Source organism: Vombatus ursinus, unplaced genomic scaffold, assembly GCF_900497805.2.
Source record: "Vombatus ursinus unplaced genomic scaffold, bare-nosed wombat genome assembly UNPS02014859.1, whole genome shotgun sequence".
Lineage (NCBI taxonomy): Eukaryota > Metazoa > Chordata > Mammalia > Diprotodontia > Vombatidae > Vombatus > Vombatus ursinus.
Genome location: NW_020954637.1, coordinates 4878105 through 4950193, shown reverse-complemented (window position 1 = coordinate 4950193; position 72089 = coordinate 4878105). Strand labels below are relative to the sequence as shown.

The 72089-nt window shown below is 40.7% G+C and overlaps 2 protein-coding genes across 15 annotated transcripts in view; both read right to left on the bottom strand.

The window, feature by feature from the left end:
- The window catches only part of SH2D5 (SH2 domain containing 5), a 24808-nt gene extending 14399 nt beyond the window's left edge, over positions 1 to 10409 (bottom strand). For 6 of the 9 annotated variants that reach the window (XM_027841452.1, XM_027841456.1, XM_027841457.1 and 3 more), the window contains exons 1-2: positions 8223 to 8309; positions 7507 to 7608 (exon numbers count right to left, since the gene is read on the bottom strand). The gene's annotated coding sequence lies outside the window, so the exon portion shown is untranslated. Of the gene's footprint in view, positions 1 to 7506; positions 7609 to 8222; positions 8310 to 10336 lie in introns of those variants that run through there. The other 3 variants (XM_027841453.1, XM_027841454.1, XM_027841455.1) reach the window with 3 other exon arrangements.
- A 17542-nt stretch (positions 10410 to 27951) lies between these two features.
- HP1BP3 (heterochromatin protein 1 binding protein 3) lies at positions 27952 to 59671 on the bottom strand. 6 transcript variants are annotated; one of them, XM_027841368.1, is made up of 13 exons: positions 59577 to 59671; positions 53206 to 53403; positions 52671 to 52767; positions 48591 to 48741; positions 47271 to 47430; positions 43629 to 43772; positions 42146 to 42226; positions 39977 to 40131; positions 35273 to 35363; positions 34412 to 34571; positions 32485 to 32596; positions 31124 to 31261; positions 27952 to 29745 (listed from the first exon to the last, which is right to left on the bottom strand). In XM_027841368.1, exons 2-13 carry the CDS (start codon positions 53299 to 53301, stop codon positions 29457 to 29459), a joined length of 1674 nt encoding a protein of 557 aa, XP_027697169.1. In that variant the 5' UTR covers positions 53302 to 53403; positions 59577 to 59671; the 3' UTR covers positions 27952 to 29456. The 6 variants fall into 6 exon arrangements, with proteins under 6 accessions (XP_027697169.1, XP_027697172.1, XP_027697170.1 ...); XM_027841371.1 differs by having other exon boundaries at positions 52689 to 52767; XM_027841369.1 differs by lacking the exon at positions 59577 to 59671 and adding an exon at positions 58835 to 58855.
- Positions 59672 to 72089: the final 12418 nt, after the last annotated feature.

The window sequence follows — 72089 nt, the reverse complement described above, 5'->3', positions numbered from 1 at the left end:
TAGTTTTATTAGCAGGCAACGGGGATCCCCTGAAGTTTTCTGAGTCAGGGAGAAGTGTGAGTGGTGAATTCAGAGCATCACTGATGAAGGCAAGGGTGGCAGGGACAGACTAACAGTCAGGAGAACAGCCTAGGCCTTTGTGCTCCAGCTGTAGTTTCTGCCATGCCATCAGAATCTTCCTGCCCCAAACTGGGCCCTCCTCCAGCCAGGGACTTTTCTGATAAGGAGGGGATGAGGTCAGCCAGGCCCAACTTGGCCATCAGGGCCTTGGATAATTCCCTGATCTAGAACTGGGCAAGGTTCTCAAACTTGGGGGCTCCCTCATTATGCCCAACACAACCCACACTCATTTGACTGGGGAAGGGGAAGAAACGATCCCTCCCAGAGGGTCCTTTGACTTTCTTCCTAGGGATCAAACCCAACACCCACCCTGGCTTGGACTTAAGTTGGAGGTTTGGGGAGCAGGGAATGCAAAGGGATTGGGGAACCCCAAGTCCTATTCCTCCGGGGAAGAAGATGGAGGCCACCAGTTGGAGTTATCCAGTTCCCGACTCCCATCTCCGGGTGCAGACCCCTGGGTGCAGTATGCATCCCATCCAGGAGAGGAATCCTGGACATCCACCCAGTCAGTCCCCAGGCTCACCACCTCCTTTCATCCTCACCTCCTCACAGTCACCTATCCCAAATAACCAATCAGCTGCCAAATCTCATTTCTCCCTTCACAGCATCTCTCTCAGACGTTCCTTCTTCTCCACTCACACAGCCAGCACCCTAGTTCAAGCTCATCTCAGTGCTCTTTACAAGGCTGTGCCCCATCCATGCCTGAAATTCCCTCCCTCTTCACCTCTTTCTCTTAAAATCTGCTGATTACTTCATGACTCAGCTCACATGCCATCTCCAGTGGCCCTTCCCAGTCCCCCGAGCTGGTAGAGTCTTCCCCATTAAGTTTATCTCCCCTCTACTCTAATGCATCATTTAAGATCTCTGTTCCTCAGTTTCTTCATCTGTAAAATGAAGGGGGTTGGATTAAATTCTATGATCCTATGGTCTTATTTACATGTTGTCTCCCTCATGAAAATGTCAGTTTCAGAGAAACCTGGTTAGACTTGCATGAACTGATGAAGAGTGAAGGGGGCAGTCCCAGGAGAACAATTTATACAGTAACAGCAACAGCAACATTGTTTCAAAAAAAAAAAAAGCTTCGAAAGACTTAAGAACTCTGATCAATGTTAACAACCAACCACAGTTTCAAACAATCAATGATGAAGGATTCTCTCACCACCTGAGAGGCCAACAAGACTAACTTTTCTGGACATGGTCAGTGCAGGAATTTGTTTTAATTGACTCAGCACATTTGTCACAAAGTTTAGGGTTTTTTTTCCTTAGTAAAGGGAAAGAAAATGCTTGTTAATTGGAAAAAATAAATTTTTTAAAATTAATTTATTACTATTTAGTTGTCAACATTCACTTCCATACGATTTTGAATTCTAAATTTTCTCCCCCTCCCTCCCTTCCCCCCTCCCCAAGATGGCAGGCAATCTGATATAGGCTCTACATATACATTCATATTTAACATATTTGTACATCAGTCACGTTGTAAAGAAGAATTAGAACCAATGGGAGAAACCACGAGAAAAAAAAAAGAGAGAGCAAATAGTATGCTTAGCTCTGCATTCAGACTCTATAGTTCTTTTTCTGGATGTGGACAGCATTTTCCATCATGAGTCTTTTGGAGTTGCCTTAGTTCCTTACATTGCTAAGAAGGCCTAAGTCTATCAAAGTTGGGCATTGCACAATGCAGCTGTTAACTATGTACAATGATCTCCTGGTTCTGCTCACTTCACTCAACATCAGTTCATTTAAGTCTTTCCGGGTTTTTCTGAAGTCCACCTGCTCATCATTTCTTACAGCACAACAGTATTCCATTACATTCATATACCACAACTTGTTCAGCCATTCCTCAATTGATGGGCATTCCCCTGATTTCCAATTATTTGCCACCACAAGAAGAGATGCTATAAATATGTTTGTACAAGTAGCTCCTTTCCCCTCTTCTCTCTTTTTTTTCTCTTTGTGATATAGACCTGGCATTGCCGGGTCAAAGGGTATGCATAGTGGAAAAAAAAAATTTTTGAAAGAATGTAAGCTCTTTGTGGACAGGGAGTAAGATTTTTTTGCCTTTCTTTGTATTCTCAGCACTTAACACTGTTCCTGGCACACAATGAGGGCTTAATAAATGTTTGATATCAGTTGCTTGGTTGCCAGGGATGTGGTTTATGCTTTAGGTAGAGATAGGGCTAACCGGCTTCTGAGCTTCTGTGTGCTCTGAGGTTCTTTTTAAGGAAGGGAGAGCTGACTGGAAAGTGCTACACTCCCTACCCAGAGAGAGTTGGCACCTACCCTGCCCATCCCTGGGGGTGGAAGTGGGTGCAGCAGTGACACACCCTCTTCCTGTGCTGCCTGTGTCATCAGGTAAGGGCCTAGCCTAGGATGAGCTGGCTTGGTCCTGGGGCAGAAGAGGGGATGAGCCAGCCCAGCACAGCCCCTGAAGGAAGCTCCAGAATTCCAGGGCTTTGGAAAGAGAGCATTCTTTTTATTCCCAAGAAGGAGGAAGGTTGGGGCTGACTGCACATTTCACCTCATGTCCAAAGGTCCACAGTTATCAGCCTGGGAAAAATAACCAACTCCCCATGCCAGCCTCTACTGGGATAATTGCCCACAGCCCAGAGAAGGGCCAGAGGCTGATCTACCAAGCAGCAAGTACTGGGACACAGTGATCTGGAGGCTCCTGGCAGTGAGGTAAAAGGGACCACAAATGAGAATTGCAGGAGAACCCCTCCCCCAATACAGCGTCATAAAAACAAAGATTTAGAATTGAAAGATGAGCGCGGAGATTATCAAACTCAACCCCTTCAGGTTATTCGCACATGCTTTGTTGCTGTCTTTGTTTTCTACCACAGTCATTTGCCATCTATCTCTCCAGAATGAGAATCCTTCCTTGTCACAATGGAAAAATAATGAAGAAAATATATCCAGTATAGAAACTTCATCTGATAATGTCTACAATAATTTGTCCTATAGTTTCCCCCACCTCTCTGGGGTGAGGGAGGAAGTCTGTTTTGTTATCTCTTTTCCAGGATAGAATCTTCTCTATGCAGATGATTCCCAGACCAATGTTTCCAGCCCTAACCTCTCTATTGAGCTCCAGTCTTACATCACCAATTGCCCATTGGACAATCTCAAATTAGATGTCTTGGGGGCGTCTCACCCGACACGTCTGAAACGGAACTCTATTTCTCCTCAAACCCTCTTCACATCCAAATTTCCCTATCACTGTGGCAGGCATCAACTTCCGCCCAGTCCCCCAAGCTCCCAACCTTTCTGTCACCCTCAACCCTTCACTCTCACTCACCCCACGGAGCCAATCAATGCCTAATCTTCTTTTTAAGGCTAAACATGTACAATCATATTAAACATATTTCCACATTAGTCGTGTTGTGAAAGAAGAATCTGAACAAAAGGGAAAAATCATGAGAAAGAAAAGAAAAAGAGAGAAAATGGCATGCTTCCGTCTGCATTCAGACTCCATAGTTCTTTCTCTGAATAGCATTTTCCAGATGAGTCATTTGGAATTGTCTCAGATCACTGTATTGTTGAGAAGAGCTAAGTCTATCAAAGTTGGTCATCTGCACAATGTTGCTGTTGCTAAGTACAATGTTCTCCTGGTTCTGCTCACTTCACTCAGCATCTGTTCAAGTTAGTCTTTGTAAGTTTTTCTGAAGTCCACTTGTCATTTCTTATGGAGCAATAGTATTCCATTACATTAATGTACTACAACTTGCTCAGGCATTCCCCAATTGATGCAATGCCCAATCTTGTCGATTTCTTTCTTCCACAGCTCTCATGTACATCCTTTCCTTTTCAATCACCTTCACACCACCTCATTCAAGTCGTCATAGCCTTTTTTTTTTTTTGGTGAGGCAATTGGGGTTAAGTGACTTGCCCAGAGTCACACAGCTAGTGAGTGTCATGTGTCTGAGGCCGGATTTGAACTCAGGTCCTCCTGACTCCAAGGCTGGAGCTCTATCCACTGAACCACCTAGCTGCACTGCCACCTCCCCCTCCCCGTAGCCTTTCACCTGGACTGTCACAACAGCCTGCTAATGGCCATCTCCCCATTCCCGTCATTCTCCACATAGCTACCAAACTGATTTTCCTGAAGCACCTGTCTGACCATATCATCTCCCCCTTCCATGAACTCCAGAGGCTCCCCTTTACCTTCAGGATCAAATACTAAATCCTGTTGGAGCTCTTCCTACCTTGGCCCCTGCCACTTCCAGTCTTCTTCCTCCCCTCCATGCACTCTACAATCCAAGCACCCCCTTCTACAAGAACCCCCCCCAGTTATTAGTGCCCTTACTCCCCAAACTACCTTATATTTATTTTCTCCATATTCACCATATACTTATATATGTACATGTTGTCTCCTAAGTTAGACTGTAAGCTTCCTGAGGGCAAGGACTGTATAATTTTTTGTCTCTGTATCCCCAGTGCCTGGCTCATAGGAAGTGCTTAAAGAATGCTTCTTGGGTGATTGAGTTTGAAGGGAAGGAAGCCTCAGCAAAGGGAAATGATTGGTTTCCAAATTAAGAGCTGGAAAGGACCTTAGAGATAATCTGGTCAAACCCCTTATTGGGCAGATGAGGAAACTGAAGCTCAGGGAGATTGTGATTGTCTAAGATCACAGAAGTAGTAATCATCACAGGCAGAATTTTTACTCAAGTCCTGTAATTCTGGTCACATTTCCATTAAGTTTACATGAAAAAAACCAGGGAAGCAATTGACTTGCCCTTTTTCTGATAAAAGGCAAACTCCCTAAGGGCAGGGACGGTTTCAATTTTATCTTTGTATCTCCAGTGCATGGCACAGATACCTGGCACACAGTAAGAGTTTAATAAGTGCTTAAGATTTATTGCCCCAAATCACAAAGATATAATAAGGGGTTGAGGTAACTTTTTGGTAACAAATATCCATACACAAGCAAAACAAATCTATATTTTCTATGTTCAAAAAAATCTGTATGTCTCAATCTGCATCCTGGGTACATCTCTTCTCTGTCAGGAGGTGGGTAGCATGAATCCTCCGGAATCATGATAAGTCATTGAGTTCTTAAGTTTTTTGAACTGGTTTGTCTTTCCAATGCTGTTATTATTGTATACATTTTTCTCTTGGTTCTGTTCACTTCACTCTGCATCAGTTCACACAAGTTTTCCCAAGTCTCTCAGAAACTGTCCCTTTCGTCATTACATGCCATAATTTGTTCAGCTGTTCCCCAATTGATAGGTATCCCTTTAGTTTCCAGTTATTTGCCACACAAAAAGATCTACCAGGGATATTTTTGTATATATAGATTCTTTTCCTCTTTCTTTTACCTCTTTGGGTACAGGCCTTGGGTATTAGGTATTATTGTGCCAAAGGATATATAGAATTTAATGGTTTGGGGGAGTAGAGTTGCTTTTTAGAATGGCTGGACCCATTCACATCAATGTGCTTGTTTTCCCGTAGTTCCTTCAGCATATCATTTCCCTTTTTTGTCAACTTTTCTAATCTGATAGGTTCTATGTGGAACCACAGAGTTGCTTTAATTTGCATTTCTCTAATTGTCAGTGATTTGGAGCATTTTTTCATGTGGTAATTGAAAGCTTGGATTTCTTCTGAAAACTACTTATCATAACCCTTGACCATCTATCAATTGGAGAATGATTCTTAGTCTTGCAATGATTTTTCCCCCAGTTAACTTTCTAATTTTAGCTGCATTAGTTTTATTTGTGCAAAAATTTTCATTTTATATAATAAAATCATCTATTTTACCTTCTGGGATTCTGTTTGGTCATGAACCTTCCCCTACCCATAGATCTGAAAGGTTTGTCATCCTTGCTTCTCTCATTTATTTATGATGTCATTCTTTATGTCTAAGTTATGTACCCACTAGGAGCTTATCTTGGTACAGGGGGTAGAGGGCCAACTTTCAAACCCAAGTCCTTCAGCACATTTTCCTTTCAAGGTCACATATGGCTACATCATCTGACTCCAGATCCATGGCTCCTTCTCACTTCCAAACAATGCTGCATCTCAAACAAAATAAAACAAATAAAAAAAAAAACTTTTGAGACCAGACAGATTTGGCTCAACCAGGATTTGGTCCCTGGTCTCTTGACTTCCTAGGGTTTCTAGGAGACACCATAATACATAGAGCACCAGAACTGGAATCACAAAGATTCATCTTCCTGAGTTCAAATCCAGCCTCAGACACTTATAATCTTTGTGACCCTAGGCAAGTCACTTAACACTTACTGGTTGTGTGACCCTAGGCAAGACCCTTAACTCTGTTTGCCTCAGTTTTCTAATCTGTAAAATGAGCTGGAGAAGGAAATGGCAAACCACTCCAATATCTTTGCCCTAAAAAACTCAAATGGGGTCATGAAGAGTTGGACACAACTGAAAAACAGCCCTTGACTTTTGATACAGTGTGCTTTGCACTACAACAATCTGGCTGACCTCCCTCCCATCCATCCCCACCCCTGGCTGAATTTAGAAAGAAATTATTTCTTCCCCAAATTCCCCCCCATTTCTATAAACATCCCAAACTCTGATTTTATATGCCCAAGGACACAATGAGCTCTGCATTCCTCAGCTCACTCAGGGTCCCTTCCCATCCCCTCACCCCAGCTATGATTTCACACATCAGAGAAGGGACAATTTCCTTGGGAAGCTTAAGGAAGTCAGTCTTATTGCTTTTGTTTTGTTTTGTTTTAGAGACTCAGTGGCCCTATCATGACCAGACTAGAAGTGCAGAGGCCAGATCCCATTAATAACCTATTCTATTTCAGACTTGGGAAAGTCAGATCTTTCTTAGGCATTCTGGTAGTACCCTGCTTCCCCATTCCCATCAAGAGTTTCTCATTTTCATCTTGAATATAGGGCAGACTCTTGATTGCCCTAATCCATTGGAACTCAGAACTCCTGAAATCAAGCAATCCACTAGCTCCAGGCCCCAGGACTAGGAATTATGGATGGCCTCACTATACCAAGCCAGTCTCATTGCTATATAATCTCAATGGAGAATTCTATCTTTACAAAAATTTCCTTGTTTTCCGTGGAGCATCCCTCCCCCCTACACCCCCTCCAAGAAACCAATTCCTCACAGCTTTGGAATTTTTGGAAATTCCTACCTCTACCCAGGAAAAAAGGATGTATGTGCTTCTAGCCTTCTGCAGGGAGGAGTTCATGATGAATAAACCCACTCCCTCACACCCCAAGGAAGTCTCCAAGATGTTAGGCTGCAATCATAAGGAATGGTTTCGAATCCTAGCTCAGACATTTCACCTTAAGCTTTCCATAATATGGGGATCACAATGCATATACATCTCTCTCACCAGGCTGTTCTAAGGACAGTGATTTATAAACCTTAAAGTAGTCAATAACTATGAGTCATTATCATATTACCTCCTGCTTTCCTCAAATCAGAACAGGAGAAGTAGAAAGATGGAAACTGGCATCCTCCTTTCCCACCAAAAGGCTGGGTCGGGAAGACTATTCCTTCAGGGCCTGAGGAAAAGAAGGAGGCTGCTGAGGAATGAAAAAGATATCAGCTCTATTCCCAAAGCCCCAGGATGATGAGTACAGGTAAAGCATAATATAAAAGGGGGATGTAAAGTACTAAGGGCCCTCCCAGCTCTGACATTCTGGGTTCTAAGGGCCCTCTCACTTCTAACTATCTGTAAATCAACATCCTAGAATCGTAAGATTTAGAGCTGGAGGAGCCTTTATTGATAAACTAGAGATTTCTTGTTTTATCCATGAGGAAATTGAGGCTCAGAGAGATGCAGTGATTTGTCCAAGGCCACACACATCCCTTTCAGTTTTAATATTCTATGTTCTATGGTTCTTGTTCTCTGGCTCAAAAATATGCCTGGGACTCAGGGGGATGGCAGGGTTGGAGCCCGAACCCAGCTGCAGATTAAGCAAAGAATTTAGAAATCTTGAATGACAAACTAGAAGCTCTGAGCTGTCAAGGGGTATCAAGCAGCAATCTACCAATATACATCTATTAAATGAGATTCTGTTTCAAGCACTCGGTTAGGTACCAGGGAAAAGAACACTGAAGTGAGACAGTTCCTGTTCTCAAGAACAACAGTCTGCTCGTAGAATATGTAACCCACCTTCCTAAGCAGAGTGCAACAGTCACCCAATGGGAGGTCTCTGTCCCCCTTTCCAAGGACAGAAATCATAGGACCTTTAGAACACACCTTGGGGCAAAAACAGGGAGAGATAAAGAGAAAAAGTTAAAATCCTATGTAAGTAAATTATTTTTGTGACCCAAAGACTGAGAGAGAAAAAGAGAGTGAGATGGAAGAAAGATCAAGGCAGCAAGTCCAGATTGGGAAGATAAAGAGAAAACAGAAAGTCTAGGTTGGAAAGAGAAAGACAAGTAAAGATGAGGTCGGGGGAAAGGCAGGGAAAAGATAAATGAGAGAAAGAGAAGGGCAGAGTGGAGATGGGGGAGAAAGACAAGAGGTGGAGGAGGGAGAGGCAGAGTTGAGATGAGGAGACAAAGAGACACGGATTTGAGGTGAGAGACGTGAGCGGAGTAAGAAACCAGAGAGAACAAGACGAGAAATCTCGCACCCAGGCGGTGCTGCTGACAGCCCCTTCAGCACCCCGGGCGCCACGGAAAGCATTCACACCTCTCTTGTCGCTCACACGCATACTGAAGTCAGACAGATTGGCTCCTGGCTGAGAGCTGCTAGCTGCTCCCAGACATTCTTTTCCTTTGCAAATCTTCCAAGGAAACCAACAGCATTCAATGATAACTCAACCTCACTCTTCCCACAGGTCAGACTCTGAGAGACCTAAACAGCCCCCAGGATGGATGATGCAGGACCGCGGAGCCTGATTTCAAACTCTAGCTTAATTCTGTTTGGACTTAGTTAGGGATGGTCTGTCCTGAAGCAAGGGATTACCATTTCCAATGAGGAAAGACCAGAAGCCCCTGCTAGGCAACAACACCACTGACTTCCACCTACCAGCTACAGGATTTGTATTTGTATTCTGCTGGATTTTGAGTTAGGAAATGTGGGTTTGAATTCCTGTTCTGATGCTTATCAGTTCGGCCATGGGCATATCATTTCCCCTCACCCAACCTCAGTTTCCTTTTTTCTAAAATGGGCATGCATGCAACTACCCACCTTACAGATTCCTTGGGAGGAAAGCCTTAAGTAGCAAACCTTAAAAGTGCAGAGAAGCGAGTTGTGATTCATCTGGCCCTCACCGGTCCCAATGAGCAGAAATGACCTTCTCCTGAGGCAGGCAGTTCCCCAGCAACCCAGGCAGCTCCTTTCCTACAAATAGCATCTGCCTCCGGTCTTCCTTCCCATCTCTTCCTTCCTCCCTCCCTTCCTCCTTTCACATCCCAGAGACAGCCAGAGGCTAGGCAGGGAAGCTTGAGAACACCTTGAAGAGCCCAGAGCTGAGCTGATCAGCACAACAGCTGTTTTCTTTGGCCTCTCCCCCCACCCCTTGCCATCTGGCCTGGGGCAGTCACATCCACTGTAAAATGCCAGGCCAGCCCGGCGCAGGCCAGTCCCCGTACTTCCCCCACATGGCAAGAAACCACAAGAGTGCTTCCTCAGGTCCTGGATCTCGGCACAAGAGGACCAACCATTGCTTGTGAGGGCGTCAGGGCCAGGCTCCCTTGGGAATTCCGACCCCCTCTACCCCCGTCTTCATTAGGCTGTCCCATTGACTGTAATCTCCAGTCCCTAAGGGTGAGGATGGCTAGGAGGAAAGCGCAGGGTGGTGAACACTTTTTGCTCGACTTTGTCTAGGGGCAAGGGGGCTGGCACAGGACACCAGACAGCTTGTCTTTTACAGACCGTGCAACCCTACAGACCCCCGCTACCCTACACACACACACACACACACACACACACACGCACACAGAGGTGTTGGTGGCCTTGGGCGGGAGCTCTCGGCTTCCAACACTTCCCGGGCAGAAACCCCTTAGGGGCTGCAGACCCCTTGGAGCTAGAAAGATCCTCGAAAATCATCTAATCCACATTTCTCTTTCACAAATGAGGAAACTGAGGCCGGGGAATTCTTTCTCCCTACCTCCAGGCCGTGGAGCTCTCAGCGCCCAATCCCTGCTCGCATAAGGGTGAGGGGCAGAGTAGGGGCTGGGGTGCCTGGCCAAGAAGAGAGGGAGACCATGGAACCCCGCTCCCTCCCCACAAGCTGACAGGAAGCCGGCGCCAGCTCGGGAAGCAGCCCCACTCACTCGGGTGGAGGTGGTGGTGGCGGTGGCGGTGGCGGCGTCTTCAGCCCCGGGTCCCAGCCGTAGCGCAGCTGCCGGCTCTACCCGCCTTCGGGCACGTCTCCGTGGTGCGCACCTACTAGGTCAGGGGTGGGATTCTCCGCGTCTTTGCCCCGCGGCTCCTCCACGGGTCGGGACGTCCCTACTCTAGCCGCCCCCAAGCTGGCAGTGCAGCCCCTCCCCTCCACCCCCCTCCCCTCCCAACCCAGCCCACTCCAAGCTCCTCCCCACGTGGCCGCTGGAAAGGAACACACTCTATCACCTGCCGGCAGCACCCTCCTCTAATCCACTAATGTGAACCAGCGAAAGACTCCCCTCGATTCGCATCACCCAATCCGCGGCCTGGAAGGAGACCCGCCGCTAGTCACAGATCTGTCTTCTCTTCTCTCCCCCCACTCCAGTTGTCCTCCTTAAAGGGGCCGGAGGTACTGTTTTCCTTTTACCTTGGCTGAGGAGAAGCTTCAACTGGGCTCAAGGTACGGGTTCTCGCGAAAGAGGCTAAGCCAGTCTAGGGGTAGGGGACTTGGGCATCCCGGTCAAAGCCCATTGGATTTGGTGTCAGGAAACGGGGGTTCGAATCCTTTACCATCTACGTGACTGTGGCCGAATCTGTTCATCTCGAGGTGTCCTCTTCTGTAAAATAAGTGGTTTGGGTTGGATGGGCTCTAAAATCTGACAATTCCTCGGAAGCGTGGGCCAGCGTTCTCATCTGGGGTCAAAGAGGAAGCTGATGCTGTGTTTCGGTAGAGTGCTAGAACCTTCCCTCACCGTCTCCCCACCCCCGCGACTAAATGGGTAGCTGGGGTTGGTGCTGGGTGGAGTAGGAGCTTTGAGGGCTACCCTCACCCATCATGGTTGGCCAGGGGAAGAGCTATGTCTATTATCTTGCAATCCAAGGTAGATCAAGGTTTCTAGAACCCCAATTCTAAAAATTGGCCCCTGGTGCCGTGCCTTGTGCTTAAATTGTACTCGCTTAAATTGCCTGGTTAGACTCATCTTTGCAAGTCCACTCCTTGCTAGAAATAAAGAACCTTTTGAGATCCCTCTGAGTGAGAAAGAGAAAAGACAGAGGCAGGACGTTCTCTAGGTTAAACAGTAATACAAGTACAGCTAAGAGGAATACTGGATTTTGTGGACAAATAGTGCCCCCGATCACTAACCAGCTGTTTGACTTTGGACAAATCGCAATCCCCTCTCTGGACCTCAGCTGCCTCATCTGCAAAATGGGAAAAATGCAAATAATAAAAAAAAAAGCTGATGTGTAGGTTCCTTCTAGCTGCGACATTCTTCTGATTCTATACTTCTACTCTCCCCATCTTCTCTCCATCACTGACTCTCCATACCCCATCCACATCCACACAGTCTTTGAAGCAAAGCACAACAGAACGCGGCATGGTGGGAGTGGGGAAAAGAGCTGAACGCGGAGGAGCAGGTGTGCCATCTCAACTACTAAAAATTCAGTCACTGGGAGAAAGGGATGGCTGCTTTTATAGTTCAAGAACCGAGATGTGCTCATAATAAAGAAGAATGGAATAATGAAAAAAAAAAAAGAAAGACTGAAGAGTGGAAACTGAGTCCTCAGCCAAGAAAGCAAAGGAAGTGCTTAAGAGAATTAGGTTAGAAAAATGGAACAGCAGGATGACCCTGCAATCTGAAGCCGAAAGAACGTGTTTTACACCCAGTACTTAAAGCAGTCTTTCTGGTGGTGTCATTACAGATAATGTAATCTTGAGAAGCCAAAGAAGAGAAAGCCTTTGGACTCTGGATTTCGAGTTGGCAGGAAAGACACTCTCATTCCCTTGGGCAAAGGCAGGGATGTAGGAGCCTCAGCTGTGACAGTCTTGATCCATCCCTATGCAGATGGAATCACAAGGAACAGGAGAGAAGTAGGGACGTCATAGATGGGGTTGCAGATAACTTTTTAAATGCAATTAATTTGAGGCAACAATGCAGGCCTCCCTGCTGGGGAAACCCAAGTATCCATGACAGTTGTGAAAGACCAAAGGATCCTTTCTAGTGTGAGTCTGACCAGATACAAGAAGGTAGTAAGAGAGACCTAAGGACTGTACCATTGACAAGGATGTTGTGGGAAGACCATGGTGTAAGGAAAAAGAATTCACATTTGTAGAATGCTTTAAGATGTAAAAAAATTCACGATTACTATTATCATTTGGTCCTTGAACAAATCTATGAGGTGGACAGCTATTGTTCTCATTTTACAGACAAGAAACTGAGGCTTGGGGTGATGAAGGAACTTTGCCAAGGTGACACACTAATAAGTGGTGGTGGTGGGATTAGAATTCAGGTCTTTTGACTCCTAGGCCTGTGCGCTTTTTGCTACAAAGTCTGGAAAAGCTTAGAGATAATGGGAGAATGGAAAGAGCCCCAGATTTAGAATCAGATGATCTGGGTGAGAGGCTAACTCTGTAAAGAGCCGTGTCGCCCTCAGGCAAATAACCCCTATGAGCCTCACCACCAGAGTTGAACTAGATGATAATAGCCAGCATTTATATTAAGCTTTAAGGTTTGCAAAGCACTTTACAAAGAGTATCTCATTTTATCTCACAACAACCCTGGGAGGTATTATCACCCCCATTTTCTAGATGAGAAAACTGAGGTTGGGGGGTTGGGTTATTCATCTAGTGTCACACAACTAGTAAAGTGTCTAACGCAGAATTTGAACTCAGTTCTTCCTAACTCCAGGTCCAGCACTCTTATACACTGTATCAGTTAGTTGCTTTCACATTTTGACTCAGTCTATATAGAATGTGTTTCTTCAGTTGAGATGATAACTTTCAAAATCTCCAAATCCATTAAGATGTAGAATCTTACAGGTTATCTGAACAAGACTAAATCTAGAGTGAACATTTATTAAGCTCTTGCCATGTGCTATTCATTGTCTAAGTGTTGGGGATACAAATAGAAAACTGAGGCAGTCCCAGCAATTATGGAACCTACACTCCAAAATTTTAAAAAATATTTTTATTTTTAACAATAAATAGAATGAGAGTTTTATTTTATTTTAACAACAAATAAAATGAGCATTTCTTTCTTTTCCTTTTTTTTTTTGCAGTCAAGGTTAAGTGACTTGCCCAGGGTCACACAGCTAGTAGTGTCTGAGGCTGGATTTGAACTCAGGTCCTCCTGATTTCAGAGTCGGTACTCTATCCAGTAAGCCACCTAGTTGACTCATCATTTTGTTTTTAACAACAAATAAAATGACAAAATAAAAATTGAGACAGTCTTTGCCATCACAGAGCTCCTTAAAAATTTTTTTTAATTAAACAAATAAAATGAGCATTTCCATCTCATTTTAACAACAAATTAAATGATACAAATAGAAAATTGAGATAGTCCCTACCATCATGGAACCCACAATCTTTTAAAAAAATGTTTTATAACATTTGTACATTTCCATGTACAAAGTAGAACAGATATAGGATTATAGATGAAACTGTGACTCTTTAGTACAGCTTGCTTTACCTTTAAAGTATTTAATAACTTCATCATGTAACTTTCAAAGCTGTCTTTCTTGTCTTTGTTTCCTTCTCTTCTATGCATTAAAAAATGCTTCCATAACCTTCTTTTCTTTGCCTTTTGGATATTTTAATAAGCAATGAAACATATAGGGGATCGTTGCTGGGGAGAAGTGTTTTGTTCTAGAAAAACATGGGAAGGGGAGTAATATAGACACCCTCTTTCCAGTAGAAATAGCAGGATTGATTTGATTATTCTCCAGAACTGAACATGGTGGGTGGGAGTGAAAGCCCTGGGCAGTGGGGCTGACTAAAATAGGTCCAGCAGAGTGAAACATGGCTGGAAAAGGCATGGATATAATGGACCCTGGGGAACACTCATCATCAGGGCAGCACGGCCCCCAGGGACAGCTTTCCAGAGAAGCTAAATACTCCAGGGTGTGGTTTCTGGTCCAGAGGGTACACCTGGGGCTGAGGAGGAGATCTTAAGCATCTTGTCAAATTCCTTCCACGTGGGTCAAACAGTCTGGTTGTGATGTATAAGAAGAATGCAGAATCATAGATTCATAGCTGGAAGGGACCGTAAGGGTAATTTAGCTCCATTCTCTCATTTCACAAATGAGGAAAGGAGTGAGATTAAGTGACTCACCCAAGGTCACACAGCAAGCCGGTGGCCAAACTAGGTTTTTCAAGTCCAAGGCCGCTGCTCCACCATAATGTTTCCCCAGGAATCACATTTTCTCTCTACTTTGTGCCTACTCCAATACCTGAGTCCTCTGACTCTGCAGGGCCCAAGAAGGGTAGGGAATGGCTAATAATGACATCACCTCAATAGAGAGACCCAGTGATACATACAAAATACTCTATATCCCTGGAGGTCACAGTGGTGACACAGCCGTAACGATTGGCTTACATGAGTCATCTTTGCAGGTGTCACATTCAACTGAAGTGATTTTCTTTCAAGAGAAGCAGGCAGGAAGGCGAAGGAGACGTGTTAGGGCAGACTCAGATGCCATGGTCCCATGGTGTTTGGGTATTTCCTTATGAATCACTGGGAATTACTAACCCACCAGGGTGTGAAATCTCAATCAAAAGCTGTCTCTTCCTCTAGAGTCCTCTGAAGCTCCAGAAGACAGACATCAGCTGTATGAATGACTGGAACGCCAAACTACAGGGTTGAAAAGCTGTTCTTCCACAAGATGGAATACTAGCCCACACCAAAATGATTGGTTTCAAGCCTCAACATATCATTATTAGCAGTAGAGAGCTACAGCCCTCATGTCCGGTTTCCTTTGAATTTGCATCCAATATAAACAGCAACATTTAATGTCCAACCTCATTTTTCTAGTCTGTCAGGATACGTGATAACAGCTGCCTCTATAACATCTTTTTTTTTAAACCAAGATTGATCAGATAAAAACGGAAGTCACACTGAAAAAAGACAATTCTTTATAGTGATAAGAAGGAGATGACATCTGAATCCTCGACAATCTCTGTCCACTCGGAGAGAAGAGAAAACCCACTTGATTTTCATTTTCCTTACTGGGCTGGCTGAATGATTGAAAAGTATTTACTTAAGAAGTGCTTGGTGTGTCCCAGGCACAGTTCTAAATGCTGGGTTTCCAATTGCATGGAGCACCTCACCCAGGTGGGTTTGGGAGGGTCCCTGACGGATAGGTACGGTGTAACTGAGGGAGATGTGATTGGATACGGCTGGGCAGAGAGACTCCTGAGAGAGAAGCAGGAAAAGAGAGGGATAGAAAGGAAGAAGTAGAGGGGTACAAAATACAAGGCATGCACTAGAGACTGGAGGCCCTGCAGCCACAGGCACGTGGGAAGGAGTGGCACCTCAACATGTCTCTCCCCAGTTGAGCTGAGATTTTATCTCATTCCCAAGTTTCACGGTACCCCTACACACACACACACACACACACACACACACACACACACACACACACACTAGCATGTTTTATTACGTAAACTAATCTATTTAACTTCTCTGATTACTGTTTCACTGCTTTCTTGGATAAATATGCTTATTTGATATTTGTGACTGTCTTTTGTGAGCCAAGCATTTGGTGGGAGGGGAGATAAACTGTTAGAGAATAAGATAACTACTCCCTTCCCTCCTCCAAGTGACCAGGGAAAGTGGCTTTTAACCTGAACCCCAAAAGAGAATTATATCCCCCCCAAATACTACAAATATCTGCTGTGTAATAAATGGATAGACTTCTGGCACAATACCCCTCTTCACAATAGGAAGGCAAAGGCATGATCACCTGATCATGGCCATCCTTCTACTTTTCATAAATTGAAGTCTCCCTTCAGGATAGGGAGTAGGAGCATTCCAGATCTCTCTCTCTAGAAATCCATGGTACACACACTCTGGTTCCCTTTGTCCAAGTTATCCTGTTACTTACAAAAAGAAAAATGGTCTCTGACTTCAAGAAACTGACATTCTAACCGAAAGACATATATAAGAGAATGGTACATATACAAGATAGGGACAGGGACATATGTAAGACAATATATATAAGATAATGGTAGCCTGGGAAGGGAGTTTTGGCCCGGGAAGTCACAAGAATGGTGAGTTGATCTGTAACGTAGTCAAATGACATGTCTTTCAGAAATAATGGTTAGTACTGATTTGATTACTATTCTAAATGCAAGGTGGAAAGGTAGGGAAGAGGTTATATGCACATCCAAGTGCAGACAGCTAGGTAAGATGGGAGGTGAAGCATGGTCTGGGGCCAATCAGTCAATTAGTCAAACCAATCAACAGGCATTTATTTATTAAATACCATGCATCATGCACTGTGCTGGGGATTTAAAAAAAAAAAGCAAGAACAGTTCCTGCCTTCAAGGAGCTTACATTCTTTTTTCTTTTTTTAATTTTTTTTATTTTTTTAAGGAGCTTACATTCTAATGGGAGAAGCAACACAGGTAAATAAAATCATACAAGACAAATATGGAGAAGATAGAATGTAACCTTAGAGGGGATGGCACTAGTAGCCAGGGGGATGAGGAAAGACCTCCTGAGGCGGGGGCACTCAAGCTGAGTCTTGGAAGAAGCCAGGAAGGAAGTCAGAGCTTAGGAGGGAAAACAATCCAGGGACAGGGAACAGTTAGTGCAAAGACACTGAGGTGGGAATAGAAGAACACGACGTAGGCCCATACGGCTGGATTGCAGTTTGTGCAGGGGAGTAGGGTCCAAGAAGATTGGAAAGTGGCCAGTTTGTGAAGAGCTTTAAATGCCTAACAAAGGACTTTCCATTTGATCCTGGAGATAGTAGGGAGCTGCTGAAGGTGACATGGTAGGCTTGTGCTTTAGGAAAATCACTTTGGCAGCTGAATGGAGAATGGATTGGAGTAGGTAGAGACTTAGGCTGTCAGAAAAGTCCAGGTGAGAGAGAAGCTAGGAGCCTAAGCTAGTGTTGGTTGTGAGTGTGGAGAGAAGGCACATGATACAAGAAATGTGGCAGAGAGAGGAATGACAAGATTTGACGATTGATTGTCTGTGTGGGGTGAGTGAGAATGAGGAGTTGAGTGTGACTCGAGGTTGCAAACCTGGATGATTGGGAGGATGGATGGTGGTGTCCTCAGCAGGGATAGGGAAATTCAGAAGAAAGGAGGGTTTGGGTGGTGGTGATGGGTGGGTAGGGGAAAATAATGAGTTCTGTTTTGGACATGGTAAGTTTCAGATACTTATGGAACATTCAGTTCTAAATGTCCAATTAGCTGGAGGTATGTGGGACTGGAGCTCAGGAGACGTGCTATGGCTGGAGAAATATATTTGGGATTTATCTTCATAGAGATGACAAATGAACTCATGGGAGCTGATGAGAGTACCAAGTGAAATAACATAGAGAGAAAAGAGAAGACGACCCTGGGCAAGGTATGGGGGTTACTCACCCTTAGTGGCTGTGACATGGATAAAAATCCAGCAAAAGAGATTGGGAATGGTCAGACAGGTAAAAAGTAAACCAAGAGAGAGCTGGGTCAGAAAAACCCAGGGAGGAGTAAGTATGAATGAGGAAAAACTGGTCAGCGATGTGAATGATTCTGCAGAAAGGGTCAAGAAAGATAAAGACTGAGAAAAGGCCTTGCAACAGATCATCATAAACTTTAGAGAGAGCAGTTTCAGAGAATGATGTAGTCAGAGGCTAAATTTTACAGTTTTTAGAGGGGATTTCAAGAAGAGGAGTGGACAATTGGGTATGGAAATCTGTCTTACCCTACAGGAAAATAGGGGGAGAAGGGGACAAGAGAGCAGGCGAATGATAGAGAGGAGGGCAGATTGGGAAAGAGGGTAATCAGAAGCAAATACTTCTGAGGAGGGACAGGGTCAAAAGAAAGAATAGAATAAAGGGATGGGCAGGACAGGATTAAGGGAAATAGAGTTAGTTTTTCACAGCATGTCTACTATGGAAGTGTTTTGCATAACTGCACATGTATAACCTATATCAAATTGCTTGCCTTATCAATGAGGGTGGGTGGGGAGGGAGGAAGGGAGAAAATTTGGAACCCAAAGTTTTAAAAACATGTTTTAAAAAATGTTTTCACACGCAACTGGGAAATAAGAAATACAGGAAATGGGGTACAGAAATCTATCCTGCCCTACAGGAAAATAGAAGGGGAAGGGGATAAGAGAAGTGGGGGAGAGATAGAAGGGAAGGCAGACTAGGGGAAGGGGTATTCAGAGTGCTTGCCATCTTGGGGTGGGGGGAGGGGTGAGATGGGGTGAAAATTTGGAATTCAAAATCTTGTGGAGGTAAATGTTGAAAACTAAAAATAATTAAATTTAAAATTAAAAAAAAAGATCTGATAAAAAATAAAAATAAAAAAAGGAGTGGAGGCATCTTTTGGAGATGGCTATTTCAAGGAGTTCACCTGAGAAGAGAATGAGAGATAGGAGACAATAGATGGTGGACTTGAGGGGGTTTTTGTTTTGTTTGTTCTTTAGGATTGGGAAGAGTTGAGCATGTTTGTGGGAAGCCAGGAAAGAGTCAGATTAGAGAGAAATTGGAGATTAGAGAGTGAGGATGATGGTGGAGACAATCTTCTGGAGAAGATATGAAGGGATGAGATCAAGAATACACACAGAGAGACTGGCAGGTAGAAAGGTCAGTCCATCATATTTTAGGAGTTAATTGTAGGGATGATGTCACAGGGATGTGAGAGGAAGAAAAGGAGGGGAGAAGATGGGAGCTCATAGCAAATAGCCTCTTTTTTTAGTGAAGTGTGAGGTGAGGTCCTCAGCAGAGAATATAGGGGGAGGAGGTGGTGTGAGAAGATTTAGGAGAGAAGAAAACATTTGGAATAGCTGCTGTGGTGACTGGATAGGGTATCATTTAGGTAGGAATAGTAAGATTGTCTTGCTGCGGTGAGGGCCCAGTTGAGGTTAACCGGAAAAAATTAGTTGTGGACCAAGTCAATCTGGTTTCATAATTTCTTCCATTTCCATTCAGCAGCCCATCCACAGGATCAAAGAAGGCCTATAATAGGAGTAATCCAGGGCTTAACATTGGTAAGGCCTGATCAGTGACAGAACAAAGGATTCCAGAGTAGGGCAGTGTACTGAGGTTCTAACTCGAACCCATTGGAGTGGCAAAGATGACAAAAAAAGAAAAGTGATTGTTGTTGAAGGGGCTACAGGAAAGCAAGCACAGAATGTCCTGTTGGTGGAGCTGTGAACTGGTTTAGCCATTCTGGGAAGCCATTTGAATCTATCCCCAAAGTCATCTGACTGTGAATACCTTCTGATCCAGTGACATCCTACTAGGCTCATACCCTAAAACGATCAAATAAAGAAGAAAAGGACCCATATGTACAAAGATTTTAATAATAAAGTTATTTTTTATAGTGGCAAAGAGCTGGAAATGAAGTGGGTGAACAACAGTTAGAGAATGTTTGAACAAATGATGGCATTTGGCTGTAATAGAATATTATTGAACCATAAAAAATAATGCAAGGGGGAATTTCAGAAAAAAATGAGAAGACTCATATGAACTGAGGCAGAAGGAACAGAACCAGGATAAGAATTTATATAATAGTATTATAAAGAAAAACAACTCTGAAAGACTTGGGGATTGTGATCAATGAAATGACCAACCGTAATTCCATAGGAAGTTAGGTGACGGGATCAACATTCAGAACAGGACATACTTTTTCCAGACAAACCAATGTGGGAATTTGTTTTGCTTGGCTAAATATTTCTTCTCTTTTCTTTTTTCTTTTTTGGCTAGGCAATGGGGTTAAGTGACTTGCCCAAGGTCACACAGCTAGTAAGTGTTGAGTGTCTGAGACCGGATTTGAACTCAGGTCCTCCTGACTCCAAGGCCAGTGCTCTGTCCGCTGTGCCACCTAGCTGCTCCCCTGGCTGAATATTTCTTACAAGGGCCTTGTTTCTCTTTTCTTTTTTCAACTGGGGGTGGGGGGAGGCAGCAAAAAAAAGTGAATCATTGAGGAATATTTTTTAAATGCACAAAAAAGAATAGGAAAAAGACCAGAAATAATCACAATTAGGACTGCTTTGAAAACTACAGGTTGAATTTTCTATCTATCCATCTATCTGTCTTTGAGATACCACAGTCATATCTACAATCCTTTTCTATTCTATTATGCATATGGAAATCCCATTTTATTTGGGGCTCAAGTTTAGAATATAAATAAATAAATGAATAAACAAGCAAACAAATAAATGATTTTGAAAAACGAGTAGAGGACAGTGTAGCGTTGAACTGGTTTTATCAAAGGGTCAAAACTGGGAAGAGAGGAGAGTATAGCCAGAGCAGGGGTGATGGCCTGAGAAAGAACTGAGGGAGAGAAGGAATGCAGGTCATGTTGGGAATAAGAGTAGGTTTAAGAAGAGTGAGGTACATGGAGAGATGGAAAGATAAAAGATTACGATCAGATAAAGGAAACTCAAGCACCATCTTTTATATCAAGGCTTTCTTTCCTGATCCTCCCAGCTCTCGAAGTACCTTGCAGGGAAATCATAAGGGACTTAATAAGTTTAAACTATTTACATTCCTACACAGGAAGATGTTACTTGTAGCTCATAAGAGCTTTCTCATTATTAGGGGTAGTTAGGAGGAGTATATATAGACAGAGCGCACAGGTGTGAGTTGAATATGAAGGGATGCTATCTAAAAAATAAAAGTAAGGGATGAGAGAGGAATGTACTGGGAGAAGGAGAAACTCCATCAAAGTGGAAATGTCCTCTACCAACACAGATCAGTTCTTGTTCTGCACCATACTTACATAGTCTTGAATTGCCTGGGGCACCAAGAGGTTAAGTGCCTTGCCCGGGATCACACAGTAGAGGCCAACCTTGAACACATAAAATAATCAGTCTTCTACCATGGCCATGCTCCTTCCTCCATACTGGTAAAAGCTGCCAGATTGAACCCAACTGTGGTTTCGTGTGGCTAAATAGGGAAACACCTTTCTGCATCACTGGACTCTTCTCCTCAGCTGTCAGGCCTTGCAAAATCAAGGAGATGATGTTATAAATGAGTGATTTGGGGGCTTGGATGGGGTTGAGGTTTCAACATGATGGTGATTTAGTTATAACTTATTTAAGACTATTGCAAAAAGATTTTGGTCTAATGATATAAATGCAGAATAAGTTTGCATTTTTACTTGTTGGGGGAGGAAGGAAGAAACAAACAAACAAAAAAAGGAGGATAAAATTGTAAGCATGTTGAGAGGAAAGTGAAGGAAAAAACTGCAAGCACTTTAAAAAAATGTTTTATTTTCAGTTCCAAATTCTCACCTTTCCTCTAGCCCTTTTCCCACCCATTAGAAGTTAAGAAATACAAGACCCATTCTACATATGAAATCATGCAAAACATATTTCTGCATTAACCATGTTCTGAAAAAAAGAAAGCAAGAAAAATAAAGAGAAAAACTATGTTTCACTCTGTGCTCCAAGGCCATCAGTTCTCTTTCTGGATGTGGATAGCATTATTCATTATGAATTTTTGGAATTGCAGTGGGTCATTAGATTGATCAGAGTAAGTAAGCCTTTTACAATTGACTGTTGTTACAATATGATTGTTATTGTGTACATTGCGCTCCTGGTTCTGCTCACTTCACTTTGTATCAGTTCATACAATTCTTCCCAAATTTTTCTGCTCATTATTTCTTATCGCACAATGGTGTTCGCATTCATATCCCATGACTTGTTCAGCCATTTCCCAATTCATGGGCATCTCCTTGGTTTCTAATTCTTTGCCACCACAAAAAGAGCTGCTATAAATATTTTTGTACAAATGGGTCTTTTTCCTTTTTCTTTGATCTTCTAGGGATACAGATCTAGTAGCGGTTTTGCTGGGTCAAAGGATATGTGCAGTTTTATAGACTTTTGGGCATAGTTCCAAATAGTTCTCCAGAAGGGTTGGACCAGTTCACATTTCCATCAACAATGCATCAGTGTCCCTGTTTTTCCACATCCCATCCAGCATTTGTCATTTTCTTTTCCTGTCATCTTAGCCAATCTGATAGGTGTGAGGTATTACCTCAGAGTTGTTTTCATTTGCATTTCTCTAATTATTAGTGATTTAGGGCATTGTAAGATCATTGTTAACTTTGGTTTCTTCCTCTGAAAACTGCCTTTTCACATATTTGTCAATTGGGGAATGATTCCTATTTTTATAAATTTGGCTCAGTTCTCTATACATTTTAGAAGTGCGACTTTTCTCAAAGAAACTTGCTGCATTTTTCCCCCTAGTTTCCTGCTTTTCTAATTTTGGCTGCATTGGCTTCCCAAGCGCTTTAAAAAAGGATTCCAGTGATTCCGCAGTCAAACTTGATGAGTCTTATTTCCAGGCTCCCCCCAGTGGAGTCTTTACTCTGTTATTTGTACTGAACAGTTTTTCCCTCCTCTTCGTGATTGCGGGATGGAGAGGGGTGTGCAAGGTCTTCACGCCTAATCAATGTGTTCTCTAGCTTATTGATCACCCATACTAGAAAGATAGCCCAGATACACAGATTCCACAGATAATCCCAAATGCTCATATTGGGCTGATGATTTCCTTTTCATCTCTCACCTTGACTTTTTTGTTTTAATCCAGATTTGCTATTTACTAGGTTTGCAAAATGAACTTCTGAACCTTCACCCTTTTTTTTTCTCCCATAGAAGGGAAAAGTGGCCAAAGACCTTGAAAATCTCCAAGATGATTAAGTAAGAATCCATGCTCCAAGTTAGAATTGACTGTGACATTAAACTTCAAAACCACATATCATAATTAACTTATAGCTAACCATGGATAAAGGAGTCTTTCTGAAACCCAATACTTCAGGTGATTTTGCTCATGTGAAACACTGAGAAAAAAATTAGTATTGCTCCTTTCAGGATCCCCTCCAGATATTTCAAGTCTTGGCCTGGAGATGACCTTGGGTTGGGGCCAGATTCCTGCTCTTCATATACGTTCTATCATTCTGGAAAGGTTCTGGATACTGGATAGGCTGTGTGCGCTCATACAAGCTGAATCATTAGGTGATGAATTCTTTGGCTCATGCAACCCACAAAACAAAGTGACTTCATGAAAGGGCAGAAAAAAGGAGAATTTGAGGTGACTGCTTCCTTAAACCTTCAGTTTAAAAACCATATTAAAACTACATCAAATTAATTTGAATGGGGAGGGGCAGAGGGAGTTTCCTAATAGGAAATTCAAACTTACCATAGTAATCTTGTGAAAGATAATGAGAGAGAGCTGAGTTGTAAACATGGAAAAAAGTATTTAACTTCTTTAAGAAGTAAGCTGGTCATAAAAGTCAATTGCCAGCAATGAGCTTACAAGAAGAATTGATTAGAGTGGAGCAGCTAGGTGGTGCAGTGGATAGAGCACCGGCCCTGGACCTGAGTTCAAATCTGGCCTCAGATACATAACACTTACTAGCTGTGTGACCCTGGGCAAGTCATTTAACCCCATTGCCTAGTCAAAAAAAAAAAAAAAGAATTGATTGGAGCTTTAGGGGAGCAGACCCTCCAGGACAAGGGCTTCAGTAGTTAGTGTTGGCCCTCTAGAAGCAGGTGACCAGAGTATGATCCCAACAGCATGAATCAGATCTTCTCTGAGAACATTGTTGATAGTAACTTACCAGGCAGGCAGAAAAATCATGGAGGAATTTAGAATTTTCACGCTAACATCAACATCTTTCCTCTTCCAAACATACCAATGACTGTCTATGGAACTACCATCTTGCCAGTCACCTAAGACTCAAAACCTGGGCATTGTCCTTATCTCCTTTCTTTCATCCCCCCCCCAATATGTCCAATCTATTGCCAAGGTTTGTTGATTCTACCTTTGAAACCCATCTAGAATATGCACCCATCTCTCCTCTAATACTGTCCCCCAGACCCAATCTGATGCAGGCCCTCATCACTTCACTCCAGGACTACTGAAATAGGCTGCTGGTGGGACTGTCTGCCTCAAGTTTTTCCTCAATTGTCTGTCAAATTGATCTTCCTAAAGTACAAGTCTCACCATATCACTCCACTATTCAATAAACTCAAGTGGCTCCCTATTACCATTTCCAGGTGGTGTGTGTGTGTGTGTGTGTGTGTGTGTGTGTGTGTGTGTATCTACACTATCTATCTATCCATCCATCTGTCCATTCATCTATCCATCCATCCATCTATCTGCCTATTTATCTATCTATCCATCCATCCATCTGCCTATCTATCTATCTATCTATCTATCTATCTATCTATCTATCTATCTATCTCTTCCTAAAGTACAAGTCTGACCATATCACTCCCCTATTCAATAAACTCAAGTGGCTCCCTATTACCACCTCCAGGTGGTGTGTATCTAGCAAAGTGAAAGTATTCTTATTCTGTTTGCAACAAGAATCTCTTTTCATGGGACAAGAGTCTTTCACCTTTCACCTTATGTATTCAGAATCTTTCACCTTCAAATACCTTTAGATTGATTTGACTACTCTTTAAATGCAAAAGGACATGACAGTGTTCAACACCCCTCAGTCACAGCGAGACAAATGCTATATTTCTTGTTAGGCATGAAGTCATGCACATGAAGAATATTAATAATAATTACAATAGCTAACATCTGTATAGTGCTTACTATGTGCCAGGTACCATGCTAAACGCTTTACAATTATCTCATTTGGTCCTCCCAATAACCTTGAGAGGAAGGTGCCATTATTACCCTCCCGCCCCCCCCCCCCATTTTACAGATGAGGAAACAGGGAGAGAGGAAGTGACTCGTCCAGGGTCATACAACTAATGAGTGTCTGAGGCCAGATCTGAATTCAGGACTTTCTGATGCCAGGCCCAGTGCTCTATCCACTGAGCCACCTAGTTGCCTATAAGGATTCGTTTCTTAGAGAACACATAAGGAAAGATGAAATTTAAGTGAAGAAGCGTCCTGGAGTCAGAAGCCTTCTCGGCCGTGAGCCCCAGAGGGTGAACCACTGGCCTCTCTCTGTACCTCCTCCTCTCTGTCTGCAAAATGATGGTGATAGTACTTGGACTTTTGACCTTACAGGGCTGTTTATAAATGAAACACTATGAATGTGAGCTAAGATCAATATTCCTAGAATAACTCCAAAAGAGGAGAAAACGATTTCACATTGAAGTATGCCTTAAGAGGAAGAAGGGGTGTGTGTGTGTGTGTGTGTGTGTGTAGTTGTAGGCTACATTTTGCTACTGTCCTCTGGTATGGTCTGTTGCTAAAACAAAAATTATTCTTACCGGGATAGCTAGGTGGTGCAGTGGATAGAGCACCGGCCCTGAAGTCAGGAGGACCTGAGTTCAAATGTGACCTCAGACCAAACACTTGATACGTACTAGCTGTGTGACCTTTGGCAAGTCACTTAACCCCGATTGCCTCACACACACACACACACACACACACACACACACACACACACACACAAATTATTCTTATCAAGGGAAGGGGAAGAAGGAAGAACCATTTATATAGCACCTATTATGTACCAGGTATGTGCTAAGGGCTTTATAAATATTTTCTCATTTGATCCTCACATCAACTAGAAGGCAGGTGCTATTACTACCCTCATTCTACAGTCAGGGAAACTGAGGTAGACAAGTAAAATGACTTGCCCGGGGTTACAAAGTTAGGCAGGATTTGAATTCAGGTCTTCCTGACCCCAGACCCAGCATCTGTCCACTGTGCCCCAGCTACCTGTTTAAAAAAAGAAATTTTAATCAGGTTATAAAATGTTTCAAATCTAAGCTTCTAAAAGAAAAGGTAATTCTCAGAACAGGTATTTAGCACTCATAACTGTTAGGAATTACCTGCCATAGTACAATAAGAATTAGTATTCCTTTAAGGAATGTAGTCCTAAAATTCACGTCTGAATATACATCTGGCTTATCACCAGATTGTAGGTGTCTTCGCTCCTACTCCACCTTTCTTCCTTGAGCCCAAGGAAGCCCTTCAATAAGAACATGGCCATTTGGGGCATGCGGCCATGGGAGCCATTTTCCCCTAATTTGTGGTAATATTTTATTTTTTGGGGGTGAGACAATTGGGGCTAAGTGTGGTTAACAAGTAAGTCCCAGGATCATGAAAGATGTGACATGAGGTCCTAGGAAGACATTGAACTGAATATATGAGATGTCTTCTACAACACTGGCTTAATAAAGCATTACTGCCTTTGGAAATACCTTTTTCCACTGACACAAGGCTTCTGATCCCGAAGAGCTGGCATGATTTCATTAAGAATGGGGCAAGCCCCATTAAGATTATTTCTTTTGTTATGACAGGGTTGCAAAACTTGACAGGGCTATAGCTGTAGTTTGCCAATATTTTAATAGATTTAATATTTTATTTTTTCCCCAATTACACATAAAAATAATTCCCAACCTTTTAAAATGTTGCATTCCAAATTCTCTCCTTTCCTCCCCCACCCCCTACCACTGAGAAGGCAAGCAATTTGTTAGTTTTTTTTTATCCAGATTTTAGCAAAGCATTTGTTTCAGTCTCTCATATTACTATACTTGTGGAAAAGTGGAGACATGGTGGGAGTTAGGTCAGAACTGGTTGAATGAAGGTCAGTGGTCTGATGTGAACTAAGGATTTGCTCTCTGGTGGAACATGCCAGGGATCTTTGTTGTTGAACATTTTGATTTTAGGTTTCCAGGCCTAGATGAAATGCTGTTGCAGATGATCCCAGGTCGGGAAGGACAGGTTGTTACCTGCCACATACCTGCCTACATGCTAGGTGACCAGATTAAAAAATATTTTGAACATTGGGCTGCACAGGATATGGTGAAATTCAATAGGGGTAAATGTAAAGTCTTACACTTGGGTTCATCAAGTCAGCTTTGCAAGTCCAAGATGGGAGCGGCCTAGCTAGACAACAGCTGGTCTGAAAAAGATGCTGGGGTTTCAGCAGACTCCAGTCTCAATATGAGTTAGCAGAATGAAGGGACAGCCAAGAAAGCCCAGGGGGCCATCAGAGGTGACTGTTCTTGGGAGGTGATGGCCATGTGGTATTCTGCCCTAACCAGGTGAGGTTTGGAGGGTGGGTTCAATTCTGCAGACCACATTTAGCAAAGAGATAGGTAAGCCTGAGGTTGTCCTGAGGTGGTCAGTGAAAGGGGTCCAAGACCTGTGAATACGAAGCCTTAAGAAGACAAACATGATGGGGACAGGATCGCTGTCTTCAGGTTTAGAAGATTCAAGAGCTATCACGGGGCAGGTCTTTAGTGGGAACAGACATGTTCTGCTTGACCCCACAGGGCAGAACCAGAACAAATGGGTGAGGCTGCAAGGAAGCAAACTGAGGTCTGATGGTGAGTAACACTTACTAACATGTGGAGCCATCCCAAGGGGGAATGGGTTCCCTCTCACCAGAGGTCTTTGAGCAAAGGCTGGAGTAGGCAGGAGGTAAAGGAGATTCTTGTGCAGTTCCTTTCCAGCTCCAACATTATGTGGTTCCATGAAAACAACCAAACTGGAACTTTTATTAAAAAAAAACAACAAAAAAACACCTAACAGAGAAAACGGCTTAATATCTCAAGAAGGAAAAGATTTCAAAGAAAGGGTGATATTTTGCTACTTCTGGAGATAAACCACAAACTTTTAAATAAAAGCTACAGTCCCACAGCTTTTTAAATTTCATGTTTATTCATACTTTTCAAAATATATGTACATAAAAAAGGAAGATTTACAACAGGAAAGATTGCCTTACATGCAACACAAATTCCAATAAATTCATGATGGGATCACACATGAGTATGAATCTAAATCAAGCTAATCTTCGCAAGTCCATTCCCTAGCCAAACTGAGGCTACAGAAAGGATCTCAGAAAACAGACGTCACGTGGAATGAATATGAAACAAACAGGTTTAGCCTCTGGCAGTACTCAAAGGACCAGAAAATGTACATTGAATATCTTAAGACAATAAAAATTTTAAGTGCCACAGGGAAGTTAAATTAAGAATCAGAAATGGAAATTTCTCAGATAGAAAGCTTAGTAATATTTAACACAACCTCACAATACCAAAACAAAATACAAAGAAAAAAGGGTTAGGTAGTCAGGCTTCATTTACTTAAAAAAAAAATCTCAGAGACGAAGCCACCCAAATGACGTTAAAGGTGCTGAGCAAAGGAAGGTGGGGCGGGAGAAGGGGACAAGATGGGTCTGGAATCTAGTTTCATTTATTTTAGCAAACTGCATGTTTTCCCACTTATCAGCATCTCTACATTAGCAACTATATAACTCTCCAATATTTCCCTTTAAAACAGCAAATAGGAAATGACAACTCAGGCACTAAGTCTTAAAAAATAATACATATATATATATATATATAATAACATTTGATTAAGAAGATTTTTATATGCTATATTTTTCAGTAACAGATCGATGACATGAAGAATCACAGCAACAATGCATTTCTGTAATATCATTTAACCAAAAAACCAAGTGATGTGAGAATTGTGCTTGATGTGGAAGGACTGCTCTGGCCTGGGCTGGTTAGGAGAACAGGAAGCTTCTCATTATAACAAATGGCCCATGGGAGCCTCATCCTTTCAGATTTTAATGGGATCATAATATATGTGGCTATTTCTCAAAAGCTAAAAGAATCCCCTCTGTTTCTTGTCGGAGAGTTGGCGGAACACTTTCACTAATAAAAGAAAGCTCTACAGCTACAACACAGAAGACCCTGAAGATAGAAATGTCACATTGCCTCCCTCTTTACTTCTAGTACCTGATGTCACATTGTTCTGTTCCTGAAGCTTTCTAAAAATATAAAAATCTTCTTTGCAATTGTTTAAAAGAAAACCAAATAGTAAAGCCTAAGCTCACCACTTAAAAGAAGAAAAAGGGGTTGGGGGAGACGGAAAAGAAAAAAGAACAAGTAGAGATTACATGGTCTAGAAAAGTCCTGAATTGTTGCAGAAACTAAAATGACTGAGGAGAGGGACAGGTACCGAGAATAGTACCTAAAGCTAACAAATGACTTAAGTTGGTTTATTTTAACTTCCCTCCCCTTGCTTTTCAAAGAAAAAAAATGCAATTTTAAAAGCATCGAAACTAAAACAAATGCACAATGACCTTCAGAAATAAGATGCTGAATTTCGCCATGGTGCCCCAGGCCTGCCATTTCACTTCTTTGCTCTGAGAGACTTCCTGGATTTGCCCTTGGTGGAAGACTTCCCATCCTTCTTCCCACTTGCTGCTGGCTTCTTGGAAGAGATGCTACCAGACTTCTTGATGGCTGGTGGGGCTGGTTTGGTTTTCTTGGCAGGGGTTTTGGCCTTGGGTGGGGCTTTCTTGGGGGGTGGTCTGGCTTTTCCTCGCTGGGCAGCAGGGGTTTTGGGCTTAGGTTTTGAATCTCTTTGTTTTGCTGAGGTGGCTTTCCCTCGGGATTTAGCTGGGGCTTTCTTCTGCAATCTGTTAAAAAGTGAAGCAAAAGGTAAAAGCTGAGCATACGAGGCCTCCTGTTTTCTAGGATGACAAAGAGCCTGCTGGCTTTGCCAAAAAAGTCATGATATAGATGGGAACTCTTATAAATGATTAGGGTCAAACCACAAAATGGCAAAGTTGGCCAAAGTGGAACAAAATTAATAGATGTTGTTTAAGTCCTTGCCTAGCTCCAATTTTGCCAATAAATTTTTATTTGTTTGGCAAAACACCAAATTAAACATTCACTATGCTTATGAATAGCATGCTTCTGGTTTAAAGCTTAATGGGGCAGCTAGGTGGTATAGTGGATAGAACTCCGACCTTGAGGTCAGAAAGACCTGAGTTCAACACTTGACACTTACTAGCTGTGTGACCCTGGGCAAGTCACTTAACCCCAACTGCCTCACCAAAAAGCAAAAATAAAATTAAAAATTAAAAAAAAAATAAGCTTAGAACTTGCTTCCAGAGTTCAAGAACTTTTAGGTACCAAAAAGAAAGCTCAAATGAATAAACTTTCTATTTGTTAAAATACTCTCTTGGTGGATGGGCAGCGGAGAAGAGTGGGCAGAGTGCTGGACACAGAAAAAGTCTGAACTATGTCATGCACTATTCAATTCAATAAGGATTTATTAAGTATAAGGCACTATGCTAGGCCTGGGCATACAAAACGTAAAGTATTCTCTGTCCTCAGCAAGTTTACAATCTACAAGCTGGCTGGTTCTACTCCCAGCTCTGCCAGGTGGGTGCTAAGTGACCCAGAATGAGTAATGTCACCTCAGTTTCATCCTGTGTAAAACGAGGGGACGGACTAAATGATCTCCAGTTCTAAAATGCTATGATCTTATCATCTATAAGAAGGTTGTGCAGTAAAGTATATGCTGGCAATAGCAAAGATTTTGATGACTCTTCTGCCAACAAAGCTAGGCAAGGTTTGGAATAAGGAATAGAATTTGGTTCAGGAGTATTATGAATTCACTGGTTTAAAGAGGCAACTGGGAAAGATGACTCAAGGAAAAGATTAAAAAACAAATGTATCATTAAATGAGGAAACAACCAGTGGTGCTAAAGGAGTTTCTGTCTTTAACTATGTTACATTCAGTAAGTAATTTAAGCTTTTTGAGCACCAGTTTTCCTCTTCTGTAAAATAAGTAACTGAAATAGATGACTTTTCAGTTCCCTTCTAACTCTAAATTTATTCTCCTAAGAAGTCCCTGGGCCTCTATTTCCTCATCTGTAAAATGGGATGGATGGAATACATGCTCTCTAGAGCTCCTTCTAGCTACAACACTTAGTGATTCTGTGACCTATAATTATTCTCCAGCCACAATTTGTTTATCTTGGATAAAGTAATTTCAAATTTCTATACCTTTTCTTAGGTGGTGGTTCATCATCTTCAGATTCTTCTTCCTCAGATGAATCTTCCTCATCTTCTTCTTCTGAATCATCATCCTCAGACTCCTCAGACTCTTCACCTTGCTGCTTCTCTGGAAATAACACTCCTGGGCTGTGAAAGAAACTCAGGTTAAAACAAAAATCCTACTCAGGACAGTCAAAACAATTCCGCCTTAAACAGCACATGGCAAAATAAGCAAAATAACCTAGTCCCCTACATGATTACAAATAAGGAGGTTACAATTTATTTTGAAAATGTAGGTGTCCCCCCCCCACACCCTTTATTAAATGTACATAAGCAGCACCAGGACTCCATGCTCCAATTTTCCCAGCTCCCTCATAACCACGACCTTACAAAAAAGTGTCATGCCTCCAAAAATTCAAACAAAGCAGTTCAGAACTTGAAATCCCAAAAGGGACTGAGTATTTTCTATTTTGTAAAAAACTGTACGGCATCAAAAACTAAGATCTTCCACTTTTTTCTGTCCACAATAATAGGAATTGAATTATTGGTCACTCTGATGAGTAAGCCTATAAAATAATACCACAACATACTAGGCTTTGAAATTTACATGAAGAACATTTCATTTGTAAAATACAACATATCAACAAAATTAAACCAAAAGAGTTGGTCTATTACTTAATAAGAAGTTCAATAAAATTTATGCTTGTTCCCAAAGTAGAATAAAACCACAATGAGGTTCTCTTAAAATATTAAGGATGTATGTCATAGAGTTTTAGTAAAGATTAAATTACATTACTCAGAGTAAGAGGGCATGGATAAGCTAGACTTTCCATCACTGGGTATACCAACACCAGTGGGATCACAAGCACTTGTAACAGGGGCTAGAAGCAGCACCTGGATTTCTCTACTTCCTGAGAAGTCACAACATATATCAGATAGGAATTCTTGACTCTCCTGCATGCTACAAGTTATGAAGCAAAACCAAAGCACTTCAGGAGCGTATGATGCTGAATCCCTGCAGCTCTCCATGGTATATGACCACAGTACAGTCTAACAGTCTAAGTTGGGATTTGCAGCATCAGATGCCAAAATTTAATTATTTGTTTGATAAAGAAGGAACAGCATAACTACTCACAGTCCAATGGATTTGAGAGCTGGGACCATTAAGAACTAGTTAGATGGAAACACTTAGCTCCTCCCAGCTATGAAACCTTAGGACTTAACCTCTCAAGTTCATTTACTCATCTGTAAGATGCAAAGGTTAGCCTAGAATTTAGGCCCCAGATGATTTCTGCTCCACAAGACCCTGACTCTATGAATTCAATTGCATTGTACAACGGGTCATGTTATCTGTAAAAACCTCTCTGTACCTGGGATAATATGGAAAACAAAGCTGGAAGGTGCCACTGAACCCCTTCCCAGAGATCTGTTCCATCCATCCATTCTTTTCGCATTTTTGTAGGGTTCTTTTCAGTAGATGCACTGAGAACAAAAAGCAAAAATCTATCAATCAATACTATAATATTGTATAAAACAACTGGTGCCTCTAGGATAAGGGTTTTTAATCTTTTTTGTGTCATGGTCCTTTCTGGCAGTCTGGCTTTTTTTTTTTTTTTAAATTGCATAAAATAAAATACCTAGGATTTCAAAAGAAACCAACTTGACTAAAATAAAGGTGTCCTTTTTTCTTATTCATGTTCACAGATCTCCTGAAATCAATCCACAGACCCCAAATAAAGAACCCCTGCTCTAGGAGAATATGCAATATTCTGGCAAAAAACTGGGCGTACTCCTTGGCCAAAGTTCAAATGTCTGCATTCTCGTGATATCGCAAGGGTCTCATGAAGCAGAGTTTGGACCAAAGCTGCCTTAAGAGATCCATTCCAGAGCCACCCGAAGGGGACAGACAGCTATCTTGAGCTGCAGCAAGGGCCAAGGATAGTTTGATAATATCCTGAAATTTATTCCAATGCTTTCTAGTTCTTTAAGATCAAGAACTGAACTCCCTCAAGTAGGTAGGTATTATACAATGACTTCATGGGGCACAGGCAGGGTTTTTTTTTTAATGTGGATTTAGACAAAAACTGAGAATGTGCATAAAAATTCTGTGTTCAAAGAGTAAATGTCAAATTAGTAAAGCTTCTATTTGTTAAAAAATTAAATAGTCATCTTCCTTCAATTCACAAAGTAGGCAGAAAGAGTATAACATAATCACCATGAGCAATTCCCTCCTCTGAAAAAGACACTTTAGACTGAAAAGAAAAACACTTCTAGAAAGCATGCCCTCAAATAAAAAAGTAAATGGCACATCCCATGAAAAACTCTAATCAAACTCCAAGACCATTTTTTTTTACTTAAAATAATTTGCTTTGGTTTACACTGTAAGTTTCTCTGAGTTATTTAATTTATTAGTTTCACGTTTTTCTTCAAACTTGCTTGCTTAGTTTCAGGTTAAGTCTTAGAATCACTTATATAAATAAAAGGCAGCTGAGTGGTACAGTAGATAGGGTACTGATTTGAATTCAGGAACATCTTCCTCGACACTTGCTATGTGACCGTGGATGAATCACTTAATCTCTCTGTTCCCCAGTTTCCTACTTTATAAAATGGGAATAATATAACAGCACATCCCTTTCAGGGAGGATCAAATGAGTTTAATGTGTAAAGTTCTCTGCAAACTTTAAAGAGTAATATAAGTGTCAGCTATTATTAAATGAACATTCAAAACCAGCACAAACAACTGTGCTTGAGAATAGAAAAATTTTCATGTAGTTACCCATCTTTTTCCTTTTATGCACCCCAGAATGATAAATCTGACCTCTGAAATCCTTTAGTCCAGACCTTCACTTTACAGATGAGGGGCATTTGAACAGGTTGTAGTGATTTGTTTGAGGTCCCTGAGGTTAAGAGTGGCAGAGCTAGGTTCTGAAATGAGGTCTTGTGACCCTGAGTTCAGTGCTTTTTCTATGAGCCACAAGGAATGGCCAGCCATGAACGGGGTTTGTCCCCTTAGAAGGGAGTAGTCCTTCCTCATCTGATCTCATAGTACTCCACTTCCTTATCTCCTGTTGTAATGTTTTGTTCTGGGTATCAACGTCACCGTCCCAACCTGACCAAGTGCTTAGTGTACGTTACACAGTTCATGTGTGGGTGAGTTAATGATGCCCTTGCATTTCCACTTCCACCAGGGAGGTACCATCTCTCCCTCCAGTGTGTCTGTGCTAGCACTGATAGCACAGTCCTTGGGCAAACACAGTGAGCTCCCCTGCCTACGCTGAGTGCACACCTGAGTCTTACCTTGGAAATTAGAATTGGTCCCTGGGTGGTTCTCCAAGACATATTTCTTCAGAGCAGTTGTTGAACAGGTCTTCGGCTCGTTCATGGCAGCAATAGCAGACAGGATTGCATCTTCCATCAGACTTCCACCAAGCAGGGGTTTCTCCCCTGATCTCTTCAGCTGTTTTCCAAGGAGGAAGAGAAAAGCATCAAGACAACACTCTCCCAAAGCAGGTCAAGACAAGACTCCTCTGCACCAGGTGGGTCGGAGCTCCTGCATTAGCACAGATATGTTTTAAATTAAAATGTCGCATTAGGGACTTTTGCTTTCCAACCACCAAGAATCTAAACTAACTAATTTAAAATCCCCAAACCCTTTTATGGACACTCTCAATTATTTTCTTCTCCCATTTGCCGCTTTCATACTGCTCAAAGTAGAATTAGTTGGCAATTCCTCAGGCCTAGGTATAGCTACCCCAATAGGTATATTAGTTAACTTGCAACTCATGTGAACTATAGGCTAAACTACTGTGCAACAGCACTTAATAGGCTCCACATATGCTGTTTTTGAAAGAATACGTACTACATTTTCATGGATGAAATGAATTAAATCCTTTTTATATCAGAGAATACTTCCTTTTAGCAATCTGAAAAATGAAGAAGCTGTGTACTAGTGAAAATAATAAATAACCCTATAAACCCTGTAAGGATAACAACAAAGAGAAAAGTTTAGCAACACTCAAGGTACCTTACTAAAGAAAAATACACGTACAGCATATTTCTGAAGTGGATTCAGGTAGATATAAAAGGTAACATAACGAGATCAAGGAAAAAAAAGGATTAAGCCAAACAAGTTCTAAAAATGAACCTTTGGCCTCTGACCTGGAATGTCCCAGAAGCTCCTTTGCCTGTGATCTGCTCTAATTGGCCTTTCTCTACTGCTCTCTGCAGTGCATTCTTTAACAGTTGAGGTCTGAGGGGGAAACAAAAAACACAAAACAGGTAACAATCATACAAATCCAAGATAACAAATTGGTAGACACAGTTTTCTAAGGTCCCTTCGACTTTAAACTCTTATGATGTTCTGTTTTCTTAAAACAGGACTGGCCAAACCACCATTTATAGGCACCTTGACAGCTTGCCTGAAGCAAGGCGACACGAGGCAATTTATCACTCTCGTTTCTGGTGCAATTCTGAACATGCGCAGACTTCCAAATGATGACAACTCCATTATTCATTTACCTACAAAATCTTATTTGACCACAACAACGATCACGTTTGGGTCCTTTTCCTCTGATCTCTCTGGGACAGGGACCTAGCAGTGGTATTGCTATGAATGCAGTTTTATAGCTATTTGGGGATAGGTCCAAATTACTCTCCTGAATGGTTGGAGTAGTTCACAGCTTCACCACAGTGCGTTAAGGTATCTATTTTACAACATCCTCTCCAGCACTCGTCTTTTTCCTTTTCTGTCATTTTAGCCAATTTGAAGGGAGAGACGATGGTACCTCAGAGTCATTTAGTATCGTCATTTTTATTATATTGGTTCGGCCTACCCACGAGCAATTAATCTATCTCCAATTGTTTAAATCTGTCTTTATTTGTGTGAAGAGTGTTTTGTAACTGTGTTCATACAGTTCCCGTATATGTCTTGGCAGATACACTTCCAAACATTTTAGACAGTTTGCAGCTATTTTAAATGGAATTCCTCTATCTTTTCTTGTTGGGTTCTGTTGGTAATATATAGAAAAGCTAATGATTTGTGTGGGTTTATTTTACAGTCTGCAACTTTGCTAAAGTTGTTAATTGTTTTGACTAGTTTTTTAGTTGACTCGAGGGCTTTCTAAGTATACCATAATACAATCTGCAAAAAAGTGACAGCTGTTTCCACACTGCCTATGCTTATACCTTCATTTTCTTTTTCTTGTCTAACTGCTATAGCTAGCATTCCCAGTACAGAACTGATTTGTAACGGTGATAATAGACATCTTTGCTTCACCCCTGATCTTACTAGAAAGGTTTCTAGTTTTATCTCCATTACTGACAATGTTTGCTCTTGGTTTTAGATAGATATTACTTATCATTTTAAGAAAAGCTTCATTTATTCCTGTGCTTTCTAGCATTTTTAAAAGGAATCGGTATTATATTTTGTCAAAGTTTTTTTTGGCATCTACTGATATGATGAGATTTTTGTTATTGATATGGCCAATTACGCTTACAGTTTTCTTAATACTGAACCAGCCTTACATTTTTGGTAAAAAATCTCATCTGGTCATAGTACATCATCTTTGCAATATATTGCTGTGATATCTCTGGTGGTATTTTATTTAAAATTTTTGCATTGATATTCATTATGGAAATTATTCTATTTCAGGCATCTTTTGAAGGATAAAATTATCATTTAAAGTGAGCCAAGAATCAGTTGCTGCTCTGCCTTAGGCAAAGGGCTCTAGCAAGTCTGAATAACTGAAGTTCTGTATCATTAGTACTATGTGTAGTTCCTCGATGCTAGGCTTCTAAAGTACTTCCTGACTCTTCTGTTTCATCCTTCTATTTAAGTACTGTGAAGTACATGTGCATAAGAATATGGTTCGATTCTCCTAGTACAGCGACTGGTACACAGTAGGAGCTTAATAAATGCATAATGATTGAGTTTCTTGTTGATCTTCACTGAAGTACTCTCCACTAGGCTTTTCTCCTTGGAGTTTCTTCACAGGAGTAGATCTTCTTAACATACAGCTCTATCATGTTCCAATAATTGGTTTCAATGAGATCAAATTTGCCTTCCTGCTTCGGAGTCTTTAAGACTTATACAAAGCTGCCTAAGGCCATGAGTTTCACTGCTGGCTCTTTTTTGGACTTTGTCTCCTGTGAATTACTGGGCAGCTCTTCCTTACCCACTCTTCTCGATATGAAGCCCTTTTGATTGTACTTGCCAGACTCTAGACAAACCTATCTTTACCAGCCCTTTTTAGGTATACTTCATCCAAGATCACGAGCTGGGTCCAGAAATCCAATACCGTTCTGACATGATCTCAACTTGTTCACTTGGCAAGATCACTGAATATGAGTGGTGGAAGGGTCTCCGGAGATAGTCTGGTCCGGCGCCTTTCCACAGCATCAGTTCTCTTTCTGACATACACTCTTTTTTTCTAGCTACACTTTAGTAAAACTGATAGCTACTAAAAACAAGTCATGTTTCCCAATCTGCCTTTCCCTTCTTTAGTCTTTGGCAGGATAGCATTGATGAAATGACCACCTGTGACTCTAAGACTGCCCAGGACTTCATAAACCTTTGCCATGTTTTCTATACTTTGTGGTAATATCATTTGAGTTCCAATGACTCAATAAAGGTGGTCAGTATGAGAAGTCTCGGGCAATTCTCCATTATAACCCAAGACAGCAGAACTCTGCACTCTTAATGTTAGTTTGACAAATGGCTGTTTCGGTACCCTTCACCAGACAATCAACAGCTAGTATTCATATCTTTTGCCTCTCACTCTTATGGGATTTATATTTGGATCATTCCTTGAAATATAAGCCACTGTTTTCTCTTCAGAGGTTCCAGTCACTATCTCCCATTGCTATGAAAAGCATCTCATAGTTATTCCTTAGGTCCAAGTGTTCAAAATTCCTTCTTTTTTTCCTTATTAACAACTTGTTCCCATCCTCTTGACACAGGTGAGGGTTCCATTCTAACTCTTCAGATCTTTTTCTTCTTTTTTCACCATGAAATCTTTCTTCCATTAAAAAAATGAATAGTATATTTTCGCTGATGACCTAGAGTAGAGACACATTCCTCAAGGCTAAAGGGGCATACTTATGGGAAATAGGGAAATCCATGGAAAAATATGTTCAGCAGGTTGTTTATGAATGACCTTAAAAATGTTGGGATGAGACAAAGTGATATGGAGCTCATCTTCATAGATGAAACTATGACAATCAATGAACTATCTGGAGAGAGTCATGAGAGAGAGAAGTAGATTTAGGACTAAATCTTGGGATATCTACATCTAGGCAATGAGATGCAGAAAAAGCTGTCAAAAAAGTAGGAGGAAATTACGGGTTGTATTGGTTTCATAAAAGCCAAAGTTTCAACGAAAGGATAATCAACATCGTTAAACGACACAGAAAAGTCAAATAACATAATGAATGATAAAAGACCTTTGGATTTATTGTCTTCTATGTATTGATAAGCAATCTAGAAAACTACAATGGAAGGAAATGCTATCACACTGAGGCACATATTCTACAACATTAGCCAGAAAGGTAGTGTGAAGGAAAAAACATTGCACAAAGAGTAAAAAGAACTGGGTTTAGGTCCCTGCTTTGCAACCTTAGGTAAATCCCATTACCTCTTTGAGCCTTTGTTTCTTTACTTATAAAATGAAGAAACTGGATTAGACCTCTGAGGTTCCTTCCAGCTCTAACACTTTATGATTCTAACATAAACAAGCTAAAGTTCGGTTCATTGTCTTTGTTTAAGCCCTACAGAATCACACAGAAGAGAAAACTGCCGGGGAGCTACTGCATATACCTGTAACTACCAGTAATCCTATAATAGAGGGACTTGCAAGTAAAATGAATTTCCATGTTTTAAGTGTTCATACTGTATTTCTTCCCCTGAGTTTGTCTTTTTGGACACAAAAACTATTTCAATGAAGCTCACAAAATACATTCACAATTTCATGATTCCATGTGTTAAGTTCTAAAGAGTATTAAATAAATTAATGCTTAAATTTGGTACTCTGAAAATAACTTAACAGTTTTCTAAAAATTTTGCTTCTGGATTAAAATTTTAGCAACTTAATCTGCCTCAGTTACTAAAACAAGAACTGGCACTAGAGCAAACATTATTCTATACTCTGAGTGGTGTCCTTCTGTAAAAAAGGTTCAGGGCAAATCTTAGGAATTCTATTTCACTAACAAGCAGTATTTTACACTTCAGACTGAAGACCCATGTTTATAAATGAACGAGGCATTATGTAGCACCAAACAATTAACTGTGAAATAATCACCCTATCTACATGTCAATGTATAATTTCAACTTCAGCTCCAAAGAGAAATTCTAGTGACTGCAAACTCAAATAAATTCACATATGTGAGATCAAACTCACAACCAGGCATGGGAGATAAACCAAATGACAGTTAAAATATTTGTAAGCAGTAGCTTTTATAAAGTAACTACTACAAGGTTTTGCCCATAATTTTACATGATACATTTAAAACATAGATACTACAAAATCCATATGTGAAGGTGGACAAATGCTACACAAACCTTAAAAGTACTGAAAACATTCAAGGTTAAAGTTCCTGACTACAGTTCTGCTTAGTAATACTGAACATGCAGAGGAAATAAATTCTATTATTTTATATACTAGAAGCTGCAAAGACATTTTTAATCACACTGGACCAGAAGTTTAATATTCCAACCTGCCACGTGTCTAGAAGAACATCAGTCGTAACATCTGACATCCTCATTGCCCTGACCAAGCTCTAACCTTGGAAAGAGCCAAGGGAAAGACATCTTTAAATCTCAACATTTTAGAGCATGCATGTTTTCAGTTTTACACTATGTATCCATACCTGATATCCACTTTAAGTTTAGGGTAATACTGAGACACATATTTCCTGATCAGGCTGTAGGAAGCTTCTTTAGGTTCACAAAGGCGAGTGAAGGCCAGCGGGAGAACATCTTCCAATTTTACCTGATGTTCTGGAGCTAATGTAGAACTACTCTTCTGAAATGCAACATATCCCAAATATAAGTCACTCAAGAACACATAAAATTTTGTTAAGAAATACTTCAACATGTAAAACACTATGTCAAATAGTGTAGATGTAGGAGCCCTTACTCTATTCAAAGCTTTGACAAGTCCTATGGCAAAGATCTAAATATACGTCTTTCCTGCGTTTCCTTTCTTTTTACTACATATATGTCTTGCTTCCACAAATTATTTGTTAAATCCATGGAGCTGAGAGAAGTATTAATTTCTTTCTAGATATCCAAAACACATTACACACCAGAGGGGATAGTCTACAGTATAATGCATACAGTAGGTTTTGCAGAAGGAGCTTCTATGTAGGTCTCCATTAGGACATCATACCCAGACTCAATGAGCCCAGAATATGAAGAGGAACCTAAAATCATGGCAGATTTTTGGGGGCATTTAAGAAATCACTCCCTGTATTCAGTAACACAGAATGTTTAACAAGCTTGTATTAATGCTTACTATGTGCTAGGAGGCCCTGTGCTAAGTGACAGATGACTTAGGGGTAAAGATCACTGCAAGTGAGCTTGTTCAGAATCTGTATGCTCTCTTAGAAGAAATCCACATGTGGAGAAGATGCAGAGTTACAAGGATGAAGGGAACAATCTTGCCTTGAGCTGTATGTAGAGTCAGCCCCCAACTCATCCACTGGTGGTTTTCAGAATTATTTGTTTAAAACTTCTCTGTACTATGCATTTTTCTAGTCATATGATCTTAGATATAGTAATTAGGTTCCCAGTTGGCTCCCTGAAAGTTTATTTAATTCATTTATAATCTGCACAGCCTTCAGTGTCCAGTTGTTTCTAAGGGAATATAAATTCTCAGTTCCAACATGGGATGACAAGACTGCACTTTCTTCTGTCTGCTGTACCCATCCTGGGGCCTCAGAGCCCTCTTATCTCCTAGCTGCTCCTGGGACTGGAGCTTAGACAAGGAATGATCTGGGAAGAGACAAATGGTGATCGGTCTCTCACAACTCTTACCTTGAACTAGTGCTAGGGGGAGGGGGAGTTTGGTGAGGAGTAGGGTTGGTGTGGCACTTCTCTGACATGCTTCTCTTCTCAGGGCCCCAGGCATTGGCTGACCCAATTTCCTTTTCAGTGACCTTCCCTGTTGTTTTCCAAAAGCGTTTCTCTTTTTTCCCTCTGACTGTGGAACAAAATAGTCTCACTACATTTACCCTACCACCTTCTTGTCCCAAAGCTTTGCACGAAGGTCTTGAAGGAAATAGCATATAAAGGTTCCCTAGTATATATCTTTTTTCCTCTCTACTACTGAGAGATTTGGAAACATAAAGGCCTCACAGATAATGGTGAGGTCTTTCATATACTGTAGTGGGTTTTTGTTAACTGAATTTGGGTATACAAAGGACTGAATTAAATTTCAGATGAACACATCATCCCCAGACATTTTGTCACAGGAACTTGGGATGGAGTGAAAAAAAGGACTCTAGGTCATGGAAAATCTCAAGGGTTGGGGATGCCCTTTTGGGTGAAGGAATAGAAGAGGTTAATATCCACTTTCCCTTTCATCACCATCAAATTTAGCAACTCTATCTTTAAATGACACTCAGAAGAGGTAAGATGCAAGAAGGGGTGAGGGTAGGGGTTCTAGGCAGCACTAAGTCTATAATAACAACTGAGTGGGAGAAGAAAAGTCTAAGCTGGGAGGAATAAGAGATTTTATGGCCACTTGGTTCAAGCCTAGGGTGGCTGTTTACATCTAGGAAGTATATGTCAATAATCAGCATAGAGATAGTTTAAATTTTATGGTATTATATATTTAAGAGTGTATATGTGTGTGTATGTCTGCTTGGTTGTGAGGAAGGATGAGAGATAAAAAGCATATAATAAATAAAGAGGAAGAAAACCAAGTCTAAGTGTAGGGAAGGTTTGAAAAACTTCACAAAAAACTTATCAAATCAAAATAGCTAAATATAGTAATAATGTAGTGTTCAAATATCTTCTGGACATATACATCTTACCTTTCTGTCTTTAGACTTCTGAACAGTTTTTCCTGCATTTGGGACCACCACAAAACTCCCGGAAGCTCCTTTTCCTTTTACCTGAAATAGTTTTAATTGCAATGACAACTGTTTCTATTTTTAAATAAATTTATAATGAGAATTTAAGCCTTCACACTACATAGTGTAGTGTAAATTTAAGCCTTTGCACTACATTTACACTATAGTGCTTTGTCATATAGACCCAAAGTAAAGCCCTAATTTAATTCTACAATGGGGAAGGGGGACCTCATGCTTTCTAAATAATTCAGTGAACTACATTAACAAATGCTAATTGTGAGGACCACAGAGCTCTATTAAGAACTGCCAATTAAGGGGCAGCTAGGTGGCTCAGTGGATAGAGCCCCAGCCTTGGAGTCAGGAGGACTTGAGTTCAAATCTGGCCTCAGACACATAACACTAACTACCTGTGTGACTCTGGGCAAGTCACTTAACCCCAACTGCCTCACCAGAAAAACAAACAAACAAACAAACACACAAAAAGCAAAGCAAAAACAAGAACTCCCAGTTAAAGGGAAGAAAAAAACTCTCACGTAAGGTAAATACATAGATATAGATAAATGTATATATGCATCATATTCTTATAAAGATAACCACTTCCCAGCAGAAGTCTCCCTGTACATAAGTTATGTTTTCCCATGATTTCCAGCTTGAGAAGTCACCCTTCTTTTTCTTAATAGGCAGAGATTATTATTCTTCAAGATTATTTTTCAAATGTTCTTTTTTTAAATCATCTTTCCTTGTATCAAAGTTGATTCCTTTATCTAGACGTGAGTTCTCTCTACCCTGGCTTTCTCTAGACTGTTTAAAAAACTTGATTTTTAATCAAGGAAAATTTAGGCTAATGCCCAAATCAGTTTAACACAAAATTCTCATGACTGTTTGTGTCTCTTGTTAATATGTTTTAACAAACAATTTTAAAGTTCCAGGACACAGAGGAAAAGATCTTTAGTGCCAGATAGGTGGCCATGGCTCAAACAAGACAGATTTTTCCTCAAACAAGTGATATGCTAAAGTTTGGTGTAGTTCAAAGGACAATGGACTGGAAGTTAAAAGATCTGGGTTCTAGGCCTGGCTCTGCCACTACTGTAATGATGTGGACTTAGGAATGTCCCTTCTCCTAAGCCTTGATTTTGAATCTGCCATTAGCTCTGCCAAAGCATCTAATCCCTCAAAAAAAAAAAAAAGAATATATTGTTACTTCTAAAGTCAGTTGGTACTCTGGTTTAGGAAAACTTCTCAGACATATTGAGTCAGAATAAGCTATTAACTATTCACCATGTTAACAATGATAGGTTTTTGGGAAAACAGGCTGAGAACAAGCTTCCCAACCAAATATGAGATAGATACCTATGGGGTAATATACTTAATACATACTAGAATACAATATAATATAATATGCTATATAATGCCCAAATATCCCCTTTGTTTGAATCATCATTACCTGTCTGATGACTCCTCTCTGTAATTCTCTCTTCAGTGCCTGCTTAAGAAGATAGCCTCTTCTCTCCAGCTCCAGTGAAGGATATTTGTGAATGATATATTTTCGAATGGCAACAACTGATGCTCCAGTTTTCTGAAAGCAGGCCTGGAAAATAATCAATCTGTCAATCAACCAACATTCATTTAAGCACTTAGCACGTGGCAGGTGCTGAGGACCCAAAGTGAAACAAGAAACAGTTCCAGCTTTCAAGACTGACTTTTCATTCTATTGGGAAAGACAATGACTATATGGATAAGCACAGATCAACAAACCAGTGTTTATTAAGTACCTACTATGGGCTAGGCACTGGAGATACAAAGAAAAGAAAAAGATATTCCCTACTCTCAAGAAGCTCACAGTCTAATGGCAGAGACAATACGCATGGCACACACTGCAAGTCCTCCAATACAACGGAAGCTCCTCAAGGACAGGGACATTATTCTTTTTTTTCCTTTGTATCCCCTGATGTTAGCACTGTGCCAGACACACAATAGGTACTTAATGTTTACTGACTGACAAAGTGAAAACATAGTCCTTAAATAAAAGGTGGTCAGGACACCATCAGTAGGAGTGGATCAGGAAAGAAGATGGGTGCCTGGAAGTGAGAGACCCTCTGAGGCTGAGAGAAGAGGAGAAAGAGAATTCAAGGTCCAGGAATGTCCAATACCAAGACCGGATATGTGTGACAGGGTGTCGAGTGGGAAGAATTGAGAGGCCTGTTGGGCCTAGAGTGTACCAAAGTCAATTATGTGTCCTAAGGCTGGAAGTTTAGCTGGGACCAAATTGAAAGGGGCTTTGAAAGCCAAACACCAGAATATACATGGTAGTTTGGGGAAGGAGAGGGTTAGTAACTGGGGTTAGGTTCAGGAAAGGCTTCATTATAGAAGATGATGCTTGAGGTGAGTCTTGAATGAAATGAAGTATTCTGAGAGGTGGAGGTAAGAAAGCCTGATGCAAGATGGAATGTTGCATGTGATGGACAGCATAAAAAAAGTCATTTGGACCATGGAGCTTAGGAGGGAACAATGTATGAGACCAGAAAGGTGGACTGGTGCTAGGTTGTGAAAAGTCTTTAAATGCCAGACAGCTTATATTATATGATCCTAAAGGTAACAAGAAACTACTGGGGTTTAGTAGTTAAGAGAGTGACATGATCAGACCTACCCTTCAGAAAAATCACTTTGGCAACAGGATGCACTGGAGAAAAGAGAGAACAATTAAGGGGCTATGGATGAGAAACTGTGTGAAGAGAGGGAGGTGGGGTTGGGTGTAAGAGGTACTGCAGAGGTAAAAATGACAAGATTTGACAACTGTTTAGGTATGTGGGGTGAGAGAGAACGAAGAGTTAAGGATAATGACAAAGCTGTGAACTAAGAAGACTAGAAGGTGATCTCAACAGGAATAGGGAAGTTTGGAACAGAGGTAGTTTTGAGGCAAGGATAACAAGTTTTTTAGACAAGTTGTATTTGGACATGCAGTTTGAAATACATGATACATATTATAATATAAAAATACATATTATGTATAAATATATAATAAATAGGCAGTTAGAGATACAGGACTGCACCTCAGCAAAGAGGAACTGGATATATAGATCTGAGAGTCATCTATGCAGCTGATGCAGATGACTGTCTTATACCAAGAGAAAGAATGGAGAGAGAAAAAAAGGTCTAGGACAGAGTACATTTACATTGGGGTACATTTACTGGGTGTTATATGGATGATGAGCCGACAAAGGACCCTGAGAAAGAGTGGTGAGATAGGTAGGGCAAAAAAAAAACTAGACAACAATAGTACTTAGCACAGTATCTGGCACACAGCAGATACTTGATAAATGCTTGCTGAGAGTGTCATGAAAATCCAGGAAAAAAAAAACCAAAAACAAACAGAAGCCAGGAGGAAGGGTGGTCAACAGTGTGAAATGCTGCAGAAAGATCAAGAAAGATGAAGACTGGTTAAAAAACAAAAAAACCCACTCAGATTTAGCAGTTAAGAAGTCACTGGAAACTTTGGAGAGAGTAGTTGCAGACTGACTTTTGACCTCATCACTCCCCTGAAAAGTACTGAGACGTGATAGGACAGGATGTTGAGGAAATGAATGTAAACTGCTTTTGCAAATTCCTATTTGGCTGTGAAAGGGAGAGACATAGTAAGGTAGCTTGAGAGGATGACAGAGCTGGTCTTGGTGAGGTCTCTTTATTAGAAACTGGAGTAAAAGAAGATAGAACAAGATATGTCAAAAGGCTTTGAGGGAGGCCATGTTAAATGGCCTTTCTCAGTAAAGTACAAGCAATGATCCTTGGCTGAGAGGGGGGGGAAAGTGGGAGATGTGAGAAGTTTTAAATGAGTTTCTGTGGGAAGAATAAAGAATCAACTAGGGAATAAATAGGCATTAGGGACTACCTTTTTGCAGTGAAGACCCAGTTGAGATGGTCCAAATCTATGGTGGACCAAATCAGCTTGATTTCCACCAGTTCTATATAACGACACATCAGCTGGTGCAGAGAAGGCAGATGTTGGTAGTAATCTTGGATCAGGGTTTAACAAGGGATCTGATTTAAGGGCAGAGGACAGTGTAGCACTGAATTGGTTAAATCTGTGGTTGAAGGTGATTCTTTGTTCCTCCTGGGTCCTCTCTTCTCCAGATTAAACATCCCCAGCTATTCCAATGACTTTTACATGACAAACTCAGGGCCTTTCATCATCCTGGTTGCCCTCTTCTAGACCTTTCCAGCGTATCAATCTCTATGGTGGCCAGGACAGAATACAAAATTCCAAATAACCTCTGACTAGGGCAGAGTATAGAGGAACTATCATGCCTGTTTCTAAAAGCTATGCATCTCTCTGCCCATTAATGTGGATCCATTAATGCCTATATCAGAAACTTAGCTATGAGAATGGAAATTAATGGAACAAAAAGGCTTTTTTTTTTTAAACAAACAACAACAACAACAACAAAAAACTCCCAACAATTTGCTTAGGAATACTCTTAAATTACCTTTAGTCACGTTCGGCCCATAGAGCTATTTATTTACAACAGTATAAAATGGTGTTACTCTAAGAACATACCTAAAAAACAAAACTTACTAATTCTAACAGCTACCTATAGTGAGTATAATTTTTAAATATAGCTCCTTATCATCTATTACCTTAAAATAGAAATTTTGTGGGTAAGCTAAAAAGCATGTGCTATATCTTTCTGATAATAGTTTAATTTTAATTAACAATGCTCAGCAAATGCAAATATGTCTATCTTTTTTAAAGTATTATTAGGGGCAGCTAGGGAGCATAGTGGATAGAGCACTGGTCTTGCAGTCAGGAGGACCTGAGTTCAAATCTGGCCTCAGACACATAACACTTACTAGCTGTGTGACCCTAGGCAAGTCACTTAACCCCATTCGCCAAAAAACAAAAACAAACAAAAAAAAAGGATTATAACATTACAATGGTTCTTTACTATTCAAATACTTGCTGAGAAGCAAAACATAAGACTTAGATTTTCTGGAAAAAAAAGCCTCTTTTTAAAAAGTAAGCAAATGATAAACAAAACTAACATAAAACTTAACTGCCAAGAATATAAATTTAAAATGAATTTTCACTTGCCTTGATGGCCTCTGTGAGGATTGCATCCATTTTAGGGCGTGAGGAAGCAGCCATGTGAGTTTGTTTCTGTGCCCTAGCAAGTTGGCTGGCAGAAAGAGTAGCCCAGGAAGGGATTGTTTTTTTCACTTTCTTCTCCTTTTCTTTAGTCTGATCTTTCTCACTTTAAAACAATAACAGAAAGCTCAATTAAAGAAGGTAAACATGGAGGGTCATCTCTGAAAGGAAAGGCAACCAATATAATTTTATTTTTTAAAACCTAAGAATTTATGTAACAGGAATAATTTTTAACACATCAAGTTCCAAAAATGAACCAGAAGGTGTTTATGTTTTTCTTGCAAGGAAGAGGAATCATTCAGATTAGCAATGGCCTGGAGGTCCAGAACATATAAGAAATTACGCCAAATGAGAAAAAAAGCTACAAGTCCAAAAGCGATTTTAATAAAAAAGTGAAATTGACCTCATAGCCCCATTAACACATTCTTTGAGATTACTGCTTCATCCCATAGTGAGTACAGTATCATTAAAATACTAAGAAGCATGGAGCAAGACTTCTGATAATTATACAGACTGGTTACAATTTTTGGTAACTACTTGCAAACTTGGAAAAGGGTAAAGGATTCTCAAAAGATTTAAACCCAGAATTTATAGTTCCTGGGGATTTTTCTCTCTCTATTAAAAATTATTAAATACGGGGATAATTAGCATTGTTAGGTCAAGAATATAAAGGATAGAATGAATTTGAAGTCTTTCTTTCTGCTACCCACTCTCTTGTGAAAAACAGAGAATCAACTCTTTGTTATTCAAATTCCATCATTTGCAGATTAACCATGGCAAATCTTTTCAAAATTTGAGAGTCATCTATTCATTTTAGTAATGTTTAAAAAGACCTTCTTTTAGGGAAAGTATAAACTAGCAATTTGGGAGAGGGTGAGTAGAGAACAGCAATTTCTGCTTTTGGTTAGTAAGAGATATTCTTCACATGGAGTTAGCAGAAAGATGGTAAATTTCTTCCAGATCAGATCTTTATAGTACAGTTATTTTGTCTGAAGTGTTTTACTTTATGAATGGTAAAATCAGGCACTCACATCCAAAAAAAATCTAAGTCTAAAAACACTTTATAAAGCCGAATGAGTTATTTTTGAATTATTTGATTAGCTTCATCAGTTCAAAGTATAACATGTACCTAAGTTCAAAACCTATGCAGCAGTACTATATATTTTTCTTCTCCAAATCTGCAATGGAATGATTCTATTTCTATTCCTTTTACAAGGAATCTGGTTCATCAATAACTATGATTCAGGGGATGACATAGCTACTTACTCCTTTTTGGTTTCTTCAGAAGGCTTGTTTTCTCCCTTTTCCTCTTTCTCCACTTCCTTTGGCTGTTCAGTTTCACTTGACGTAGCAGGTGGAGTTTCATTTTCTTGTTCTTCTCCAGTAGAAGCAGACTCCTCTGAACTTATGTCTGGTTCTAAAATTAAATTAGTAGAATTGCATGAGTATTTAGAAACCTCAGGTATAGGCCACTAAACAGAAAAAATGCAACTCTGATTTAAAAAAACAACTATCACTTTAAACATATGTTCAGTAAACCACTGAATACCGAAATCAGCCTCAAACTGACATTATGAATCCTGAGTGTGGCCATTTTTTACTTTGCAGTAAGTACTCCAGTACTTACTTACTCAAGTTATCTATCTAGGGCACAAATCTATATTGATATAACAAAACAGGCTCTTGTCCAGTAAAGCTATGGAAAGGGAAGCAAACATATGTATATACTTCAAGATCTATGATTTCACTTGTTTATATACTTCCTTCACTATTGAAAATTACAATCCATCTATACCTCATGATTGCTGTCTGAAAAAATTATCAACAAGTGGCCATTGTTTTGGTGATGAGCCATCCCAACACTTAGCTTGGCTGGTCTTCAGGTAATACATACAGTCCACAATGGAGACAAACTTGTCACCTTTTAGCCTGGCAGTACTTATGAGAGCTTTCCTTCTATTGGAATAGCCTTTGAGAACTCTGGGCCACTTCCCTGCCATAAGGAGTTATCAGGAAAGGACTTTAATGCAGGACAGGAATACTTTTGTGTATTTCTGCCATCCCACTGGTCTCTCTCCTGTTATTATGCAATAATAACAGTGGATTTCAAAAGTAAAAGTTAGCTTGTTCTGACATAATGGGAAAGAGGAGGATAAGGAATAGGTAACAATCAAACACTCTCCAAGTGGAAGTTATGTATGAAAAGGAAGAATAGACACAAGGCTACCACTGTGTAAGGCTCAAGCTGAAAACTTGGAGGGAAAATGTCTGCATTTATCCTCAGTCTCTGTGTCTGGGCAGCTGCCTATAGTACAGCTTTTTCAGAACTCTGACTCAGACTAAAACATCTGAATAGATAGCTTCTTCCAAAACGGTTTTACTGATTCACAGCGCCACCACCAACCAATTACTGTGCCTATCGTCCTATAATCCCTCCAACATTGACCATTCCCATTTTTTGTCATCTTTGCCAATTTGCAGGATTGTTTTGGTGTGCATTTCTCTTATTATTAGTTATCTGAAACAGTCTTTCATGTGGTTGTTAGTTTGTTAACAGTTTGCTTACTAGGTGTATACCACAAAGAGGACATGGATATTCTTTATCAACAAAATATTTACAGTAGTTTTTATTAGCAACACTTTTTTGTGAGAACAAAGAATCACAAACCATATGCCCATAGATTTGGGAATGGCTAAATAAATCATAGTACATAAATGTAATAGAATGTGAGTGTGCTGTAAGAAGTTCATGTGATGAACGCATGAAGTGTGGTCAGATCTATATGATGATACAGAGTGAAGTGTCAAGAAAATAATGTATACAATGACTAAAATGTAAATGGAAAAAGCACCAAAAAAAAACCTAAAAGTGAATGTTGCAAAATTATAAAGAATAAGCAGGGCCCAAAAGAAGAGATGAGAAATCACTCTTACCCCACCCTACAGCAGATGTGGCAAGTCCTCAAGTGTGGCACACTGCACATATTTTCAGACTTTATCAGTGTATTGATCAGTTATGCTGATTATTTCTTTGTTTCTGTCTTAAAAATATACTATTTATTATATGAGATGGTTCACTGAGATGAGTATGGGGGGAAATTGACATGATGCAAAAAACCTCAAGATATCAATAAAAACTTATCTGAAAGAAAAAAGAAAGAAAAAAAGACTTCTTGTGGTTAAAAATTAGCCTGAAATGAGTTTTGATTGGGAAAGTTTGGTTGTTTTAACTGGTCTAACTATGAGGATCTTTTCGGGGGAGAGTGTGCTTCTCAGTGGCTTGGAAGCTCTACAGAATGCCACAGTACCACTCTACATGTTATGAGCCTTGAAGGGAGAAAAACTTGATGGGAGAAAAGTGCGGCAAAGTAAGGTCTGAGTAGACAGAGTTAACTGTTCTCTGAACTTGTTATCCTGGGAACCAACAGCTAATCAACTTTATTAATTATAATTCTCTTAAAAAGAGGGGGGCCAAGGCAGGTAAAGCCATATTTCATGTCTGGCTCATTACTACAAAGAAAAGCTGCAAGATGCAATACTTATGGACCTCTTACCTCTACAAGGTTGGAGTAGGAGTTATCTTTTTATAAATCTTTCAGGTCATGCTTGCCAATAGTTTTGTAACATTCACTTTTGACCTTTTTTGGGTGGTTCTTTCTATTTACGTTGTGTAGTTAATTGTATTTATTGTTTTCTTAACTAATTTCTTCATTTTGCATCAGTTCATGTAGATCTGTCCATGCTTATCTTGATATAGGGTGTCCCAAAAGTGTTGGTGCCATTTTAAGGCATTGTAATATCAAACAGCTCTAAGACTTTTGGGACAACATCATATGAATTGTGAGAGACTGAACTAAATTCACTGATCCAACTTGCAAACAACTGCTTCTCTTACTTTTTACCGGTCTGTTTATCCATTCCTTCTCTCCATTTGGGAAGCAGATTTGTACTATCTTTCTTATGTATTACTTCAATCTTCCAACCTACCCAACAATGCCCATTATTTACATTTTCCCCTCAGACTAAATCATATTTCAATCAAAGTTCTTTGATGGCTCCTGTATGAATTTTCCCCATACACTTTCAATTCCAAAATATTACTATCACGATAAAACCCTTTTATAACAATGGTAAATGGGCGGTGGTAGGTATCAACTGTGAGAGGCACTTCATGTTATGCTAAGAGATGTATTAAGATGCATTATACATTAGACCATAAATGGGGGAAATGATTTGACCTGAAGTGTAACTGAATCCATGGGATGGAATGTTGCATTGTGATTTTACTTTACTACTAAATAACTGACATCTTTCCTCTGTCTTTATATGTGTTTAATCATGAAATCACATATTATAATCCTGCAGAACAAGTAGCATACTCAAATATTGCTTTTTAATTTCTTTCCAGAGCCAATTGCTAAAATATGGGCTCATGTATTAATTTTTATATATGCTACACAATTACTTATCTGTGTACACAAGCTGTTACCATGTAAATCCCTTAAAGATAAGACGGTTTTGTTTTTGTATTCTGTTTAGAAACACCCAACAAATGTTTGCTGAATTGAGCTGTCTTGTTTGAATAAAGCTAGCCTAAGAAAAAACTACATACTGAACCTAGTGATACTTTTACTTAGAAAGGACTAGTCTGGACATTAATCCCTAAACAATTAGCCTTGCATACAAAAGAATAAAGTGGAACATTAACACATGAATTAGCATACTGTTTTCCCCTAATATTACTACTAAGCCAATTACCCTTTGCCACCAAGTTTGCATTTGGGGTTTCTCTCCCCTGACAGTTGGTATACACTCAGAAAATTAAAACTAATTGTAAAATCAATCTAAGCTAGTCAAATCTAATCCTTATTTTGTGAAAATTCATGGTCCCTTGAAATATCTCAAGAGGTTACTGTGAGATTTTAAAACAATAAAAGCAATTCATATATATCTCATTCCTAATAGGGAGAGAGAATGTGTTGAAATTTAAAAATTTAGTATCTAAAAGGAATCTTAGGCTGAGAATTCTTCCAATGGTCTACTTGTCAAATGATCTCATTTATGTTATTCAAAAAGTTCAGGAAATTCTACTCTTTCATACTGCCAAGACTTAAAAACTTACCCTGCTCACGAAGCCTGTGAATAGAATTCTAGTGATTGCGTTTACAGTTGAAAAGGGATTTTAAAAAATCATCTAGTCCAGCCTCCTCATTTTACAGTTACTTCTGACTACTTATTTTTAAATGACAATTCTATTTCAAGTTTAATTTGGAAATATTCACAACAGTCCGTAGTACCGTAGAACGACACTTTAATAAAACAACCTCCACCACAGCTTCACTTTACCTGGTTTCTCCTCCTCACCTTCAGCTAGTTTGCTTTTGGGAGGAGTTTCCCGAGTAGAATTCACAGCTCGACGAATGGGCATGGTGTTATCTTCAACCTTCCAAGAGAAATTCAGAGACAGCCAAAATCAAATGATTATGACAATGTTGCTGAATTAAATCTTTTCTGGTATTTTTAGGGGGGCCTAATTGGGTGTTAGAAGATGTTGGAGAAATCTTCAAGCTGACTCCAGGGTAACTTCTCTGAAGGTGAATGTGATTTTTTTTAAGGAAATACATCTCAAGCTTTTTATGTTCATATTTAAAGTGGCAACCAAAATTAACTATGTTTTATTTGGAATAAACTTCAAAGGATTTTAGGAATTTTTAGAAGAGTGGGAGATGAAAAGGATACCTGTGCACCTCTGGTTTTGTCACTCTCATAACCCAGGCTCCTATAAGTAGGGGAGGGAGAATGCACCACCATTTAGCCCCTGGCAGGGCTGGAAGTCAGGGACGGATCCAAGGGCGAGCTTCAAGAACGGGCCAGCCCCTACCTCACCTAACTTGTCCGCGTGGATCAGCTGAGCTCCTACTCTGAGTGGGAGTGCCTTAGGATGGACGAGTTCAGCTTCAGACGTATCAGTCGCCATTTAAATTAATTTCTAGGCCCAAGTGCAGGTTACACTCTGAAGCCTCAGCTTTTAACCACAAGGATTTTTCCTAATGGTTTCACAGTGCAGTGAGGAGTCAACCTAAAGTACAGAAAAGACCTGGTGTGAAGGTTAACAAAAACAAAACTAAACTAGAAAGTCTAAACTTACTTTAAACCCAAAGGAAAAGTATATATATATATATGTGTGTGTATGTATGTGTGTGTGTGTGTGTGTGTGTGTGTGTATGAATATATATATTTCAATGGGAAATGACTTGGTCATCTTAAAAATATGATAAAATAGCTAACAAAATATAAAACTATTTAAAGCAGCAACTAAGACAAATGCAGAAGCCAAAGCAGGAGCCTAAGCAGGAGCCTGTTCAGTATTAAGCCTTCCAGATGAACAGAGGAGAAAAGGCCAGGAAAAAATTCATAATGAATTAAATCTACTTTTATCTATGAATTTAAAGAGGAAAGCATAAGATTATAAGGAGCATATCTTTCCAAAGAAAAGAGAAAGGGTTTTAGTCTAAAGTGAACAGTCATGGAGAGTCTAAACTATCTGCACTACCATCTTACAGTTAGAGAAGCAATTTTCTTCTCCTTTAAAGGGAAATCCACACCCGTATTCAGGAAGATGGTGGTGGCACAGAATATTTCATCACAGGGAGATTCTATAGACCTGGGAAGCAAAGCTAGGCTTTAAAAGAGCAGCACTACATGAAGTTTCAGAGATGTATTGTTTATATTTTTAAATAATCAAAAGATAGAGCAAAAAAGTACAATTAAATACTTTAAGACAATACGATTTCTCATTGATTTTTAAAAATCATGACACACTTAGTGGATGGGATAACATTCTGTAACCAAAAAATTCTATTTACCTACAACGTGTTTAGTTGGGTTTTTTTTGTTTGTTTGTTTTTTAAATAAGCTTAACTTTTTGTAGCTCTGCACTTGTGGAAAAAAGCATAAATTAGCTAAATGACAGAATCAGCTATTTCAAAACTCTTAAATTGGCTCCAAGCCTAATTAGAAATACACAGGTTTTCAGTTCTAAAGGGAAAATTGTGGAGAATCTTGGGACTCAAAACCATAGAGAACACAAGGAAATTCACCAAATGTTGAGATCATTTGGAGTCTTATCCCAAAGCAAAGTACTCAATAGTAAACTGGGCAGTAAAACACTGCTTCTGATAGATAATGATAATGATGCTGATGATGATGAAAGCTAGCATTTATGTAAGCGCTTTAAAAGTCTGCAAAGTGCTTTACAAATAATATTTTATTATCAGGACAATCCTGGTAGGTAAATGCTATTATTATTTTCATTTTGCAGGTGAGGAAAATGAGGCACTGAGGGGTGAAGTGACTTTCCCAGGGATACACAGCTACTAAGAGACTGAAGCTGAATTTGAACTCAGGTCTTCCTGACTCCAGGTCCAAGGCTCTACCTATCCTCTCTATCCTGTTTACACCACCCAGCAGCCCAGTCAATAAATGTGTTCTATCAAAAACTATGTATTTGAAGAGGTCATATTCTCAAGATAGTCACATTTTTTTTCCTTCAGAAAGTTCTTTTCAGATGAGTTCTTGGTCACATAACCCTAGTACACACTAAGGGGTGTCTTATTGCTTCTCTAAAAAATATTTTAAAAGAAACATGTGTGACATTCAATAATCTAAATCTTGAGGATACACAAAAATCTTGCTACTGAAAACGTAATAGCAGGTGCATACTTAGCATGAATGCATGTTGCTACACAAACGAGTCTTTCCCCCTTTATCCTTGTTTCTGTCCATTCAAGAAATCTAAGGAAGGAGCTTTGAAAGCATGAAAATCTAGCCAAACTGAAAAGTTACAAATCAATACAAATATGTATTGACAAATGTATCCCATTTGCTAACAATGATATTGATTTCAATTGTCCAGAAAAAAAAAATTGTTTTAAGTATACAAGGTCTAAATACTTTCCAAATGCTACAGTTAAGGTATGTTTTTATTTTTTAACTGAAGGTCACAACGTTCTTAAAACTGTTTATCTTATTTTTTGCTTTGTCTTTTTTGTTTGTTTGTTTTTTAGGCAATTGGGGTTGAGTGACTTGCCCAGGGTCACACAGCTAGTAAGTGTCAAGTGTTTGGTCTGAGGCCACATTTGAACTCAGGTCCTCCTGACTTCAGGGCTGGTGCTCTATCCACTTTGCCACCTGGCTGCCCCTATCTTATTTTTTTAGTGATTAAGCAAGTCCTGGAGTGATTCTTAAACTCAATGGATTTAAAAAATAATGAAAAGCTGACAGACGAGCAGCTTCTAAGCACTATAGCTAAAACAATCTCCCACCTCCACTAAATTTTCCGGTGGCTCCTTGTTACCTCTAGGATAAAATACAGTCAGTTTGGCACTGAAGGGAGTGGGGAGAGAACATTTATTAAGCTACTACAACCATGTAAAGTGGGTTTTATTATTATCCACATTTTAAAGTTCAGGAAACTGAGGAAAACTGAAGTTAAGTGACTTGCGTGGGGTCAAACAGCAACTAAGTGTGTGAGATGGTATTTGAACTCAGACCTTCCTTACTTTGTTCACTGCGCAACTGAGCTGAAAAGTCCTTTGTAACCCAAACCCTTCCTTCCTACCTTTCTAGTCTTTTATTTTGCTCCCCAATCCACATACACTACAATCCAGTTACACTGGCCTACGTGTAGGTTTTTTGTTGTTGTTTGTTTTGTTTGTTTTTCCCGCATGCTGTCATTCTTGCAGCCTGGGATGCTTTCCCTTTCACCGATTTACATTTGTTACCTCATTCATTCAAATAAAAGCTCTTTGAGGGCAAGGACTGTTTTTCCTTCCCTCTACTTCCTTATTTGTATCCTCAGGGTTCTGAAGTGCTAGATGAATAGTAAGCACGTAATAAATTCTTGTTAATTGACTGACACCTTATGAGGGGCTCAACCCACTAAAAACATTAGGTTCCAGATGAGGAGAATGTAAGAACTTCATTTTAGATGTGTGACATAGGACACTTTAGACCAGTGGTATCAAACTCAAATAGAAACAGATCCCTGAAGACTATATATTGATTTAGGAAACCACAAATTAACACTATCCATGTTGTACTATACTTTTACCTATTTTGTTAAGCATTTTCCAATTATATTTTGATCTGATTCTGGCCTCACTGAGGAATTGTGGGGAGCTTATGTGGTGAGTTTGACACCTCTGCTCTAGTGTTTCTGGAAGTACCCCAGCCCCACAAAAGAAAACATATTTGTAAAATATGTTAAGTTTGTATCACAAAACTCTAAATATTCATGCTAAACCGGGCACCACAGAGATACTGCAACGAACTGGTTTTTCTTCTAAGGATTCACACAACTCAAAAGAAATATTCTGTACTCTATTCAGAAAAAGTACCTGCAGAATTGTGATAATTATGATACAATAAAATACACATATATACACACCCACACCCTTTTCTTCCCACCTATTACATAAGTTTCTCAGAAAAAGTAAACCACAAGGAAATCTGGAATCATCTAATACTGCATTCTGTATGCTCAAAAAGAACCTGAAAAATAAAACAAAGCTTTTGGGGATACAATGTTGAAAAATGTTTCCCAAGTGAAAGTAAAGGTATTTAAGATTTCAGCTTAAAGTTCTATCTTTTTCTGAGGAAGGGAGAAGTTGCACAATGCAAACTAATCACTGAAAAGTCTTATCACTACAGAAAGAAACATTAGCAAGGCAAAAGACTGAATATACATTGATCTCAGAGTGCCAGATAAAGTTTTACTTCAGGCTAGTTAGTGCACCACAGTTTGGGGGGAGGGGGTGGGGGTGGGCAAGAAGAAAAGAGTCACTAACCTCTTTTAAAATTCTCCAATTAACAAACAAAACCCCCACACGAAACACCTTAGCTTACAAGCTACTTTAGTATAAAGTCTGTAGTTTATCACTCTTATGGAAGTCACCAAAATCAGAACTAATGAACAGGGACTTGACTTTTCTCTTAGAGAGCTTAGGTTATTTTGATATGGTCAATAAAAAAGATATTGCAAAAGTAAAAAAATTGATAATTAACATTCAGTTCCTTTCAACTGAAAAGAAATACTAAAAGCATAACAAAGAACCTAGCAATCATTGCTTCAGTGTATTTCCATTATATATATATATATTTATGTAATTTATATAAAGCACTGACAGTCTAATTCAGCACAAAAGGTTTATGCAATATTTGGCAATGTACATACATTGCTGGAACATCGGGGTCCTCCCTCCACTTTCATATTTTGACCGCGAAACAAATATTTACTAAGTGTCTACTTAGTGTTTGTTTCAAGGAGGACAGCAGGGTGCACGGGGATACAAAATATTAGTGTAACACACCACAAGTCACTTGTAAACTTGTTAGGATTTTCACACAAGAATGACATTTTTCCAATTTGCTTAGTAATGGGGAAAAAAAGCCAACTTGATATGCTTTAAAACACTATGCTGAATTTTTAAAAGAGAACAGCTAGTTAAAAAGCCATATAGGCATAAAAAGTTAAATTACAATAACCGTAAAATAGTATAAATGAATGGAAACCATTTATATCTAGTTTCTAAAGTGACTAAATTCTGGGATCCCATAAAACTTAATAGCTTCACAGAGGTAAAATTTTTACTAAAATACTTCTGCCCACATGGTTACAACAGACACAGATGGATGCCACGACTTGTTTCTAAAAGAAGTCCACGATAATTTTTGAAGTTAATATAATAAAATTCTAGAGCTAGAAAATTCTTAAGAGGCTATCACATAATTAAGTTCAACCCTCTCCTTCACAGAAGAGAAAACTAAGACCCAGGGAAAGTTCACAGAACCTAGCTTCTCCTGGTTCCCAGTCCCGGGCTTTATTACGTTAAACTTTTTACTGTAGAATTCTCATAACCCAGTTTTGTCATGTCTAACCATCACAAGGCTACCTAAATCACCTCCAAAACACTCTTATCAAATCAGGGTAGCAGGTGATTTGGTAAGACTAGTGGTTAACGGGGAAAACCCTAAGATTAAGACTGAGCACGGTTGCACTTTGGCCCCTTCTTTATTTAGTGTGAATGGAGGGTGGCGGGGGGGGGGGGGGTTCGGATACCGGGCTTCAGGAGCGGTGAGAACTTCGCGGTGTACAAAGTCCCTCCACGAATGCCCCTTGGATTCTGCCCAGACCTGGCCAACCCTCCTGAGCTCGAGTCTTCCCAACTCCAGAGGACCCCCTCATGCTAAAGCGAGCCCCAAATTTCGCCCAGCCCCGGAGTGGGGGCGTGACTAGGAGAATACGGGAAGGAGGAGCAGTGTGCAGGAGGAGGCCTATGCCGGGCTCAGGCTCTGCCAATGCGCCCCGGACTGCAGGCCGCGAAGGCCCAGGAAGAGGGCCGAGGCCGGCTCAAGGGAGGCCATCCAAGGGCTGGAGGCGGCCGCCGCCCCGCTCGCTGCTGCCCGCGGGGAGGACGGCAGAGGCGAACGAGCGGGCTGCTGACACTCACCGAGCAGAGCGAGCCCCGAGCCTCGGCCTCGCCCCCAGCGCAGCCGGCTCCGTAATGGCGGCGGGGGGCGGAGCCCCGCGGGAGGACCGGGCCCATCGCGCGCGCCCGCAGCCAATCACCGCCTCCCGAATCTTTTTTGAGTTCAAAAGATGGGGCTCTAACTACGCGGGTGGTGATGGTCGACCGGGATGTGCATGAAGAAGGGAAGGTGGGGAGGGGGCCCTGCGTGTGCGAGGGGAAAAGGCAGGCCCCAAGTCTCGGCATTTGGAGAATGCGCAGCTCCAGACGGGCCAACAGGGACTGCGTCGGCCAATCAACGCCGGGCAGGAAGAGGCCGCGCAGGCGCAGAAGGGTCTCGGAGGGACCGGTCCTGGGAGGACCATCCCTCTCCTCCCCCCTCACCATTTCACCCCTCCCCCGCGACTGCAAACAAAACAGAAGCGGGAACGCGCGCGCGCTAGCGGGCCCAGGAGGATGCGCCGGCGCGAGGTGCTGGTGGGAAAAAAGGGGGGGCGGTGCGGGGGGACAGCAAACAAAAGGTTCTTGGCGCCCCCCTCCCCCTCCCGAGGATAGCCCCCTCGGCCCCCTCGCGTCGGCCCGACCCCGCCCCCCTCGCCTGGCCTCGCCTCGTCTCGCCCCTGGGACGGGAGGCGACGGCGGCCTCGGCCCCTGGCGCTCCCGAGCCTGCGGAATCCCACCGCGGCATCCCCTTCTGTCCTGTCAAGGCTGCGGCCTGCGTTACCTCTGTGCTCTCCCCCTTTTCAGGCGCCCACGTCTCCCTGCGGCCTGTCAGCTCCGCTCCCCACCCGCTGCTCGCCGCCGCTGGCTGCCTTCCGCGGCTCCGTCCGTCTGCCTGGCCCCGCCGCTGCGCTCTGCAGCCCCGCCCCCCTGCCCGCGGCCCCGCGGCCCCCGGGCGCGCTCCCGCTCACCAGTCCCCCCGCTCGCGCCCGCTAACGGCTGCGCGCCGCCGCCGCGCACTCCCAGATGCCCGAAGGGGACGCCCGCCCCCTGCCGGCGCGGCCGCGGGGTACGGGCAGGCCGACCCGAGGGAGCGCGCGGCGGAGCGGACGAGTCCGCAGGCTTCTTCTTGGCGTCACCTTCCCTCCGGAGACAGCGCGGCGGGGGCCGGCCCCTGGCGCCCCGGGGGCGGGGGCCTTGGCTTGGGCGCCCGGGGGCTAGCTCGGGCGGCGGGGCGGGGCTGAGGCCTGGGCAGGGGCCGTCCGGTCCCTGGGCTCCCCAGCGCGGCGCTGCCCGGGCCGGGGCTCCGCGGGCCCCGGACCCCGCGCCCCCTACACTGCCTCCTGTTCTGGTCCCTCTGAGCAGCCTGGCTGCGACTCGCTTTACCAGCGCTGCTTTCTGGGGGCTGCCTCCTCACCCCCTCGAGCTCCCTGCGGCAGCTTCTGGGCCCGAGTGTCCTGAGACAATGGTCATTTACGGCAGGGTGGACGTGCATTCTGACGGGCCCCTCTCCGACTTTGCCTTGCCAGTGTATCATTAACGCCCCGAGTCCTAACAAAGCATCCTTGTGCACCAGGCAGGATTGAAAAATGACATGCCTCTCCGCTTATCACAAAATGCATTTACGTGTGCCAGGGAAAAGAAAATGTGCTGGAATTAGAAGAAAAAAACTAAACAGTGCCACTCTCTCCCGAACCAAGTGTTGCACCCCGGTCTAGCCCTACTACCGTAACACCCTAAGAATTTTACTACTGAAATCATTCTAAAAGTGCCCCAAAATATTTCATAGTAACTGCAGACCTGAATAGGATTCCCATCTTTTAAGAATCAGATCTGCACACCTGAAATCGATCTCCTAAATAGTTTTTAGCAGGGACTCGACAAGTTTGCTTAGTGGAAGAAATGAAAAAAAAAAAATTGCTTTTCCTACTTAATGAACCTTCTAGCCAAATCTCAACTCGAGCCCTAACATCTGCTTATGCAAGGAGGAATTGCAATTCAATCCTGAAGAGATAAAAAGGAACTCTTTAGTTTTAATTCCACAGTGGTTGAGAGTACAGGAAAAACAAATGTTGCTATTATAGCATTTCAAAGTGTCTAGGTATGTCATGCCCGGGACTATACAGTGAGTATAAATTAGTAGTCTTGGTACAGGGCTGCAAAACTGTAGATCATTTAACTCAATTTGGCCAGTCTATGTATCATATACATCAGTAACTTAGTTCCCTTGTCATTTTTCTTTCTGGGGTAGGAGAGGAAGTAACATGGGAAGGGAGTTAAATAATGAATAGGAAGCTAGGAGGAAAGACTAAAGATAAACCCTCTGAAATTAGAAACACATTTATTGAATGTAAGAGATGTAAAGGAGTTCAGAGGTGATTGATTGCAACCCTCAGATTTTACAGATGGGCAAATCAGGGCCCAGAGAGGTAATAGGAGCTTCTCCAAGGTCAAGCAGGTCACAGTCTATAACAGAACCCAGGTCTCATAATTATGGGTTTCAGCTACATTAAATGCATAAGCAACCTCCTCATGGCATATGTAGATCTTCCTTTTCTTGCCCTTCATTCAAGCAATTATTAGCCATGCTTAAAAACACTTTAAGAAGTTTAAGTGACCTTAAAGGTAATTGTATTTTACAGATGAGAAGGTAATTGGCATCTTGAATAGGATACTTTGGTATAATTTTGCAATGTGCAAGTCATCCATAGTCTATGGAAGACAGACTGCCTTATAAAACTGACAAGCCAGGGTCACCTGTTTTCTTCCCCTCTGTATAGTCCTTTGTACTGACCCTATTTTAAGTAGTAAACTAAGTGGGAGATGGCATGGCCTGTTCAGGTTGTAATAATCATCATGCTTACCTAGTATCTTGCTAAGAGCCCTTAATGCCCTAATTCATCTTTGGAATTTTTCTTACAAGTTAGGGAGGCTTTATTCTGCTATTTCTGAAGCATGCCAAATCTTTAATTCATCTGAACGTTTATGAAGCACAAGAATCCATTTCTTAAGCTATCTTTGGGGGAGAGGAAACACATTAACATTAAAAAAAAGCTACAAGAGCTGGGATGAGCACAAAGAGAAAGGAGTATATATACTATTGTGGAAAGAATACTAGATATGGATTTAAGAAGTTCTAAGTTGGTATTTGTTACCTGTGTAGTTTGGGGAAAGTTACAGTTTCTCAGGACTTGAGTCTCCTCATTTCTGAAAGGGGGATTAGATTATTCCTAGAGTCCCTTGCATGTTTAAAACCTAATGCCCTGGAGATAGTCTGAGAGCTAGTGAGAAAATCATTAGAAGCATGATTTTATAATTTTTCTGTGTTATTCTGAAATCACAGCCACCTGTGAGTTTGACAAGCCAATTTATCAGACCTTTGTGTCCAGCCCAGGATTGTTAGGTGAAGTGTGAGCAAAAAACATGCAGTAATAGTCTTTGTTGCCTGCATTGTATTTAAGCTTCCATGACCCAAGGCTTGAAAAAGCAAAATTTCAAAATCTCACAGTTCAAGAGTCAGAGGAGGAAATCCTTTTACCCTCAAACTTCTTCCATTATTTGGCCCTAAGGATCTCCTTAAGCAAATCTAAGGAAAACCAGTGGAGAAGTGGAAAAGCATCTCCTCTCCAAACTGTTAATAGGGACAATTAAAGGACTAAGGAAAAGGCCATGGAGCCCAGGGCTTGCCAACTGGTCCTGTCATCTCCCTACTGGTGGACTGTTCTTCAGTACTGATACCAGTCAGAGGAGCATCACAATAAATCCTACAACTTGCTTGTTCTACTTTCTCCTCTGGAGTTCAGTTAGGGGATATTTGTTGTTATTCAGTTGCATCTGGACTCTTTGTGACCCCATGAACATGGGGTTTTCTTGGCAAATATACTGGATTGGTTTGCTATTCCCTTCTCCAGTATGTCCCCATTTTACAGATGAGGAACTAAGGCAAATGGGGTGAAGTGACTTGCCCAAGATCATACAGCTAGCAAGCGTCTGAGGCCAAATTTGAATTCGGGTCTCTAGGCCCAGTGTTCTATCTACTGAGCCAGCTAGCTGCCCTTCATCTCAAGTGGTATTCTAACATGAGAAGTGGCTGAGAAACGTAGCCTTATGAAGAGGACCCCTTGCTTTACCAATGAAGTCCTGCCCCTAGCCTAAAGCACTGTCTTCTGTGACAAGTACCTTAAGCCATGGGATGACAAGCTCTCTGCGACACTGGCCTTCCTTTCCCGCTTTGGGACTGCTAGAAACTATTCAGCAGAACTTTCAGACTATCAAAGGTGGGGTGGTGGTGGTGAGGGCTCCCAAATGTGAAACCTGGTAAGGCCATATTCATTGAGGGACTTTCCAAGACTGTGGTCTTGGTATACTTTTATGAAAGCAAACTAACTGCAAATGTCCTTGAAAAGCCTTTTTTCTCCTCTTATGCCTACCAATCTCATCTGTATTCTTCCATTCAGCTTCCCTTTGTGCTCTAAACCAGTCACTGTGCTGTTTGTTATGAGAAGAAAACAGGGAGTACTGATTTGAGCTCCCACTTAGAGAAAAGAGTAACCTTGATGTCCAACTGATAAGACCACCTCCCTTAGCTAGCAAAGCTAGGAAGGAATACTCATCTGGTTTAAGTACTCTCCTGTTGTGCCAAATTTCAATAAACTTTTGTAACAATGTCCTCACTTTTTTCCTCAACATTAAAACCATATACTGAGGCTACCACTTGCTGTGACTGGGATAGAAATTAAATTAAATTCTGAAGACTGGTTAAATTTTTTCACCTAGAAGGATTGATTTTTTTTTTTTAATGTCTTGGCTTAGGCATTTTAACTTTGCCAGATGTAACATCTGACCAGTTTTAATTATTACACTTAGCTGCTCTCAGCTGAAAGTGCCTTAGGGGTAAGGTTTCTGCAATCTTCTCAGTAGCTTCCTTGGAGCAGTGCTAACAAAGGTGCCATCCACATCTCCAGGTTAAGAGATTCTTGGGCTTCTTGCCCCCATGCTTAGATACTTCTTCAAGTCAATACAAAGAATGGGACACACCTTACTTTGGAATGTGATATCGGCATAAGAAGTGCTGGCAAATAGAATCTTCCCCAGGTGTGACGAGTACCCAAAATGGCACCCTTTAGGAGACTCACCACTCTGAATTAAGCAATGTTACACATGGTATAGTTGGCTGAACTCAAGCAAAACTCAAGAAAACCTGAGTTTAAATCCAGCCTCAGACACTGAGCAAGTCATTTCACCTCTCTGGATCTCAGTTTCCTCATTAATAAAATGAAGGGACTGGACTCTATGACCTCTAAGTTTCTACCCCACTTTAAATTTAAGACCCCATGATTCTTAAAATGTAAATACTCCTAGGAAAGAATAACCTCATTAATCCTGGGTAACAACTCAGCATGAATTAGTTTATTGGTACAAAGAAAGTAAGTGTGTCTATGTATATTTGTTTATATATGAGTGAAATTTGCGAGAATCCACGATTTTTCTGTTTGCTTGCTGAAGAGTATACTTGGTATAACAAGAAAACACTACGTAGATTAGTGGTTTGCAAATTATGAAGACAAGTGTTAAGAATGCTACTTATATTGCCAAATTTATCTCCAATTTTCAACAATCAGGATACTTACCATCAGATTGCCAAGTTGCTGGTCATAGGCTACTTTCTCTTCAGACTGGCATAGTATGGGCTCTTAGTCTGTGGTTAAGGTGCCAGATTGGCTAAAATTAGTCAGTCCACCTATTTGGGGCTTTTGGTTTTGTTTTGGTTTTTTTTGGTTAGTTTTTGCTAAAGCTAAATAGTAGTTGTGACAAGACCAAAATGAAGCTTTTTTTTTCCTGAGAAAGGACAGAAAAAAAGTTCAAGATTGTGGGGTACTCTACATGAGAAATGAGACTCACGGGCAAAAGCTGGAAATTCCAGAGTCCAAGCATGAACAAGACTAGAACTCTAATGTTGCATTTCCTGGGTTGAAGTAAATTATCTTAAATTATCAAGCACAGTTGTGTTGACTACTCTCATAGTGCAACTGATTATGGAGAGGTTTTAAAGAAAACATTTTTGTTGTTGTTGTTACAGAGAACAGTTACTAATGCTCTGATTAGATTTGCTGTGTTTTTCTTTCTCACTTACAGAACACCAAAATTAAAATTTTTATTTTTTTGGCACAATATGACTAGAATTAGGATTTCATAGCAAAATGACTAGGGGCTTGATTAGGACAGGAGCTTTCATCCCTCTAATAATATCCATGATTGGTTGGCTTCCCACTTGCCTGCCTAGACTGATTTGTAGCCATTCTTAAGTTTTTATGTAGCACTGACTTAGGATAGCAAGAAATTAATAGCTTATTACCAAGAGTACAATAGACCCAGGATATGATTTAATAATGCTCCTAAGTTTGCACAGTTTACAGTTATGTACACATCAATTAAGCCCTCAGCTAGCCTCTAAGCAACAATTTTGAATTTTTCCTGGTAAATACTGTAGATTTTACATTGATTCATAAGTAGGGATGGTTCTAATAGCATTGGCTTATTCTATTCTGCTTGGGAGTCACCCTAAAGCTCAAAGTTTAGTGGAGATCAGAAACTTTCTAGCTCAATCCAAGAAAAAAAAAAAGGTGCCAAAAACTTAGTCCATTCATAGAAGAAATTTACACATTAGTTGATTTTTCCAGTCTTTTAGCATGACTTCCATTGGGTCAAATTATGGTAACTGATCTATAGTTTGACCCAATTTGACCCAAGTCTAATACTTAGGAGCTGCCTAAAGAGCAATATTCAAGGAATTTATCAATTTCCTACTTAGGAAAAGAGACAACTTACATATGGCTTGAGTCATATTTTGAGGGAAAAGGAGAACATGATTTTCATTCAAGATAAGCCTGCTATCCCCATCATACTTTGTGTATTTTGTAGGGTTGGGCTCCCCCCCACCCCTTCAATGTTTAAACATGAGGCATAAATACCACATCCTTATATTTCAAATTACATTTTTACCATTTGTCAGATCTACAAAGACTTTAAGCCTCCTTTTTTGTTTTAAACATACAATTACAATTTTACTTCATGTTTCTTCTCTCTTCCCCCACCTCCACCCCACCCTCATCTTTCCATTCCTGCTTTCTGGTCATGGCTGGGACTTTTCCCTGTTGGTGGAAGCCAGGAAAAGGTTGAGAAAACAAAGCCACAAGGGAAGGTTCAGGGTTAGACAGTTGATGGGAAACTTTCTAACTATGAGAAAGGCCCTTTTCCCTCCACTTTTCAGATGTCACTAATGATGACACTACACTACACTACACACACACACACACACACACACACACACACACACACACACACACGATTCTTAAGAATGATTTATTTTTAAAAGGGGAGGGACTTTTTTTAAAAAAGGAAAATATTATTCCAACGCTACTATTAGGAGAAAAAAATACAATTCAAATTCACTTGTGATTTTTTTTTTGTTAACAAGTGCTACAAACTTGGATTTGGTTTAAAAAGAAAAGGATTTATAGTAAGACAGAAAAGGAAGTCCTTTAAAAAAAGGAAGATTAGAAAGCAATTTCCTTTTAAGTTTGGAGATCTTAAAAAGCCTTATTAAAGTCAGTTTTAAGAAAGTAACACTTTGAAGTAACTTGTAACTCTGAAGTAATTTGAAGCCATTAAAACTTTCACAAGGGGCAGTGTTGAAGTAGTGGGTAGAAAGCTGGCCAGGTTAGGGCTATTATGGTTCAAATCCACCCTCTAACTGGCTATGTGTTCCTGGGCAAGTCACTATCCCAGTTGCAGAGGTGATGTCAAACTATAAAGGAAGTTTCCTACAGTAATGAAACCACAGGTGCAGTCCCCACACATAGTTTCATAAAACTGTCTGATGTAACTGGCTCCTTCTGATAGAAAGCTTTTCATTTGACTTATTGTGGTATAATAGAGCATTGGACCTCCATAAGAAAACTTGTGCTCTTCCAAGCTGTTCAAACTAGCTATTTTGACTTTCTTAAGGTTACCTGTTGCTTCTCTGAGCCTGTCTCCTCAATTCTAAAATGGAAATAATATTCTTGAATTCCCTAACTCAAATGAATTGTTGCTTTCCAAACTGTAAAGTGCTATAGAAAGTTGAACAGTTCTTTAATTCCACATGGCCTGGATAGAAAACAAAACAAGAGTGTTCCTGCCCTTGAGAAACCGAGAATGGGTGAATGTCCACATAATAGTTGTTTCTCCACTTTCTCCTCTGTGGGGCTAAATCCAATTTACTCAGCAAGTGAAACCTAGGATGGCATCTAATTGGCAACTCGTCTAATACAACAGGACTGAAATTATCTATGGATGGATGATGCCTACTTAATTAAGGGGATCAAAGTTAGCTAATGATGGCAGAAAATGCTATCAAATTTATTTTTTGTGGTTTATTATTTCTTCAGAAGAGCACAATGCTTACCTCTTTCTTGTTAAAAAATGGGAGTGTGTCACTTTCCAATGACATTAAGCAATCGCCTATGGGGAGAAATGAATTTAGCAACATCACAATTTTGCTGGGAGTTATACCACAAGCTCAAAGCTGAAATCCCCCACTCTCTAAACATCAGCCATCCACTACAGGCCAGTGACTTCTCAGTACATCCTGCTTCTCTACAAAAACTGAATCAGAAAGGGATGGTGCTCAAGGAATATGGACATGAAATATATAATCTTATAATTATGGAGACTCTATTCAAGAGAAATACAACGGTATGGTGAGATTTAGCTTCAAATAAAATTTGGTTCATAGTAATAGGCATGCAATTTCCAATGACAAAAAGAAATCTTAGAAGTGTTTCTTTAAGAGTGTTTTGTTTGGTTGTTTTTTTCCCAAGTATGTCCCCAAATGGGGTCTGTTAGGCTTGGGAAAGGGAGAAAAGTCAGGTTAGAAAATGGTGGGAGATACTTCTCTCTCTTCACTTTGGCACCATTCCTTAATGCAGATTGTATGTGAGAATTTCTTTAATGTAAATTCAGATTTCAGGAAACTTACAGTACAGCTAAAAGCTAAGAAAGAAGTCATTGGTTTGAGTCTATTATTGCCCCCTGTCTCTGTAACGAATAACACTAGCAGCTCAATTTAAACTCCAAAATTACATTTTTAGATGGTGGTAGCTGTGCTGCCACTCTAGGAGGGCTACCTCCTTCAGAAGAGGAGTGTTTTAAACAGCATTCCAAGGCATAGTGCTAGACAAAACAGAGTATTTGTGTGTCACGTGCACTGCCATGTGCATTTGGGTTGGGGGTAACCAGAAGTCCAAATGCCAAAATAATTTCACAGGACCAATTAAAAGCACATAAAATTTACAGATGAATTGTCTCAGCTTTAGCCTGACTATAGTTCCAAATGGTTTCCTCAAGGAAGTGATTTGTCATTTTAAAAGTGCTGACAAATACAGAAGGCCAGATAGGAAATCATTGGAAGTAGATACTGGACTCATTGAGGGGATGGTTTTAAAATACTCACTCTACTATCTTTCTTGTCAACCTTGATAGGCAGTGTTATTAACCATCAACATCTGTCCTTATGAATCTTGGCAAGCTAGATCATCAATAATCATCAATTAGACCTGGTTACCAACAGATCAGGCAAAACAAAGAAGTCAGTTTTAAGAAAGCCCCCTTTGATCATCATAGGCTTACAGAATTTTAGGTCAGGAAGGCCCTCAGAGAGCACTTAGTTCAACTCCTTCACTTTACAGATGAAGAAACAAAGGTCCAGCCTGGACCAAAGCCACATAATTAACTAGTGATGATAATGGAGCTAGAATCAGTTTTTCTTATTGCCAATCAAGTGCTCTTTCCACTATCTACACTATTTCCTGTTGTTATGTATCCAGTCGGCTGGGTACAATTTGGTAAACGGAATAGTATTTTGCAGAATTTTGCATTGTACCCTAGTTCAGGAATTATAATGGGAGGAAAAGGAGGGATTTTATGCTACCTAAAGGAGAAATTTGTGGTCCTTAAACCCAAGAACCTATATAAGGTTATGAGGTAGGCCTCTTTGGAGTTATTTAAACTATTTCATGTGACCAGGGACTAAAGTCATAGACGCTTAAGCGTTGGACTGGACACTGGAGGTGATCTACTTTATGCTCTCCCTACATGAAGCATGAATTTCCTTTTTAATCATATCCCCTTGTAAGTCTGTGTTTGAAGGCCTCTAGTGATAAGGAAAATTCACCACTTCAGAAAGTAGCCCATTTCTTTTTTGGACAGCTCTGCTTTTTCCTTATGCTGAACCAAAACTTGTGTTCCTGTAACTACCACATGCTGATCTCAGTGCTGCCTTCTTGGGCCATGCAAAGTAAGTGCCATTAAATGGTCTGAAAATTCAGATAGCTCAGAATGGACAGCTTTCATTCTCAGAGCAGCCAAGTGCATTCCTTACTCATTTGGAAAGATCTTGCCTCCTCTTATAAAGCCTGTCATTTAAAATTCTCACTCACAATTCCCTTTACTCATTCCATAACCCGGGTGTCTCTACTAACAAGGCAATATCAAGATGGGATACATGCTGTATTTGTGGCTATTGGGTGTGTAATCTCCTCAAGCCGGGACATCTGAAAACCTGTGTCCTATAAGCTGATTCAGAAGAAAGGAGGCCATGTGTGAAGCTAATGAACTAGGACTGACCAGTACTGGAGGTTCTGTCTCAAGTCATTTTTTATTCTTCAGTGAGATGTTTTAACCTCATGACAATCCAATGAACAGCCCTCAGGGGTTTCTCCCAGCTGCTGTATAAAATCCACTCATCCATTCAAAATAAAGTATGAAAAATAATCCACCCAATATGGTGGTTTTCTGAAGTTACTATAGGCAAATGTGCTTAAAACAACACGAGGAAAAACAGTGGAATCCATGTATCTGTTCACATAAAAGCTAAAGAACGTATATTTACAATCCTAAATTCATAACTAATTTCTGAAGGTCAAGGCAGCTTTCTTATTCTCTGGTTCAAGTCACTTTACCTTTTGAGAATAACTGGAATTTCATTTTTATATTGTTAACCATGTTAATTGGTCATTTATAGAAAAATACTCTCCCCCCACCCCCCACTACATTTTAAGACCTGGCCATTAAATCCACATTTGGTCAAGAACAACCCTCTCAGGTGTTAGCCTTCAACACCATGGAACTAAAGACAGAGTCAACTGCCTTTGACCTTCAAATATTCCCTGTATCTTTTTTTTTTTAAACAAATTTCGGAAGCACCAAGTTGTCATACTTGAAACTCTCCACAGTACACCATCTCACTTTGTAAGCTTCCAAAATATTCAGGATTTCCAAATCTAAGGAGAACTATGACAGCAGCAACACAGCAGAGTGATATGGTTAGTAAGCGTCTATTAGATCTCAGTGGCCATTCATTTCAGGCAAGCCACAGTCATATCCATGATCTCAGAAGAATGCCACAGTGTGATAGGAAAACTCCAGTAACTCCTGCTTACCAGGGAAGGAATGACTGATGGCTGTCAAACATGCTGCCAAAACTGTAAAAAGAAGATATAGGGAATATTTGAAGGTCAAAGGCAGTTGACTGTCTTTAGTTCCATGGTGTTGAGGGCTAACATCTGAGAGGGCTGTCCTTGACCAAAAGTTGGTTTAATGGCCAGGCCTAACAAGATAGTAAAGGGAGGGGGTGTGTGGAGATACTTTTCTATAAATGGCCAACTAACTTGGTTAACAATATAAAAACAAAATTCCAATTATTCTCAAAAAGTGTTTTTTAAGAATAAAAATCTAGAAAATGTGTGAAAATACAGAATCAGGGCCAAGAGTACAAGATTATTTTCAGTTTGTCTCAATCTGGTTTGTACTGAACCTACATAAAAAGACAAAGATGAACAAATTTTCAGTACCTTTCCAAACAGCCTGCTTGTTCCAGTCGGCAGGGCTGTCAGAGATTTGCTTTTTGCAACTGATTCAAGCTACATTTAGGAATAAAAATTTAAAGAAGGCAACAACACAAAGATCTGCTGGACAACAAATGAGAGGTGGTACTTTGTAGTCAGGCAGGTGAGAGGATACTAATGGAGTCACTATGAGTTACTGGGTTTCTTTTAAAAAAAAAAAAAAGGATGTGAAAATGGCTTTCTGACCTCTGTGAGATGAAAACTATCTGCTGAAAACATGTAAGTCTGGACACAGAAAGTGACATAACATGTCTTGGTTGCTTCAAAGAACTTAACTTATTGAACTTACCAAAAAGCAGTTAAGTTAATTGACTTGAACACAGTAGGAAATATTTTTAACTGAAATAAGTATTATGTCAACTCCTGAAGTCTGCCTATTGGTAGAAATGACCTTCCCAATTAATGGCCGGGGATATGTAATGGCTGCTGTCTACTTCAGGGCTGGTAAGGCCATTCTCAACTGGGAAGAACACCACCCAGTTCTGGGCAGGAAGCCAAGTGGCTGAGCCAAAGGGCAGGATGAGAGCTGTCCTGGGCACCTGAGTTGAATCCCTAAAGATTCAACCACACTACTACCTTGTGTATGCTTTTCCTGTATTCGTTTCTCTCATATAATCATGAATCCAACAAGAGAATTGAAATTTGTATAAAGAAGCAATTGCCTGCTTCTAAGAACGCTCTTTAGTTTCATTATTCTGTCTTACGTAACTGATGAAAGGTTTTGTTACCGACATCATACTATAAACATGTTTATATTTGAAGCGTTTTCAATGGAATTTTATTTTTTAACTTTTTTTCCCCTCCCACCTCTACTCTTCTCACATTTGCAAGTTATGTACTACTGGTGTGAGTGAACATAACCAACAGTTCTAACTGCAGCTTCTTCATGACCTGCCAACAACAACCACTGATGCAACTGTGACACCCAACTCGTACCCCCCGGGAAACAACTTTCCCCCCTTTTTCCCCCCAAATCCCACTTGCCACCACCTTTTAAAATCCACACCACTCAAAGGAATCTCTTGGTTCAGGTTACTCTGCACTTTGGTTCTGGAAACCTTAAATGTTCCCTCTATTCTAACCCCTGCGTTGTTCTGCTGTCCCTCCCTCTATAGGAAGGTCTGCAGGCCAAGCCTGCAGCCAAGCCCAAGAACAGCAAGTCAGCTTCCAGCCGGTGTTGTCATCCTTAGGTGGCACATTTTCAGCCAAGGTCATTCATTGGCCTCTGTGGGCACAACTCTTCATCAATGCCTTTTTTTTTTTTCTCCAGATCATGCCCTTGTTAGCTTATGGGGAAGCATTCTGAGCTGTTCTAAATCACGAACAGGAGAAAAACCTTTTATTGCTACTGA

What these genes read in the sequence shown, in the direction of transcription:
- HP1BP3 (XM_027841368.1), bottom strand. Translation starts at nt 53,301, where the DNA reads ATGGCGACTGATACGTCTGAAGCTGAACTCGTCCATCCTAAGGCACTC. An exon ending in ACGCGGACAAGTTAGGTGAG is followed by an intron (nt 52,768 to 53,205) that starts GTAGGGGCTGGC and finishes TTCTCTTGGAAG; the next exon opens with GTTGAAGATAACACCATGCC. An exon ending in AGAGAGGAGTCATCAGACAG is followed by an intron (nt 42,227 to 43,628) that starts GTAATGATGATT and finishes AAACTATTTCAG; the next exon opens with GTAAAAGGAAAAGGAGCTTC.